This window comes from Colius striatus, chromosome Z, assembly GCF_028858725.1.
Source record: "Colius striatus isolate bColStr4 chromosome Z, bColStr4.1.hap1, whole genome shotgun sequence".
Classification (NCBI taxonomy): Eukaryota; Metazoa; Chordata; class Aves; order Coliiformes; family Coliidae; genus Colius; species Colius striatus.
Window position 1 is genome coordinate 35,778,817 of NC_084790.1, and position 70,742 is coordinate 35,849,558.

Genomic DNA, 70,742 nt, shown 5'->3' on the forward strand with positions numbered 1-70,742 from the left:
GCCTGCTGTTATCAGACTCTCCTCCTCGGCTGCCTCTCAGGCTGATTGTGAAGGTCTCCCACTTGCTTGCAGATGTCTTCACAACATGCAAGTTGGTACTGGTGCTTTTAAACACTTGTAACCCTTTGCTTGCAATTCGCTCAGCATTCTCAAATCACGCTGGTATAAAACAGAAAGCGAGGATAGGGATCTGGGGTTTGAAAATGAGAAATCTCTGAAACCTAGTGTCACACTCACTCCCGCTGCCCAGCCGGTGCCCGGATTCGAACCCCTATTCCCCACCGCCTCCGGCGGCCCGCTGCGACTGCGCATGCTCAGCGGCACGCCCCAGGCGCGGTGGGATGAGACACACGTGCCACCGGCGTGCGACCAAAGCGCGGGCCGATGCGCGTGCGCGGAGCACGGCTTAGCTACCCGGTGGGCGGTGGCGGGTGCAGCTGCTGGTTGTGGTGTCGCTCCTTCATTCCAGCCCACTCTCATCATGGACGAGCAGCGAGTAAGTTCCGGCGGCGGAAGCCTGCGTTCCCGCGGGGGTGACGGGCCCGGCCGGGCTGGGCCAGGCCAGGCCGCGCCGCACTGCGCTAGACGGGGAGGACGGCGGGTCTGTCCGCCCTCAGCGGGCTGTGTCGTGGGGGCCGCTGCTGGGAGCCGGCGCGGAGGCGGGCGAGGCGTTCCCGGGGCGTCGGCGTTCATCGATGCTCGGAGTGGCTTCCCAGTGAGAGGAGTGGCAGCCAGGGAAGTTGCGCCGCTGGCGTGTGAGAGGGCGACGAAGGCCTTTGCCCGCCAGATCCGCGGCGGGAGGGGAGGGGAAGGGAGAGAAGCAGACTCCCGCGGATGGGTGGTGCCGCTGCAACTGCTGCACTTTCCTGAACTCCGGCTGGAGTGTAGAGCTCTTTCATCGTGTGTACTACTTTCATAAGTAATTACGCTGCGTACGAGCCCTTCCGTTTCCCATTGATGTAATTCTGTGTTGAAGGGAACTAATTAATAAAAGCGTTTTGTAGTTGTTATTGGATGTTTTTCACCTGTAGCTGTTGCCCGGTAATTCCCTCTTTTTCCTTCCTTGCCATCTGCCCCCTCGGGAAATCACTGAGGAGCAGAGATGTGCATGGCCAGGGGCTGGGTTTTCTAAAAATCACACTCTCTGCATCTGAGTCAGACTTTTGGCTTCCAGTCTAAAAGAGCTTGTGTTACTGTCAGTGTGAGGACTCTGCTTTCCTTAGCTTGGAAACTGGTTCGTGAGTAGAGTCTAGATAATTAGTGCTGCTAATGGCTTGAAACTTGCAGTGTCGATGTGTGCTGTTCTAGTTAAGTGTTTGTGCAGTGCTACTTCATCTCATCTGTGCTTTGGAAGGTGGGATGTGAAACACCAAAATAGCACACATCTGGTAGATACTATGTGAATTTGTATCTGTTTGTCTTTGCCTGCTTTATGTGCGATTAATCTCTTGGAGAAGAAGTAAATAAGGGCTACAGCTGTTGTGGGTGCTCTAGGTGGATGTTCCTGTGTGGTATCATTGATCATACTTGAATTTCTGTGTAGCTTGGAGGTTCTGAATCTAGAAGTAAAACTGCAGTCGACCTTGTCTTTTGCAATACCGTGTTAACTTGCTGTTGTCACCTGCATTGTCTTAAGTACTCTACTTCACACTCTGGCAACTTCAGCAAGTGAAGAAGATTCAATTAGTGCAGACTAAGTATATCCCCACCTGTTTGAAATTTGATGTGTACATGAAGGTTAGTCTCACACAGGGTTTTGTTCTAGGCCCCAGGCTGCATCAGGAACTCTTGTATTGAGACTTCAGTATGATCTAGAGCAAGCTGAGAATTTGCTTCTTTAAGAGAACAGTTGTGCTTGTTTAACCTTATCAAAAGTTAGTGTGACTTTTGTGAGCTGCCCATCTGCTTCAACAGGTGCTATGTAATGTTGATTACTTGTTATTCAGAGGAGAATATATTGTCTACTTTAATGGCAAGACAGCAGGCCATCACATGTTGAAGGGCTTCCTATCCTTATTCATATCCTTTTACATTCTTTGTCCCTTAGTCACCATAGTGATTCCTGTTTGATGAGCTGACCTTAGTTTTAAATGTAGTAGAAGACCTTGTCTCTTCTACTTGCTGACATGTATTTGGCTATGTAAAATCTTTCTAAGGATTCCTCACATGTAAATATTTTCCTTTAATCATATGTAACTATAAACACCAAAAATATTGTTGAGTATTAGGTTGTTACGCTTTAACCCCAGCCAGAAACTAAGCACTACATAGCTCCTCACTCACACCGTGTGCACTGCCTCCCTTCTTGGGATTGGAGGGGAAAACTGGAGGAAAAAGAGTAAAACTTGTGGTTGTAAATACGAACAGTTTGACTAAAATGAAATAAATGTTAACAGTATTTTTAAAAAGTAATAGTAATGAAAAGGAATGTAATAGAGAGAGAAACAAAGCCTGGGAAGACAAGTGATGCCCCATGCAGTTGGTCAGCACCCATTGACTGATGCCCAAGCAGTGATCTACTTAATCCTGCAGAACTCCCCCCAGCTTATATATACTGTACGTGATGTCCTATAGAATGGAATGTCCCTTTGGCTAGTTCGGGTCAGCTATCCTGGCCATGCTCACTCACAGCCTCTCGTACATCTTGCTGGCTCAGCCAAGACTTTCCCTTAGGATAAGCACTTTGTAGTGACAGCTGAAATATCAGAGTGCTATCAACATTATTCTTGCACTATATCCAAAACACAGCACTGTGCCAGCTACTAGGAAGAAAGTTAACCCTAACCCAGCTGAAACCAAGACAAGAAGACTAGTTTTTTTTTTATTCCATGTGGTGCAACCGAGTAAGCCCTGAAATCCTAGGTGAAAGAGGATTGTGAGTTTTCTTGTTCGTCCAAATTGACAGTTATATTTATAGGATCTAAGGCTTAACTGTGGGCTATCTGGCACGTGGAAACAATTGCTGCTGGTCAGTAGTGAATGCAGAAGCAGCTGCTTGGACAATGGCATTTCATCTGCCATTCTAATGTGTATGAAATAATTTTTAAACATTTTCAATTTTAAGCAGACAATGAAGAGATACTTCTGTAATGAAGTAATCAAGGTTTGTTATGTCCTTTGTTTCTGAAAGGAGCCAATCTGGTCTTGTTTCTCTTCCTCAGAGTCCCAGTTTCAGTCATTGTTATAGCCAGTCCATTGTATCTTTACATAACATCATCCCAATGCCTGTGGCAAAAGCAGTAATGCTTCTACTTTCCTCTGCTGGTGTTTAAACTTTATGAGCATAATACTATGCAAACAGGCAACAGGCCAGAGTACCAGTAAATGCATCATTGCAGATTTGTTGGAAACTGCCAAGGAAGGAGTCAGAAGAAACAGGTACGAGTATGGCATAGGGATAGTGGAGAGGTTCCTTATATGGCATGCAGTATCTAGGTTCACTGTGGATATTGGAAAGGATACAATATTTTTCTTGCTCTTTAGTAAACAAATGTGATCCAAATAGTAGATGATTATTAAGAAGCTGCTTATGGGAGGGACCTCTACAATATCTTTATGGTGGTTTAGCTGTTTGTAAGGTTTTGAATGACCTCAATTTCTCAAATGTTGTCAAGTAACAGTAAGTTGAGCCACTTGAAACTCTTGGGTCCAACTGGTTACTAATGTCTTAATTATAATTTTTTTAAGAACCATATTAATAATTATGAATATACAAATTATTTATAAAAACATTTTAAACTTTGTAAAATAAGTTTACAAATTACTGTTATAGAGTTATTCTGTATCTAGAATTAGCTGTCAGATTAGTTATTTAAAAGTATTGTCTTTTGCCAGTAGAAAACAGGTTTTTTTTTTTTCTTCTGGGTTAACTTTTTTTTTCCTTTTGGCTTTCTGCTCTGGAGAAGATGTATGTGGCAGTGTGGTATCAGTAGGTAGTCTAGTTTAGATGGCTTGGGAGCTGCATCAACACGGGTAGCAAAACATAAAACAGTGGTGTATCATCAAACAAACTCTTGGTTTCTATTTAACAACTGGAGATTGCTAGTTGTGAGTGGTTCTTAGACCTTGGATGCTCTTTCTAACAAAATGTATTTCCTGATCCAGTCAGAATAAAGGTTGAATTCCTGCAAGTGGAACATATGGTGAATTTCCATACACATTGGAATGATGATGGTTGTAAAAAAACCTTGTAGTGTTTTTTTATTTTACTTTTCACCTTTTTTTGTAATTCTAGGAGACTCTGCAAAGGATTGTCTCTACTCTAGCGAACAAAAATGATGAAATTCACAACTTCATTGACTTGCTGAACCATACAATAAAAAATGTTCAGGTATATATATATCTATCTCTAAAGTCTAGTATGCTGTAGCTGACTGAGGGGAATGATTTGAGTCAGTCTCAAACTGTTTGGGTAGTGTGAAAGGGATGGGGTGGTAAAATCAAGTTTAAAATATATCATCTTGCTGGAACCAGATTGAAATAAAATATTTTTTTCTATCTGTCTCTAGTTGAAAGGTATGGGGGGTTTGCTTTTCATGCAAAAATCTATTGTACGATTTGATTTGTGTGGAAGAGGGAATCTGGATTTTGATGCAAGATCTCAATCTCCTTTTAGCTGGAAGTAGTCTGTCTCTTTTAGACTTCTAGTCAGCTGTCATGGTTGAAGCTAAGCCGGCAAGGAAGCACAAGGCAGCCAGCTACTTGTTCACTCAGCCTCCCCATGGCTCCTGTAGGATGGGGAGGGAAGTTGGAGAAGGAAATCAAAACTCATGTGTTAAGATAAGAACAAATATAATAACTAAATTAAAAGAAAATATATTAACAGTAAGAAGAATAAGGTATAGTAATAGTAATTAAGTAAGAAAACCCAAGAAGAAGTCGAGTCAATTGCAATTGCTCAGTCCCTGCTAAACTGTGATCTGTCCCTCCTGGTTAACTAGTTTGTATGCTGGGCATGATGTCCTGTGATGTGGAGTTGCCCTTTGTCTGGTTAGGGTTGGCTGTCCTGCAATTTTCCCTACCAGGTTGTTGTGCACACACCTCCCTCCTAACTCCCCTGCCCTGCTCCAGTCAACTCAGTAGTGGGGTATGGTGAGAAGCGGAAAAGGTCTTGATACTGTGGAAGTGCTGCTCAGTGATAACTGAGACATCCCTGTGTTGTCAACATTCTCTTCAGTGTAAACTGAAAATGTGGCCACTTGTCAGCTACTAGGAAGAAAGGTAACTATCACTGCTGAAACTAGGACATCAACATGTCAGATGGAAAAATAAGGTGATGCTGGTACTTTAGAGAAAATTCTTTGTCTCTTTTCAGTTAATGCTTAATTTAAAAGTTAGACTGAATTTTCAGAGCATCAGCTCTAGGATGAAGTTTAGATTCTTTTAGCCCATCATTAAGCAACAAAACAAGTTTTTTGCTTCATGTTAAAGCTGAGCCATGTTAATGGTAGAAATGGAAATAATCTAGAAAGTCTTTAAACTTCCTGTTCCAGTGACATTTTTAGTGTCAAATGAAACTGTTTTGTACCTAACTGGATAGCTACATCCTTAAAAACATTCAGCAATCCATATATAATTGTGAGAGGGAAGTCAAGGCCTTTTGGTGTGGAACAAAGATGCCAAGTATGTTGGTCATGTGCAAGTTTGACTGTATTGGAGTTTTCATGGAGTTCACTCTTCAGTGTCCTCATTGTAAAGTCTGCTTAGGAGTTGTCCCTCATTTCTAATGTTTTTTTCCCTTTTGTTAACCAGTGACGAGGTCCTTAGTGGTCATGTCAAAGCATGATTAGGCAAACAATGTGACTTTTGTTCAAAAGACTAGTCTGCATTGTTTCTAATACAAATTACAGCATTTTCAATTCTCTTTCTAGGTAAACTCTTCTAATGCAATCAGTGAGCTGGATGAAGAGTTTGAGGGTCTGTATGCTATATTGGGTGAAATGAAAGGGGCTATGGCCAACACTATTCAGCAAGAAGAGGCTCGTAAAATTCAAGCTCTGCAGGTAACTGTGTAACTGCATCTGTAAACTTTTGCAGCTAGTAGAAGCAGGTTTCAAATGCCGTTTTAAGTCTCAACTGAAAGTGAAATGTTGGTAGTGCTGCAAGAAATGCAGTAAATGTACTGTAAACATTTTCTTTGCTGTAAGTGCTTCTCTGGCCCCTTCTCCTAGGGTTCTTCATGGCCTCTAGCATATTTATGTTCTCAATATTCTTATGTAGAAAGGAAGTGGTATTAGCTCTAGACCTTACAGGTGGAGAGTGACTACAAAGGAGCAGGACTTGGATATATTTATTACTTAGAATTTCTACTGCTTAACAGAAATTGTAGTGCACATAATGTAAGCATTTCTTTGCTTCTGAAGTCCTAATGTTAATAGAAACAGGCCATAAAGTGAAATCTAGCTTTTAAATCGGACTGTACTATTGTCTTGGGTTTGTGAGGAGCTGCTTTTGCTTGGTAACAAGGGGAGGGGAGGGGGCTGCAGTGCTGCTCCTGTAAACAGTTCTCAGACTTTCCCTCAGCTCTGGATTTGGACCTACCTCTGTCCTGGCCTGGCCCATCTGGCACCTTTGCCATCACTATCTAAGAATGGGAATGTGTAGTAAGGAGGAGTTGAAAGTGTAGGGCAAGATGGAGGTGGCCACATGGATCCTGCAGTCAGGAAAGAAGGAAAGGATGAGTGATGGTGGACCACAGACATGCCTGCAGCCCATAGCACCACTGTGACAGAGGTGATGAGAGACAGAGACTCTGTGACAGGAGTGAAAGCTGGAGATCCTGGGTCAGAGGGGGTGAGCGGGTTGGACCCCGGCCCAAAGGAAACTTAAATGGAGTTGTAGTGTCCAGTCAGTGTGGCGTGTGCAGGGCTGCCTGTCCTATGAGGGAACCTGGAATGGAGCAGGGTGGACCAGCAAGGAGTCCTCCTGCCCTGAGCAAGTGGTAAGGGACATCAAACCCCCATTCCCTGCTGCTATCCCCCTGCCACTCCCCGATACTGTTTATCAGGGAGAAGGTAAGCATGCAGGGGCTCAGGGCTCTGACCCTGGGAAGGAGAGGAGGGGTAGAGGAAAGGGGATCTAAAAGGGCTGGTTGCACTTTCATCATTGTCCCTACTCTGTATTGCTTTTCTGTTTATTTCTGTCTGTTATGGTTTGCTTGGAGGCAGATTAAGTTTCATTTTCTTCCCCAAGCTGCATAGCTCTGTCAATTTTGTCTGGGACCATTAGTAGCAAGTGAGCTCTTCCTGTCCTTAGAGAGTTCCAAGATCTGTGGTCCTTAAGGCTGATTGTGGTCTTTCATCCCTAGATGGGCCTAAACCACAACAATCACCTGTCTAGATTTCTTGCCTTTGAATTTATTGGATGTGCCATGTGTCATTATGCACTTGTAGAGCACAGTAACAGTTCTGGATAACATCATGTGTCAGAGGTAATAGATCTCATTAGTGTGGTGGTTCAACCCTGGCTGGGTGCCAGGTGCCCACCAAGTCATTCTGTCATTCCCCTTCCTAAACTGAGAGAAATGAAACAAAGGGCTCATGAATTGAGATGAGGACAGGGTAACAACTCAGCAATTGGCATCACTGGCAAAACAGACTCAAGTTGGAGATTTTTGGTTTAATCTATTAACGAAGAATTAAAACAGAGTACGGAAATTTTATCGGTGGGACACACAGCGGAGGCAGGGCTTGTTTATTCATGCCTGTGCGGCTGATTGAGGTAATCTAGAAGTTCCTGGAGCACAGGGAGTGGAGGAAAAGCGAGGAGAGCCGCCAGAACCTGGCAGCTCTCTTGAGGGAAACGGTTTTTTTGGGAAGCGGAGCTGCAGCAACCATGGGGGATTTAATTATCCCCCAGGGAACACAGTGAACAGGGCCAGCAAACAGGGAGTGATGTGGAACCCAGGTGGGGTGAGGCAGTTTGCGTGGCAGTTTGCACAGGCAGGGCGAGCAGAGAGGACAGACAGGAAACAACCCCATGGCCCACATAGAGAAACAAAAGTCAGAGAAGTGCCCCAGCTTCAACCTAGCAAAATGGTGAGCACTCACCTGAGGACTAAAGCCAAGGCTGAGGTGGATGAAACCCAGGTGAAGGTCAATGCATCCACCCAGACAGAGACGGTTAGTATAGATGCTTCAGTCCAAGTGGAGTGCAGGGAGTGTTTAGGGTGCTTAGGGACATACGTTTCTCAGGCAACTGTGTCATAGGTGCCCTCAAGTTCAGGAACTGCAGCGCCTGGTGAAAGAGCTGCAGGAAACTGTGAGTAGGCTCTGTAGTATTAGAGGGGCAGAGGTGGAGATAGATGGAGGCTTCTGCAGTCAGGTGCAAGCCTCCAATGAATCCAATAAGTCATGGAGCCTGGTTACAAAAGAAAAAAAAAGACCAAAATTCAAAGCCCTCCTTCTGTCAAGGGACTTTGTTTCCAACAAGGGACTTTGATGAGCAAGTTCCAAAAGGGGAAAACCCATCAAACAACCCATCAGCTGCTCCACCTGCAGCAGGTAATGGACATTGCAGGAAGAGGCGATGGGTGCTTGTTGTGGGTAACTCACTGCTAAGGGGCAGTGAGAGACCATCTGTGGAGCAGGGAGGGAGTCAAGAGAAGTGTGCTGCCTGCCAGGAGCCAAGATCAGGGATGTGGCCAAGAGAGTACCACGGCCTATCAGGGATGCAGGCTACTACCCCCTACTTGTGTTCCACGTAGGTATGAATGATGTCATGAGGCATGACATTCCCCAGGATCCAGATGGATTTTAAATCCTTGGGGGAGCAGGTAAAAGGTGGAGGGGCTCAGGTTATTTTCTCCTCTATCCTGTTCACTAGAGATAAAGGGGGAGTCTGCAATGGAAAAATCAGCCAAGTGAACTCCTGGCTGAGAGGCTGGTGTCAGCAGGAAGGCTTTGGGTACTTTGACAATGGATCCTTCCTTGGAGACTACAGCTTGATAGGACAGGATGGGATTAATCTCTCCCATAAGGGCACTGCAATATTTGGGAGTAGACTAGCAAATTGAATAAAGAGGTCTTTAAACTAAGGGACTTGGGGGGAGGGGGGAGAAGCAAAATACAAGAAAACTATCCCCTCTAGCTAAGAAATAGGGCAGGACAGGGAATGCAATGATAAGTGCCCTTCATCTGCACACTGGACTGAGATGCGGAAAGCTGACCACCCTGAGGAAGAGCCAAACCAGAGTGGAACCTCCTGCACCCATCCAGGGAAACCTGTGTGTTTGAGTAAGCCCCTGCGCTGCCTCTGCACCAATGCACACAGCCTGGGGAATAAGCAGGAGGAACTGGAGATGTGGGTGTGGATGTGGGGCTACAACCTCATTGTGGTCACAGAGACGTGGTGGGACAGCTGCCATGACTGGAGCACAGCCATGGAGGGCTACGTATTGTTCAGGAAAGGCAGACTGACAAGGAGAGGAGGTGGAGTTGCTCTCTGTGTGAGGGAGCAATTAATGTGTACTGAACTGTGCCTGGGTGGGGATGAGGAGAGAGTACAGTGCTTATGGGTAAAAATTAATGGCCAGGGCAAGGCAGGTGATATTGTTGTAGGAGTTTGCTACAGGCCACCTGATCAGGAGGAGGAAGTGGATGAGGCTTTCTACGAACAGCTGAGAGCTGCCTCACCATCACAGTCCCTGGTCCTCATGGGGGACTTCAACCTCCCTGATATTTGCTGGCAAAGCCACTCAGCCAAGCACATGCAGTCCAGGAGGTTCCTACAGATTGTTGACAGCAACTTCCTGTCACAGGTGATTGAGGAACCAACAAGGAGGGGTGTGTTGCTGGATCAAGCACTGACAAATACTGAGAATCTGGTTGGGGATGTAAAGGTGGGAGGCAACCTCAGCTACAGTGACCATGAGCTGGTAGAGTTCAAGATCCTGTGTGGAAGAGAACACAAAGCAGGACTGTGACCCTGGATTTCAGGCGAGCTGACTTTGGCCTCTTCAAAGATCTACTTGGACTGATGAGTGCCAACGACAGCTGGTCAGTCTTCAAGCACCACTTCCTCCAAGCCCAGGATCAGTGTGCCCCAATGCACAATAAAGGAGGAAAAGGAGGTAGGAGGCCTCCATGGATGAGCAAGGATCTGCTGAAAGCAGCCATCCATGAGAGAGATATACTCTTCCTGGGAAGAGTATAGGAACATTGCCAAGGCATGCAGGGGTGCAACTAGGAAGGCTAGAGCCCTTCTAGAGTTAAATTTAGCCAGGAATGTTAAGGACGGCAATAAGGCATTTTTCAAGTACCATCAGCAGCAGAAGGATGGCGAGGGGGGATGTGGATCCACTACTAAACATAGAGGGTACCCTAGTGTCTGAGGATGCAGAGAGTTACCAAGCAAAAGCTGCTCCTTACTAAACCAGAACACTAAGCCTCTCTCTGTCATTTTTGAAAAATCATGGAGGACAGGTGAGGTTCCTGAGGACTGGAGAAAAGCCAGTGTCACTCTAGTCTTCAAAAAGGGCAGGAAGGATGACCCAGGAAACTACAGGCCAGTCAGCCTCACCTAGACTAGATGGTGGACTAGATGACCTCCAAAAGTCAGTATTCAACATAAGGAAGAAACAAAGTTAATCCACTCACCAAAACCATAAGAAACAGAAAGCAACACAGAGTGGCATGATGATGAAGAGCACAGCCAGTCCTTTAAGACCACCTTCTCCCCACCCTCTCCATTCTCAGGCACCTGGTTGTGATGTCTTTACCTCCTCCGTAGAATGGCTCAGGAAGACAGGGAATGGAAGTTTCAGTCAGTCCTTTCTGGACTGCTCCTTGTCTCTCCACAGACCAGGCAGGGTCCTTGCTGGCCCTCCTTGGTCCAGTACAAGGTCTCTCACACGCCAGGCAGCCCTGCACAGGCCACTCCAGTGGGCTTTCACCCCAAGGGCTGCAGCTCCACTCTACTTCCTCTGGGTCAGGGTTTGCAAAACACCCCATCAGGCATGGGGGTCTTCAAAACTCACCCCCTCTGGCACAGAGTTCTCCCAGAGCTGCTGGCAACCATTAGTCCTGCTTTTGCCCTCCATGGATTGCAAAGGCACAGCTACTCTCTTGTTGTGGGTTCCAGGGGAGTCTTCAGTCTGGCACTTCTCCTGCTTCCTTCCTTCTCTGACTGCAGAATCTGTGTGGTCACCTCTATCTTGTCTCCTGTTTCCACCTCCTCCTACACACCACAAATTTCCCTTCTTAAATAGTGGTGGCAGAGGCAATAGATGTGCCTGGCTGGTCAGAAGGCAGATCTAATGTAGGGCCAGGGGAAGTTTTGAGAACTCCCCTGTTACCAAACAAAAAGTGACTTTGCACTTCAGATCCTGTGTCTGTGGAGATGTTCTCTCACTCTCTTCAGCTGTGCAGATGCAAAACTGCAGCAGTTTTGGATCTATGCAGCACCTTCTCCCCCTTCTCCCAACGTGTTAATCTTGTCTCAGCCTTGCGGTGAGTCTGGGTGAAATCTGACTGGTTCTGGCCCTATAATATACAGGGGAAGCTTCTAGCTCCTTTTTTTTTTTTTTTTTAAGCGACTCAGTAGCATCCTGCTGCCAAAACCTGGCTACACAAACCCACTACAGTTATATAAGGCAATAAGTTGTAACAAATGCATAGCCAAATCATGTAGTTCTAGTACTGGTGGTTTATAAACAACTTTTTAAATATAAATGCACCTAATTATTCTTACTCTCTTTTTGCTTCAGGATCAACTTAGCCAGTGTAGTAATGCTCTGGAGAGCTCTGAAGAGCTGTTGGAACTTGCTGCACAGTCTCTGGACATAGAGGACTCTGGAAAATTCTTGAAGGTAGAAAACGTTGAACAGGATTACTGTACTGAACCTGTGAACTTAGCAGGAATACTGAGAGTAAGGATAGAGAGGCATCTTAAAATACAGTTAATGCTCTGTCAAGAAGGCCAAGTCAAGTACTGCAATCTTGAATTTTTCATGCAACCTCTAATAAAATGAGTTTTTTCTTACACTGAGGGGAGAGGGAAAGGAATGCCTTCTCCTGGACAACTATCAGTGTTAATCAAGCTTGTCCTGATGCTAGGTAAGCAAATGTAGAAAGTGAGGAGGGAAATAAGTCTCTCTAAAACTGAACTGAGACTTAGGAAATGTGTGATAGCCAGCACTCAGAGCTGTGGCAAGTGATCCATCCATCTGTGTGATCCATCCAGTGCTGTTGTATGACACTTGAAGAGAGTGTCTGTATTCTAGCTGCAGCCATCTGTGGATGACAAGATATTTGTCAGTGGTATCACTTAAATGCTGGGAAAAGTTGTGTTCTGTTTGTTTGTGTAGTAAGACATGAAGAGAACTGTTACCAGAATAGTACAACAACATTCAGAGGAAAGGTTAAAGCCAGTTCTACTTCTTACTGTTTGTCATAGTATACATCCTATGATGTATAGTCAGGTATGGTTACATGACACTAATAAGCACTTTTTAGTTTCACAGAAAATACCATGGTAGTTAAATTTTACTGACCTGATCATGGAGCTCTTTTAATATGTGATGGAGAGTAACTTAACTGATTAAGAGAAATCTGAAGAGACAGTCATACTCAGGAAATGGATTAATTAGGAATTGGTTTGGTCTGGTTGCTGAGAGACCTTTTTCCTAGGTGATATGTTGCTGCAGTTCTAACCAATACTATTAACATGCTTTATGGGGAAGTTTATTCTGAGGGAAATGTTAAACTTGTTTTGATCTTCAAATCTTGACAAATATGACTGGACTTGTTCTCAGCCTTTTTGCATGTTACCACCATTGATAATTGCATGGAAATACTAACTACTTTCTCTCTTTTCTCCCTGACATGCATCAAGGCTGCCAGACAGATCAAAGATAGGTACAGTATGACGTCTGTTGCTTTTGTGTTTTTGAATTAATCTTATTCTTACATTTATTCTAAAAGGGTCATAGTCAGCTTACAAGAAATTCATTGAATCTTTCCTAAGTGTTATGACACCACAAATTTTGAGAGAACTAAAAACTTATATGCTTTTCGTGTTTTTCTGTGCTGACTGTTGGCCTTTCATACCTTAATAAAAAGATGTTTTTAATAAAGGGAAGTAGCACTGTACAACAGTTACTATTATTGTTACTATTATTTATTTAAGTATATTTAATAGAATCATAGAATGGTATGCGTTGGATGGAACCTTTAGAGATCTAGTCCAACGCCCCCTACAGAAGCAGGTTCACCTAGATCAGGTTGCATAGGAACATGTCCAGGCGGGTCTTGAAGACTTACAAGGAAGGAGTCTCCACAGCCCCTCTGAGCAGCCTGTTCCACTGCTCCCTCACCCTCACAGTGAAATAGTTTTTTCTTATGTTTAAATGGAACTTTTGTGTCCCATCTTCATCCCATTACCCCTTGTCCTGTTGCTAGCTACTATAGAAAAAAGGGATGTCCCAGCATCCTGACACCCACCATTTAGGTATTTGTAAATGTTAATAAGATCTCCCCTCAGTCTCCTCCAGACTAAACAGCCCCAGTTCCCACAGCTCCCCTCACTCTCCTCTTCTCCAGACTAAACAGCCCCAGTTCCCACAGCCTTTCCTTGTATGAAAGATGTTCCAGTCCCCTGATCATCTTGGTGGCCCTGCGCTGGACTCTCTCCAGCACTTCCCTGTCCCTCTTGAGCTGAGGAGCCCAGAACTGGACACAGGACTCCAGATGAGGCCTCACTAGGGTAGAGTAGAGAGGAAGAAGAACCTCCCTTGACCTGCTGGCCACACTCTTCTTGATGCATCCCAGGATGCCATTGGCCTTCTTGGCCATGAGGGCACATTGCTGGCTCATTTTTAGTTTATTATCAATCAGGACTCCCAGGTCTCTCTCTGCAGAGCTGCTCTTCAGAAGTTTGAGTATATAATTAATATGATGTAACATAAATTATTATTTCACTTCTGATTTATTATTAATGCCTGCTGGATCAAATTTAATAACATTTCAAGCTGACTCTGTCCCTTTAAATTATGAGAGAATCTTCTTGTTGCTTGGTTTTTTAAAGCACTTAACAGACTTTGCTAGCTAATTTTCCTTTTGAATGTAAAAGGTCTTACAGCTGCTGAAATGTTGGTGTCATCTGTGACTAATGTCAAGTGTCTGGTAACTTTACTTTTGAACAGTGTCTTCAAGCTGATGTTTAGACAGCAAAATTTTTCTGTTTCCAAGTAAATAGGGCCACTTATCTTCACTTGGAAGACAGATAACTGCACTCTGCTAGTCTGACCTTTGATTCAGAAAACTTACTATGATGTGCACAGTACTTTGATAGACAGGTAACAGGGTGGGTGTTTCCAGTGTATGTTGTTCTTACATGCCAAATAGGTGGGCTTTCAATTTACAGTTTTCCAAGTTTAAATCCTCTGAAGCTTTGTGTAAAATGAATAGTTGCTAGAGAAATTACTCTTTGCTTTTCCAAAGGTAAAGATGTAGTGTTCTTAAGAAACTAGAGGGATAGTAGCAGATGCATGAGCGCCCTCTTACTCTTGGTAACTTGGTCTCTGCAACTGAAACATTTCTTCATCCCCTGGTAAGATCAGAGGTAGATATGAAATCAGAGTATACAGCTTGTTCGCTGCTCCTTACAAATGCCCCGTGAACAACATTTAATGTGTGAGAATGCAGTTGGTGTTAATGAGTGCATCTTGTAGAGCAGAACAGCCTTTGGACATTTTTAAACTACAAGTTTAAGTTTCAGATTTTTAAGTATATAAAACATGACCCTAATTCTGCAGCACTCTGTATTTTTCATATTTTCTGATTTTGTGTAAAGTGATACAAGTTTTGTTTTGCCTTTTATCCAAATTTTTTTCACTAGTAAAAGAAATTTTACTTCTATATCACTTCTAGTATTTTTTTGCCTAGTAATGTGGAACAAGTGGGAGTTTGCACCATATTGCCTTTGAAGGCTCACGTTAGCAGAACTTTGTTTTGAATTCAGTGCTAAATGGCAAACAGTTATCTATTAGAAAAATGTTCTGGTCTTTGATCAGTATTTTTTCTGATAGTTTGGCATTAACAGTGCAGATTATCTAATTGCCCGTTTTGAAAATGGCTACAGGATGTGACGCAAAACACATTTTGCTAATGCTGCTTTCTTGACTTCAGAGTCACAATGGCTCCAGCGTTCCGCATCTCTCTGAAACCAAAGGTCAGTGATAGTATGACACATTTGATGGTGGACTTCACTATGGAAAGACACATGCTCCAGGCTGTAAAGTTTTTGCCAGGTAAAAACTTCATGCAGTGAGTTTAATTTGTTACTATGTGAATTACCTGCTATATTTAAAGCAAACAGGCCAAACCCACACCTCTTGCACTCCCATGAGCAAATTTTTTGGAGTAACTAAACTCGTAAGGTACCTAAACTCTTGTTAAGCCATATATCTTGAGTGTTAAAATAGTTTTATTCTGTTAATTTCTACATAATGTAACATTTCAGTAAATAACATTGATCTCAAAAGTGAGACTGAGTCTTCTAAGCTTTGGTTTTTCTGGTTTCTTTTTTCTAGAGTTGTCAGTTCTTCTGTAATTCCTGGAGTTGTATTAAGTTTCTTTAAGACTGTACCTGCTAGCTTGATGCTTAGTAACACTTCAAAGTCCTAGTCATCTGCAGTAGTGTTCTGTGTGGAACTGTAAGCTAATCATGTAGCTTACAAGAGTGGTGATATGCAAGAGAGGGGTAATCTACTAGGGCAGTGGTAATACCCTAATACAAAATGTGTATTGGTGCATCTGTTTGTTACTGTTTGAAGGTAAGCCTAGGTGCAGTATGTCTTTTATGTCTCTTTATTCATATTGTTTTCCTGTTTAAACTACTTTGTCCCTGACTGATATCAAGAATATATTGACAAGAATACTGCTGGCAAAGATGCAACCCAAATCTGTTAAGGACTTACCAGCATCAGTTTACGTTTCTGCCCGTTTGTCTTGTGTGCTGCAGATGCAGTATGTGGTAGCAGGTGTGGTAAACTTCCAACAGTATTCCAGATGGTCAGCTATTAGTGTCCAGGCAAAAATTCACCTCTTAACTGCCACCTGGAGTTGAAGACTGTAGCTCTGTATTTCATAGATAAGGGACAAGGTAGGTAAGCTGATCACAGTGTACCTATTTAATAGGAACCAGAGTGTGAAGATCTAACATCAAGCATGAGCAAAGTCTTGTGTCTAGATGAAGGTATTATGTAGTATGATGATTCTTATACATGTGTTTTTCTTATCAAATGTGTAGCAATTTAAATTGAGTGCTTGAATTGTAAACAGGACATATAACTGTCTGCATATCCATCTTACTTTCTTCTACAGTAGAGCCAAACTATCAAATTATTTTGACGCCAAATACTGATAACCTTGCCTGCAACAGTTTGAACTACTTGGTGCATTGATAGACCTTCACACATCAGGAAATAACTAAAATCCTAGTGTGGGAAGTATAAAAGAGGCTTGGTGGTGTGGTAATGCAGGCATTTGAACACTGCCTGCCAGAAGTATGCTCAATCACTCCAAACACATAGAAGATTCTTTGGTATCCTATACCAAAAAAAAAAATTGGGATGGGTAGCTAAACTTACAGATGTGTGTTCTGAAATACTTGTACTCACTGTAATTTTTCTTTTGCCTAGGAAGGGATCTTACTGATTCTCAAATTATTACTCAATTACTTTGAAATATGATGGCAAATGCACTTGAGGATTTGTTGTGGTTAAACCCTGGCAGGCAGCTAAGCACACACAGCTGCTTTTGCTCACTGTCTGCTGCCGCTGTGGGATGGGGAAGAGGATCAGAAGGATAAATGAGAGAGAACTTGTGGATCGAGAGAAAGAGATAGGCAAAACAAAAGCTCTGTATATGTGCATAAGTAAACTCATTTACTACTTCCCATGGGTAGGCAGATGTTCAGCCTTCTCCAGGAGAGCAGGGCTCCATCATACATAATGGTTACTCGGGAAGACCAAGTGCTATAATTCTGAGGGTCCCTCCCTTTTTCCCTCAGTTTTAATTACTGAGCATAATGTGATGTGATTTGGAACATCCCTTTGGTCAGTTGGGGTCAGCTGTCCCAGCTGTGTCTCCACCTGGTTTCTTGTGCAACTCCAGCCTGCTTTCTTGTGGAGTGGTATGAGAAGCAGAAAAGGGCTTGGTGTTGCCTCACAGTATCATTTGATAACCTCTGTTACCAAAACTGTTTTCATCACAAATTCAAAGCATGGCATTGTACAAGTCTCTGTGAAGAAATATAGCTCTGTCCCACCCAAAACCAGTACAGACTTGAACACTTCATCTTTTGGTCTCTTCTGTTCTGTTTATTTGTCCTCAAGAATTTAAACCAATACCACAAAACCAATTCCTGTTTGGCTTTAAGTGCAGGGATGTGAGGGATAAAAGGATGTGTTTCAGTACTTGCTAGGTTAAAATATTTGAAAGATCATGAAGGGAAAGCGTAAAAAGGTATGAAGTAATGTGCATAATGCAAACTATGCCTTCTGCTTCTCATGGGCCTGCTGTAGCCAGGAGGTTTTTGCATCTAGATGGTAAAATTACACATCTCTAAATAACCAAGATTAATATCATCCCGATCGTCATCAGCCATATGGAGGGGGATAATAGCTAGCAATCCATTCAAGAAACAATTCTTTCAAGTGCATACGCACAACCTGCAAGTAATTAGGACTTGATCACTGGGACATAACTGTACAGGACAACACAATTAAGAGTTTCAGTGTTATGAAGAGGGGAGATTTTTTTGAGAAGGAAAATGTGCAGATCTGTCAGATCTACAGATGCATCAGTATTGTGATGTTTTTATGTTCTTGCTTGATACATTGACTTGCAGGATGATTTCTTTTTTTTTCAAGCTTTTATGAATGCTGAAACCGTTTTCAGATCTGTCTTTGAAGAACAACATACAATAAAAACATGTATTTCACTTCCTCCAGCAAAAGTAATCCTTGAATGTACTTTGGACACTATAAAGAGTATGTAAATGCCTTCTTTTGAAAAACATTTCTTAGTGACTTAAATTATCTTTGATTTCATGGAAATAGACTTCTGTTGTCTACAGACAAAACTTCAGTCATTTCTTTAGTGACCTTAGGAATTCTTTCCCCTTCTTTTAAGACAGAGGATGAAAAGGAAGCAAAACTAGGTAACTTCTGACTGGGTAGTGGAAACTATTCCACTGATACTTGTCTGTGGTGGTGGAACTAAACTTAAAAGTGATAGTTAGAAGACTGAAGCTTTACATACCTTCCAAAGACTCAGAAACAAAAGTTTGCTTCCTAATGTTCTTCCTATGTAGCATTATTCTAAATGTAGGTTTGTAACTGTAAGTCTACTCAGGCATGATCTCACTGCTTCCAGAAGGGATCAGCCCAACTTACTGACAAAACAAACATCTGGCAAATGTGTTGTAAATGTTCACTCTAGAGCTAATGTGTATTTCTTCTTTTTTTAAAAATGCATGTTAAATTAAAATTAATATGCTAGGTCTTCTGTTGTGCTTTGCTAATGGAATAGATCCTCTGAAAGGAGTGTTAATTGGGTCAAGAGCAACTTCTGAGCTCCATAAATCCAAGGAGAAGAAATTAACATTTAGTCCTATCTCTTCTTTAAGCTGATTGATATATATGTCTTTCTACAGTCCCTAAAGCTCCAGAAATAGATCTATCAGCATGTCTGGTTGCAGATAACTGTGTAACAGTATCGTGGAGAATGCCTGAAGAAGACAGCCGAATTGATCATTTTGTACTGGAGTATAGGAAAACCAACTTTGATGGGCTTCCTCGAGTGAAAGATGAAAAGCGCTGGGAACTGATAGACTATATTAAAACTACTGAATATACATTGTCAGGTAAAGGGTTTTTATACTTCAAAACCCAAGAATATTGATGTAACTTTTATGCTTGGGAGTTTTGCTAAATACCTATTTTTGCTTATGTAATGAAGCTTCCATTTTTTCCAATGTGTGACCTAATCTATGTGAGTTTGCTTTAGCAGGAGGGTGGACTAGGTAATCTCTAGAGATCCCTTCTAACCCCTATCATTCCATGATTCTGTGATTGTTACACAGTAGTCTTGGGTGCTTTGTACAGTAATTCCTCTGCCTTTTATTTTAACTTTGAGGTTTTATAAGAAATTATGTGATAAGTTTGTGCTGATATTTGAATTTGATTTTTTGCAAATTGAGATAAATAAAGACAGCTACATGGCATAAATTATAATCTTGTAAAAATTTTCGAGTTAATGTCAATTCAAGTTTCTAAACATTGGGTTTTTTTAGGTCTGAAATTTGATACAAAATACATGAACCTGAGAGTACGAGCTTGCAACAAAGCTGTGCCAGGGGAATACTCCGATCCTGTGACTCTGGAAACCAAAGGTAAAACTGGAAATACTCCAACCTTAAATGTAGTGAAAACCCTGTGCTTACTGTCTGCCTTCATCTATGAACTTGTGTGTTAAGTTTGCATCTGTGTGAGCATTGCTGAAATGTGTCCTAAGTGAAAAGGAAAACAAGCATTTCTGTAAAGGATTAAGAAGCTTATTGTCAGAAAGCTGGCCTTTTAGCCTTCAGGCACTAAAAATGAGGTAGTGATGTAACTGTCTACATTAGAGTTTGATATTGGTTGCTTTGAATTGAGGATCGCCAGTATTGTGTGCTGTTAACATTATTACAATATATAGCAAGAGAGGATGAACAGTGTAGCTGAGCATCCCTAGCATTTAAACAGCTGATGTAGTTGGCTGGTTAGTGGTACTTAGCACAAGACAAGCAATAGCTTTCTGTAAATAGAAGGTGGTGAGAAGGATTTTCGTTTTACTTTGTAGATGTAGCTTCTAATCACTGTCAAACAAAATAAGCAACTCCAAATTGCTGAAGTTGTTGTGTTCAAAATTGGTTGGTCTGTGGATAGTGGATTCCTAACATTGCTTTGTAAATTAACCAGAATGAAAATTTCTTTGAAGTGATGTGTGTGACAGAGCACAAATCTTAACTATTATGTTGGTGATAATGATCTTGAGGCTTTAATTATAGTTAAGTCTGTAGTGTAAAGGGCAAAATTACTAGTATGAACTGGATAATTGGAATTTTCATTAAAAGAAAGTGATATGCAATTGGAATGAGCTGATAGGGACTCCGATAGCTTTTCCAAATTTATTGTCAGAGATATAATATCCATTTAAGAGCCACTTACATTCTTTATTCCAGTACCAGAAAAAGAACTGACTTTGTGTTGGCAGTTACCATGCTTCAAATATTATTTTTATGATTTGTATGTCATTAGTTCACTTGCTTTAATCAGCAGCTCATAGAAACACAGTGTCCTTGTCCATCTGCTTATCTTTTTAGCTTTGTGTCCTGTTGAGCTCTATACGCTTAATCTAAAGTATATTGTCCTTCAGAATCAGTCCGTAGTATCTGATGGTATTAGGACATTTCCAGAATAGTTTGTCAATAAGCTTCCCCTTTAGGGAACTTGGCATGTTGTTACTTTAGGTTCTATGGCTGAAAGACTTGCCTGCGACAAATACCAGGTCTCTTCTAGTTGTATGCATCCTATACTTTTCTTGTATTTGAGGCTGACTTCACAGTTAAACTCTGCCTGTATATACTAACCATGGTAATTCAGTATTCTGCAGATTTACAATCATTATTAATCATTAACACCTTCTTGCAGATTCAGTGATGGATGTGGAAAAGAAGCATATCTTCTTTAACCATTCATGATTCTCACAGTCTAGTGACTATGCTGTAACTAAAAAAGTACTAGCTGAATTTAATTGTACTGAATTTAATAGTACTGAAGCATTGTGAAGATGAAAAAGCTTACTTTAACGTAACTTGTGCACTGAACATTGATACTTGGGCTTTATTTATAGGGCTCCTTACATTGATTACAGCATCATATTAAAAAGCTAATGTTTCTATTAAGTCAAATAGTGTTCTGCTACAATTTTATTACTGCATCTGTAATTTCCTATGAGTAGCCACTGTTGGGAGAGAGCATTGTACCATTTCACTGTTTTACATTTTGTCTTGACCAGCATTTGTGTTCAGTTTGGACAGTACTTCATCTCATCTGAACTTAAAAGTTGAAGATACCTATATTGAATGGGATCCTACTGGAGGCAAAGTCCAAGAGAAAGTAAAAGGGAAGGAAAATAAAAGCAGGTAAGAACTCTGTTCTGTAAATGTTTGCATCTTCTGGAATATCTTATCTGTCAAATCAGGAAAGGATGAGGGGGGTAGCTGGAATTAAAGCACTTGAGGACAGTGGAGCACCAAAGGAATTTTCATTCACAAATCTTTATCTGGAAGAAATTTTAATTTTTTTTACCCTTCACCTGTCACACAGGTGTGGAGTCTGTTTATGGAAGCTATTGAAAATGTGTCTTAATCATTATCTTCCTGATGAGGAGAGGCTGCAGGAACTTGGGCTGTTTAGAGAAAAGGAGACTGTAGGAGTCTCTCATTAACGTTTCCTTACATCCATCCCTTAGATATTTGTAGGTTGGGGCATCACTTTTTTCTGTTGTATCTAATGACATGACAAGGGCTAATGACATGAAGCTGGAACACAAAGTTCCATTTAAACATAGGAAAAACTATTTTATTGTTCAGGTGAGGAAGCCCTGGCACAGGCTGCCCAGGGAGGGTGTGAAATCTCCTTCTCTGGAGGTCTTCAAAACCTGCCTGGATGCATTCCTGAGTGACCTGGTCTAGGTGGACCTGCTTTAGATGATCTTTAAAGGTCTCTTCCAACTGCTACCATTCTGTGATTAAATAGGATTTAATCTTTTAAAAAATACATTTGTTAAGGCATCATTCAAGGTATTGTAATAACTTGTAGATGGGGTGGGTTGACCATGGCTAGCCACCAGGTGCCCACCAAGCAATAGAGATTGCTTCCCCTCCTCAAGTGGACAGTGGGAGGGAAAATATTATGAAAAGTTTGTGGGTCAAGGTAAAGACAGGGAGAGATCACTCCAGAACTGCTGTCATGGCAAAAAAGATTTGAGTTAGAAAAATTTATATTAATTTAGAGCTAATCAAAAGTCCTTGTTAGGGTAATGAGAAATAAGAAAAATCTCATAACACTTTTCCCCCAGTTCTCCTTTCTTCCCAGGCTTCACTCCAAACTTGTCTATCAAATGAGTTTGTCACACATTCTCTGTTGTTCCGTCTTCCTCACACACTTCTCCTGCTTCAGCATGGAGATCTTTCCATACTGCTCCAACATCAGCTAATGGGTAAACTGCTCCAGCGTGGATCCTTTCAATGGGGTGTAGTCATTCAGGAACAGACAGTACCTATGCTGATCCCACACAGGGCCAAAGGTACTGCCAGCAAACCTGCTCCAGTGTGGATTTTCCATGATGTGCTGCATCGTCCTTCAGGGCATGTTCACCTGCTCCACTGTGAGGTCTTCCACAGGCTGCAGGGTGGCTATGTTCTTAGTAATTTCTTCCAGCTGCTCTTACGCAGCAGTTTATACCCTTTCTTCTATAAGTTATCACAGAGGGGCTACCACCCTCACTGATTGATTGAGCTTTGTCCAGCGGTAAAGCTTGGAGCTGGCTGGCACTGGCTTCATTTGAAATGTGGGCAGCCCATGGCATCTTCTCACAGAAGCTACTTGTGCTACCAAAAGCTTGCCGTGTATCCAGTGTGGTATAGATAAGGTAGACATCAACAGGTGACAGATGGAATTCTGTGTTTAGTAGTGTTGCAGGTCAGTATGTATGAATAGACAACTTTTCTGCTACATAAAATAAGGGAAGAACTGACTGCTTTATCCTTTTGATAAAAGCCAAGATTAAATTGGTACTATAGGTGGTGTTTTAATTTCTCATAACCCTGGTTGGTGAGGAAAAGGTATCAATTAAAACAGATTTCATAAGGTAGCGGATCATGGAACATAACTCTGATAGAGGTGGCAGCCCTAAACCTATTTACCAATTAGGTTCATCTAGGAAAAGGACTTAAGTAACTTCAACAGAGTTCTTGGTTGATTGTTGAATGTTAGACACTTAGATATGTGCTGTTTGGAATCACTAAGTAAATACAGTTTGAAAAACATCACTAGATCAGTCTGCTCTGGCTGAGCTTTAAGAATATATAAAAATTAAGGATGTGTTAACTGTCTGGGCCTCTATTCCAGGCCACCATCAAGGGAGGGGAGGAATATCCTGATATCTGTCTGGAATTCTGTGTGGTGCAATGAGCATCAAGTGCCTCTCAGCTATCAGTGTGCACAGCTGTGAGAACCTGGCTTGATCTTCTCTGTGCCTTCCTATTACATCATTAAAGAGAACAATAGTCTTCCTGAGACTGAGCAAACCTAGTAGTCTTCCTGTTCTCCAGTCCCTTAATTGTGCTGTTGGCCCTCCATTGGACTTGATCTCGTATACTAGTGTGTTGTCCTGAGGAGCCCAGACCTGGACATAGGACTTCAAGCTCATTTTGAGAAGTACCAAATCGACAGGAAGAGTCGCTTGCCTTGGCCTCTTGCTAGCTGTCTTTCTGCTATAGCCCAGGATGTGGTTGGCTACCTCTGCCGCAAAGGCACAGTGCACTGTGTTGTCAGCTGTTATTGTCCACTGATTGCTGGCTCTTGTCCACCAAAACTCCCAGCTACTTTTCTGCTGAATTGCTCTTTCTTCGGTTGTACCCCAGCCTGTTTGTCTTGTGGAGTTCTCTCATCTGGAGAACCTTACTGTAGCTGTGAGCCTGGTGTTCAACTGGTTCTGTACACAGCTTATGACATGCCACCCAGTCTGTAGCTCTTGAGGTGGTAAATGGGTCAAAAGCCTTGCCAAAAGTCATGGTGTGAACAGTGTTCACTACTGTTGCCCTCATCCACAGAGCTGGCTACTTATTCCTCAAAGACAGCTGACTTTCAGTGTGCACTTTTTGCTATAAAGAGCACCACTTGAGATGATTTATGAACCTTCTCTATAGATATATACTGCCAGAAGAATGGTAGAGTAAGTTCATAGTGTCTCAAAATGGGGATAATTTACTGTGGTAGTTGAAGAGTTGTTTAATGACTACTTATTTCTGTTGACAGTGGCCAGAATCCTGTGATGAAGAGCAGTAGAAGGTGATAACATAGCAGTTACTCTGAGGATCTAGCACCTAGTTTTATTGGGAGTCTATGCTACTTTCCTTTGCTTGATGTAGTGAGAAATCTAATAGCCTTTATCAGTAAGAGTACACATATGCTTTTAAAAGTTATTTTGAAATTTTATTTGATTCATAGAGATTATGTATATATTTTCCAGTGACTGGAGGACAGTCTTCCTGGAAGGATGTGTTCTAGTGCGGGTGTGATCTGATTTGCAGTGGTTGGAAGAGCATTATGTATTATAATGTTGACACAGAGATCCCTGTTATTTACAGATAAGGTGATGCTTACTTAACCTTCTTGCACGTGATGGCCACTGAATTGATTTTTTACGAATAAAGTGGCAAGTTCCTTTCAGAGAACTTTAAAATATTTTTATATATATATATATAGATATATTTGAATCTCAAAACCTTTTTACTCATGACCTTGCACTTCAGTTATTACTAGACATTAAAGGAAAATAAATACGTGTTTTTACATTGATAAAGATGATTTTTAGCCTGATGGCATGTGTAAAAACCTTCATGGCAATTCCACTTGCAGAACCAGTTGTTCAAATGAGAACCTTTTTTTTATATATACCTAAAATATTCTCCTGTTTCTTGTGCAATTATGTTTTTAGTTACATTTTTTTTTTCATGGATTTTATAATAAAACTTGTGTTCTGCTCTCTTGCTCTTTTTCATTAATTTAGATGTGGCACCACACCAAGTGCCCAGATACCTGATTTCTTGTAGGTGTATCTCCTTTCTGTTTGTCCATTAATTAGTTATTTCTTTGGCTTGAGATCAGCAGTAAAGAAAAGTTTGTGTAGGCCAAAGAAGCTCTTGAAGCTGTTCAGTGTTGATGGTTCTACTACCTGAAGCACATCAATGTCTGCTAAACTAAGTTTTAAAACTGTCTTGGGGATCCTGCTAATTGGTCAAGAAACACTGGTGGTCTTAAACCTTAGTCTCACTTTATAGTTACCAGTGAGGAACTTCCCTAGTTCTTTGCTTTGGTAGAAGGATATAGTCACATGTTCAACTTTGCATCTCAGGCTGACCTTTTCTAGCAGGAGATTTTGGTGAGCTTTGATCTTTGCAGGAGGCTTTCGTTACCTGTTATGGATATCTGTGATGTTGACTGTGTTAGAGAGGAAATTTGAAGCCAGCTTTATTGTGGAAAAAGTTGCAGTATAGTTGTTTTAAACATGCAATCTGCAGCCTTCAAGGATTGGAAACATACAGTGCCAATAAATGTTAATGATCTGTAACTATCTAACTGGTATCTGTCCTTGACTTTTCTCCCAAAGAGAGTACATATTACTCAGAATATCGTTTTATTTGCTGAAAGGGTTAAGAAAACTGATGGAAACTGCAGTGCTGTAGGCAACAATGCTAACTTGGTCACTGAATAGTGGAAAGAATGCATCAGTTAGTATAGTATCTAGTGAAGACTGTGCTATATTGGAAAATGGGCACCAAACTGACTGCTGTAAAGCACTGGGGGGTGGGGGGGGGACACAAACATCTGTTTTTTCAAACTTAATGCAAAATACTGTCATTGAACTGTTAAAGGCTGTTAGATTTTGAGTGAACAAAGCACATGTAGTGGCCATTTACAGAAGACTTCAAACAAATAACACTGAGGACCTTGCAATAACTTCCACACTTTACAAAAATGCTAGGAAAGCACCCACGTTTACCTTGTGGCAGTTCTCTAAATGGTCACATTGCTTTCTATGTAACTCATTTATTGGATCTAATAGCGAAATTTCAGCAGCTTTTGTTGGAATTGTGAGTAAATGTTCTCTGCTGCACTTGAAGCAGCACGGAATTGGCAAAGAATGATGGCTCTCCCTGAGTTTATGCTTTAATTCTTGGCTTTGCTGTTTTGTTTTGTTTTTTCCCATGCTGTCACTTGTTACCTTTTTCTTTGGTAAGTAAACTACAGCTTCCTTCATGTTAGCAAAATTCAAAAGCCTTTGATATGGTGCACCATCACCATACAAGCTTACTCTCTTCATGTAACTCTTGCAAGCAGTTCAGAAGCTGAGCTGTCGTCTGATCAGTACTGGCAAATTTGTGTGCTAAATGGTGATACTAAAGGAGGTAACACTTTCATCAGTGATTTCTTGTAGACTTCTGTAACTGGAATGAAACAAGCTTAGTCATGAAGATGAACCAGAAATTCTAGCGTACTTACAGATGACAGTTTAATACCACTCAGCTTTTGATTCCATGTGACTTGATTTTAGTGAAGGTATTGGGGAAAAAGAAACATTTTCTAACCCTTTAAGAAATGGTATTTGAAAAATACCACAAAACTGAAACCAATATTGAATGAATCGTAAAGGAAACAAGATAAACTTCACTGTATTAGTGGACATTTAAGTAGCAGTTAGCTCTGCCGAGTTATAGCTGAAGGAAAAGTTGAAAAGAAAACTCTTTTGTGTGTGGTAACTTTTCTAGTGTTGATAGACTACAGGGGATGAGGATTTGAAAATTACTTCACACGTGCATTAAACTTATTTTATACTTTCGAATTTTGTCAGTGAAATTAAACTATAAAGTACACAGCTATTTCTGAGAAGTTAAAATTCCTTGTTACTGATTGCCTTTAAAATAATAACCAGGCATGATTCCCTGGCTACTGAGGCTTACTGTTCGCTGTAATTTGCAAATAGCCTTCATTTTGTGTAATGGTTAAACTGCGAGGAATTACTTTTGAGGGCATAACCGAGGTAAAGTAAAAACTCATTAGGTTAAAATTATTCTTTTATGCAGCTTTGATTGCTCATTAGAATATTCTTTAGAGCTTCCTCAGAATGCTTTTGAAAAGTATGATTAGAAAATCTAAGCCTGCCTTGCTTGGGATTAGACTCATTATAAAATAGACTCTTGAGGACTTGCTGTGTGCTTCTCAGCACAATGTGTTATGCCACAATTTTCTTTTCTGTAGTCTGATAGGGTTAACAGATAAAAAAAAATGGTCATCCTTCACTATACTATTTGTGTTTGAGGTTTCTTTGGGGAGACTTGTGATGCATTAAACTCTGGAAGTCTCACCTATTTTTTTAACATAAATTGTGTTTAAATTTGACATTCTGGGGATTTGTACCACCTTTAGTTGTGTTTTTTTTTAAATAAAATGAAAACAAACATGTTCCTTTTGTTTTTCATTGGGTTATACTTTTTCCTGGAATTTCAGTCGTAGCTTATGCAAGTGTAATAATAATATGTATGCACAGGCTGTAAAAAATGACCTTTGACACAACGGGTGTTCTTTTCCCATTCACTGATATTTAAATTCCAGTGAAAATTATGCATTTTTTCACTTTAATGTGAGATATGTATTTGATTGTTGTAGCTGATACAGAAGACTTAGTAGAGATCTTACATGGAAACCAGAAATGGGAATTCTTTAAGGCTCTGTGTAGTACGGGTGAAACTTGTTTCACACAGGCATTCCTTCAAACCATGAGCCACACATTTGCTTTTATTTCCTCATACTTCTTATATTGGCTGACTGTTACAAGGTCTTGTTTTTTTTTTTTTTGTGGATGTCATCTTGTTCCTTTTGCATGCATGCTGTTAAAGGTGTTAGTTGCTGAACTAATAATGTTTTGATTGCTTATGTGTGTTGATTGCACCTAATTGAGATGGGGAAATTTGTGTTTGAGTGCATATTTCTCCAGTTGTGCCCAAATCTTGAACAGCTGGTTTCTTCTTAGAAGTGGTGCACTGTCTCCAAAGAAGACATCTATTGTTGGAAGATCCCCAATGAGGGGCAGCAGAGATCGTTTTGCTGGTGAATCATACACAGTATTGGGTAAGGTGAACTTTTTAAACTGTCTCATTTTATCTCAGTTTCTCATTCTATTTTGTATTTATATTCTCTTTTCTTGTAAGTGAATTTTTTTTTTACTGTAGTTCACATTTTTATCTCTAAGCTTTCACCTTAAAATAAAACACTGTTACCTATCAGGAAGGAAGTGTTGTAAGGTACACTTAACTATAGCAACAGATTTTTTTTTTTTTGTAGGAGACACTGCTGTTGAAAGTGGACAGCATTACTGGGAGGTGAGAGCCCAGAAGGACTGCAAGTCCTACAGCGTGGGAGTAACATACAGAAACCTGGGGAAATTTGACCAACTGGGAAAGACCAATTCGAGCTGGTGCATCCATATCAACAACTGGCTGCAAACCACATTTTCAGCAAAACATAATAATAAAACAAAGACTCTAGAAATACCTTTTCCAGACAGAATAGGAGTGTACTGCGACTTTGATGGAGGTAAATTGCAGTCTTTTGAGATTTTGGCCAAAACATAGTTACCTATCTGTGTCAAGTTGTAGGACTGAAAGACTGAAATAGTATGTTTCTCCAGCTGATATATACTCTTTTACAAAAAGAAGGCCCAGAGCTGTTTGTGTAATAGTGCTTGTCATGTCAAATGATCTGGGTTCATCTATATGACAGAGCTATTATCTGAGGATTTTTCAGCCACGAGAACTGTGTGTTCTAGAAAACTTTCCCTATGGAAAAAATATGCAACAATAGCTCTTAAAGATGTATTACAACTTGTTTTCTTGTCTCTTTTAGGTCAGCTCACATTTTATAATGCAGACTCAAAGGAGCTGTTACACACTTTCAGAACAAAGTTTACCCAACCATTATTGCCAGGCTTCACGGTCAGTATCTATACAGTTTTGTTCAGCTTCTAGCACTGAATTCCATTTTCTGAGAATGTAACTCTTTTTTAAAGAAGGGAACTAGGAGCTCTTGATTTTGACTAGCTAATAGTTTTCAAAAATGCTCAGCTTTCCTTTCCAGTTGTATGTGACTCTTACACTAGGACTCTCAATGGGACAACGCTGCACCTGGATGTCTCAGTTACCTAAAGAGGAATCATTAAATTTTGTAGGGTAGGTTAATAGCACATTCTAGTAGCTGATGAACCTGCTACAGTAAGTGACCTGAACTGATGCAGATATGAGCCCAAGATGCTTTTTGCTGTCAAAGCAGGTGTCATGAGACAGCAAGACCAGATGCTTCCCTCTAACTTTTCTTGCAGTCATTTTGCTGGTCGGCATAAGGTTTTTTGTGGCTCTAAGCTAATCAATGAGAATTTGCTGCAATTCTAAAGGCTCAAACCTTGAAAAAAAAGGCACAAAAAATGATTAATTATTGAGCATTGTTTTTTCTTTAATGATTTAAGGAATTTAAGTAACTGAATTAGGAGGCCTCAACTGCATTGTAAGGTGCCATCAAGTGCATCATACTTTGGGAGCAAGGTGTAGGTCAGAGAAAACTTAAGAATCTGGAGGAGACTGATTCAAGCTAAGAACGCAGCTGCCTAAGCACTGATCTCTTATCTGCTTGTAATTCTGAGCTTAGGGAACACAGCATGGTAATTTTAAGGCATGATTAGGCAGTTTAATGAAGTTGTTCTTTGGGCTTGGCCAGGGCTTGGCTGGTTACTTGTCCGGGTAGCCTAATATCTAGCCCTTGCATTTGATTTTTCCATTGTACCAGGCTTAGTTCCTCTAACAATTTCTACTTATGTATTGACAATGTACATTTTGGTTCTTAATACTATTTATTTGGAGGTAATTAAGCAAGTTGCCTTACCAATCCTTTTCAACATATGGTGAAACAGAATAGCTTCAGAAGTGTTGGGATACATGTGTTACTCATCCTGGTCAGTGTTGTTAAGGATGACTCATGTCCATTCCTAAGGCATCCAAGGAAACACTTGCCAGACTCCAGCCTATTAGTCTGCATTTTATACAGCCATGGAGTACTTAGTGATTGCACTCTTACAGACACTACTGGGGTTAGCCTGAACAGTTAAAATGACAGCCTACTTAATTACAGCTCTCAAATTTATTTGTCAGCATGAGGTACACGCTTTCGTGTAACTCAGTTCTGGAATAGAGGTCACTGGCACCTGTACCTCTGGAGCTTCTCAAAACTGATGGGGTTTTGTACTATGTTTATATTGACATAATTCTACCATTTTACACTGTAACTAAGCACTGCTTTCAGATACTGAAGTATACTGAGGGTGTTGCTTTTCATTGTTGTTTAAAGCACTTGCTGTCTAGTCCATCAGATTTCAAAGAAGTGTTCCTACTAGGAGCAAGTATTTCAGTATTAGAGCTTGAGAGTCATAAAGCATACTATGTGAAAAGTGTTAGACTTTATAGTCTTCTGTGTAATCAGAATGTTTTAGAGTGCAGAGATTACACAGCAAGAAAAGGTAAATGCAGCTGCAGGTTAAGTTTTGTATTGATTCCACTGGGAGAAGAGAGATGTAGCTATTTCACAGTGTTTAAAATATTGATTTATTATTCTTTCTTCTTCTCCCTTAGATCTGGTGTGGTGGGCTTACAGTGAGTACTGGATTACAGGTGCCAAGTGCTGTGAAAACACTCCAGAAAAGTGAAGTTGGATTGAGTGGTTCAACAAGCAGCCTAAACAATGTTGCCTAGTAATTTCTGTTAAGCCCATTGCTGGATTTTTTTCTTCTGTGTAATTACTACACACAGGACCTTGTGAGAATTGGATTAAATTGGGTTTGCTACCTACTGTTGTTTAAGGCCTAGGTACTGATAGTGCAGAGGTCTGGGGCTAAATTGTTAGGAACCTACTGTAAATCCAGATGGATAACTGAACTGTTGCCTATTTGAAAAAATAAGTGCAGAAATCAAGAGCTGTAACTGTGTACTTTTTCTAATACTGTATTTAAGCATTTTGTTATGGACTTGAATATTAGTTTTGTTACATTATTTTTCTATGAAGAATATAATAAACACATTTTACTAGCTCTCCTAAAATGAATGATTTGACTACGATATTTTTTTTAATTACTGGACTCTTCATTAGAACTTAACATGCATTTCAAAAGAATATTGATTTGCCAGCCCAGCCTGACAAAATATCACAGCCATATGACTTAAAGAATATTACAAGAAGTTACAAGCCTGATCGAAAGACACACCAAGAACAATCTGTGATATTTTTTTTTCCTGATTAAAAAAATCCCCCGGTTTCCTGTGAATAAATTCCCATTTAAATACCATATTTTTGGAGTTTGACCCCTATCTATCACAAATTACAGAAAATGTAAAAATGTGAAAGTATTTAAAAACATTCTTATGTTCTCAGTGAAGATGTATTATGACAGGCAGCCAGTACTTAAGGTAACAGGCTTGCAAGCAAAAATCTAGAGCTTTTAGAAAACTGTAGCATGGTACTGCTCCCTCAGAAGCTCTTAATTTGGGTCATCTCTTGCCTTTCCAGTTTTAGGGCATTATACTAATTGCATTCTGATAATCAACAGTTCATGTTGTTCATCAAGTGTAAATGATGAATTTTTTTCTGCTGACAGCAAAGCTGTAATGCAGCAGAGGCTGGGAACAGGAGTGCGAGAGCTTCAGTTTTAAGCGCATCTCCCCAGAGAAGAAGGGATAGGTGAGCTACTGCTAAAACATCTTTAATCTTTTTATCAAGCCAGCTTTAAGGCTGGCTAAAACTACTCTAACAACTTTGTCAATATCGAAGCGGCACTAAATTGCTGGTGATAGAGTGGTACCTGCTGAGGCCAGGCATACATTTGTGCTACCTGTTTTGACTAGCATACCAGGGATTCCTGGAACTTTCTGGTTAACCAGAGAAGTAAAAAAGATGTAGCTTATATATTTAGTATTCCACTCAACTTACTAGCTTATACTATATGCCACATATATGTGGCTATAAGACTGGCTTTCAGAGAATTGGATTCTAAATGGTGTTTGTGTAGCCTCTAGCTTCCTGGGATTTTGTTTGTTTGTTTCTTTGTTTTGTTTTTTAAGGGCAAGGAAAAAGCAGAAAGTGAGGAAACGGTTTGCCAGCTAACTTGTGATCTGTTCCTGGATCTGTGGTTATAAATGGCTGTTCACCAGTCACGTGAAATGTTGGGCCTGAGTGTTTCATCATCTCAGCTCCTAATTGGAAGCTTAATGACAATAGTCAAATGATTCATAATAGTGGGAGAGCTAAAGAAAAATCATGTTATATTCTTCGTGGAAAATCCTAACATTTCAATGAGAATTGCTTGTGTATTGAATCTATTTAAACCTGCTTTCTTCCTTTTACTCAAATCCAGGAGTCTGGAAATAATTTTCAGATGCACACTTGAATTGTCTGTTTCCTAACTGAACATTTTTTTCCTCGTATCACCTGAAAACTGTTTCAAATTCATGCTTGTAGGGCCTATAATGAAAGGGCTCTTTTCCTACAGGGCCAATGTACTTTCTTCTGTGTATCTTTTATTCTGTGAAAACGTAACCATCTAATCATGCTAAATTTTGTCCATCAAGATGTGTCAAGAGGAACAGAAATGTCTTGAAACAACTCATAATAAACTGGTTATGATGCTCAGTGGAAAAAAAAAAATTATTGCCTGTTCTAGACATTTTTGTTTCTCTTGAGAAATCATGGATTTGACAGAACAGTTGAACTGTTAATTTCATATCTGGAACTTGAGCATCTCTAAATATCTGCATTGTGAGCAAAGTTAACTGTAATCACTTTTTCAGAGAGAAGTGCAAAACAATTCCCAGTTTAGCTGTACCTTCCTCTACCACTTTAGTGTTTTGGATCTTGAAACAAGGATAGTGGAAGGTGACATCATTCTTAAGAGAACGGAGTCTGAATCTCTTTCACACAGTATCTAGAGATGTTGTTACATAAGTTTTCCTGTAATGACTACCTGACTGGGAGTTCTAGAGGCTTACCTGCTGCAAATTCTGTGGTATGTGAGAAAGTGGGACTTGCATACTGAGACCCCAGTGATGTTCAGAGAGAGGAGGGTTGAGCAGATGCTTCTTCTTCTGAGACTCATTCTATTGGATGACTGTGGCAGACATTGAGATAGGCTAGTACCTGTTCATGCTGCTCAGTCATCATCTCGATCTGGGGTGCTCAGCTAAAGTTCCTCTTTAAATTTCCCTTTTTGGAAAGAAAGGGAACGTTTCCATTAAGTTAATGTTTAGTGAAGAAACAACCATGAGTAATCTCTAGCCCTGCATAAGAACATTTACATTATGAAGGTTTTTTAGCAAGATGTTGTATAACCTGCAAGGTAAATTTGATATGCACAATGTAAAAATGTAATTTTTCTTTAACACCGTTAGAAGAAAGCTTGAAGTATTTCATACTGTGACTTGTGACTTGCAATTTTTAGTTTAACCAATGTCCTAAATTAACCTTACATGTGACTTTTTGCCCTTAAAGGTTGGATTTGATATATAATAGTTTGCACAGATGTTAAATTTTTGCTGCTAACAGCTAGTCCAGTTGTTTTTAGTAAATGGGGATATGAAGAATTGCCTTAAGCACTTTAGATTTTTTTTTTAGTCATCTTCTTTCTGAGCTAGTGTCTGTCCAGTACGAATATATTAGTGATACTTTGTTGGAGGTGGTGCACTGTTTGTACCTGCAGCTAGACAGGGGTGCATGCAGTCTGTGAAGTTACTTTTTCCTAGGGCAATCCACTTCAGGGACTAGAGGGACTGTTTTTTTTGGCAGTGGATTAGACCTTATGAAGGTCTGTCAGTTCACCCTGTACTTAACACAAAATATAATATGCTTAGTGGCTTTAAAACTCCCTCAGCCTCTCTGCTCTGGAGTTGATGCTGTTTGGTGGCTAGTCGGGAGTTTTCTTCTGTATGACCAAAATGAGGTTTGGTTTTTTTTTTTTTTTTCAAATGCTGGTTACTGGTATTCTCTCAAAATAACCTCAAAGTAACTTGTGAGGAACTGAAGGTCTCCCTTGTGGTTGTAATATATCAGAAAACAGTAGCTTTCATTGTTTCTATTGAAAACTTGTGTGAACCGCAACAAGGGATGCTGATTTTGGAAAGGATGATTTAAAAGCATCCAGGTGACAAGTGCTTCTCCAGATACCAAATATGGGTGGCAGGTTTGCTTCTGGTACATCCTTTAAGCAGAAAAAGTAGAGGCTAATGGACAGGTCCCATTCCCCACTCCTGGCGTAACTGCCCTTTCACGTTAAGGCTGGGGAATCAGACTGGTTCCCTTAGGGAAATCATCTGACCTAGCCATGTTTTGGTCTGTTTGTGATCACAGGTTATGAATGTGATACATAGTTTGATAGACAACGACAATGATTTCTGTCTGTAATTGCTCCCTTGCCTCACTTGAACTCTGACAGCCTGAACTGTTGGAACCATTGGAAGGGGATGCCTGGATGTGGTTTTCCCTTCTCCTCTGGGCCATAGGCCGAGCAGGGCGGATCCTCTGTTGGCTGGTTGCCCCCGCCGTCCTCGGCATCATCTGGCAAGGCTCGTCTGTGCGGCTGGAGAGTGGCCGCCGGGTTCATGCAGACGTTGCTCTGCATCTCAGGTATTTCCCAATGAGTGCATCGCCCTTGTGGAGAGCACCCTGAGGAAGGAGGCCGCTGGGTGCCGGGCCGCGTCGCAGGGCTGCCTCCGAGCCCGCGGAGTATTCTCATGTCCTTGACTTGTGTGTAATGCGAGCTTTTTGTATTAATACAGAAACTTGACCTCTGAAGTGCCTCAGTGTCCGTCATTGCATCTTCCCGCGAGGCGCGGTTCGGCCGCTGGGGGGCGGGGCGGCGCCGTGCCGTGCCGGCGTTGGTGCAGGCTCGGCCCGCGCGCATGCGCGGAGAGTAGTGGGGCGAGCGGCGCTTTCGACGGGGCGGTGCAGGGCCGCCGGCGTCGGGCAGGGGCTGCGATACCCGGCGCCGCGCCGCGGGCAGGGGAGCGAGAGCGCCGGGGCCGGGGTGGCTGGAGCTGAGCGCCCTTGGCTGCTCCGCAGGGCGCCCGGCCTGGGCCTGCTGTCAGCGTCCGACTTGCTGCCGGTGCGGCCTGCGCGGCGGCCCGGCCCGCCCCACCCTACCCTACCGTGCGGGCGCGGGGAGCAGCTGGGAGGCAGACCGGAGAAGATGAGCGAGGCTGCGCTGCTTCCAGGCGGTGATCGAGAGCGACCTCAAGACTAATGCAGAAAATCAACAAGAACGTGGTCCTGGCTCTCCTGTCTCTGACCAGCCTGGTTTTCCTCCTTTTCCAGTTGTACTATTACAAGTTCTACCTGTCGCAGAAGGTAAGAGCGAGCTGTCCCGCAAGGGCTTATTTTTGTGAAATAACGCAGTAGAATGCAGTATGGCCCAGTAGCATGAGTGCCGCCCCCAGTCTTCCCTCCTGTGGCAAACTCTTCCAATAGCACCGACGGGAAGGGAGTGGGTAGGTAGCTCGGGCAAGTTTCTAACGGCAGGGGTACGGTCACATTCCAGTTGCCAGCCGGGTGTTCTAACGCATTCGTGTCAGCCAGAGGCATCCCGTTGTTTCTGAAGTGGGATTGCCGTTTGCAGGTTGGGAGACACCAAGACTTAATCTTTACAAGCCTTACTACTCTTGTTGTTAAGTGACTCTTACTGAAAGTGAACTCAAACGAAGCACTGTCTTAGAGTTTTTTATGAAGAAACAAGGTAGCATTTACTGGTTTAAGGGTTTTCAGCAGTGGTGTTTTTAAAAGAAAACTAAGCTTTTCTGCAGTTGTCTTAGTGCTTTGTGATTTATTCTCATAATTTTCTAGCTATTATAGATTAAACCCTGTTCTTATACTACCTGTGGGATGTTCAGTTGAGCGTGATTTTCTGTAACAGGAGAAACAGAGACCTGTTTCTATCTGTGAACTACTCTGGGATTTTTTATTGGCTTCATAGTATACAGTTGCAATGCAGATTCAACAAAGGAACTTGGTTTATTTTTTGCAGGAGAACTGCATAAGAGTTGTGTTTCCTGTGGTGGGTTTTTTTTTTTTTTTTTTACCCTTTAGTGAAGACGTTCTTAAATGTGGACATTCTTAGGGCTAGGTGGTACCACAACCTTTGACATCTTTCTCACAGTTTCTGATTGTAAACAAGGCTGTGAATGAGAAATTCTTCATACTTTTGAAAAGCCAAAAGCTGAGCCATCAACTGCTTTGACCTTACAGTATGAATATATTTTTTTTCAAATTTAATTATTTAGGATTACGACTGGTAAAACACGGGGCATAGTGCTGCTGTCTATTCCTCAGTGGTATTTGCCTAACGATGTTTCTGTTTGTTGTCTTCACATTATGCATTTACTGCCATGTTGACTTAGAAACCTGAAGCCTGGTTGTGCATTCCTTGCGTGTCTGGAGGTCCCCAAGGCTTGCATTGTCCTTGTGTATATATTAGGCCAGAGCATTTGTTTAAGATTTCTCATCATGAAACTAGTTGAGTGACTAGAAGCATAACCATGGCCATAATTAAAAAGTGCTAAATAGATAAATGTTCTGTGAAGAAATCCCTAAGCAGAGATTGAACCAAAACTTTCTTTTTTTTCTTTTCTCCCTTGCTCTTCCCTTCTTTGGTTTTGACAGAATGGAGCAGTTTTCTCCAAAGTCAGAGGAAGCCAGCCAGGCCAAGACAGCACTAGATGGGTACGTATAGTGTCATGAGTTCATATGGTCCTTCTGCAAGCTTCACGGAACTCTGGCAGAATTGCAAACTCAGGGTCCAGTTCCCTTTCCCGATCACTGGAGATTTTTTAGTATTAAGGACTAAGAGGTGCTTTCTTCACTGTATTAAATTATTAACTATTTCAAAACATCAGTTTAAAATGCAGTTGAGAAATAGCAGCCTTTGCCTGTGTAGTCCTTAGTGGTGGTGTTAATGTTTTGAGAAGCAAAGCTTGTTCTCTCAGATACAGAAGTTTTGGTACAGGTTTCAATATTCTTTCAGACTGTGTTGAAAAGATTGGCTTGTTTGATGTGCAGCTTGTTAGGTAGTTGGTAGTATGCTCTCAGGACTCAGAATACTGTTTTGTGTGCTCCAGTTGTTTGACCTGACGCTTACTGTTTTGTGTTACTTGCTTATGCTTGGTCATAAAGCTCTTCACAAGTAGGAAAAGAACACATTTCGTCATCCACCAGTTGCTGTATTACAGTGTTCAGGAGCAATGTTAGGAGTGCCATTTAATACTTGAAATGGGATGTTTTTTGTTACACCTTGCTTAAGGTTTGCAGGATTGAGTGCAACCAAATCATCTTCTTGGCCTCAGGGAATCATAAGCTCAGTTATGGTATGTGTAGTTTTGTTTGTTTAGAAGAACTTTTACAGAAGTCTTTTGTCAACAGACCTCCCAGTAGGAAAACAGCACAGATGGTTAAAGAGATCAATGTGCTGGGAGCTGGCTGCCTTTTGCTTTGGAAGCAGTAGGATAATATTGCTTGTTAGTAAAATAGCCATTTAAATACTGTGTTGCTGCGGAGCAAGATACAAGGTGCTCTGGTTAAGAGCTGTTCTTGGGAGTAGTCCAAACCAGTTGCTCTGTGGGCTTCTTGCTCATGCCAGTAATATCCTACTGTTCTTGAAGGTGACACTCCTTGAAAATACCTGATAGGTTTTAGGTGGTGTGGTCACAGTGAGTGTCTGATTTGCTAGTCTGTGGACAGAGTTCTCATTGAGCTCTAACTTGATCTTATGAGATCATTAGTAACAGAACAGAATGCTCCACAGTCTTGCCAGGTACTTGGTGCTCTTCAGAATCCCTACATGGTGAGTCAAAAATACTCTTATTTGAATATGTTTCTCTTAGCTGCATGTCGTCATCACCATTTCTTTTAACCAATTATTAAAGTTTCAGCTAAAAGACTTTTCTTTTGCACAAATTTGTTTCCTGTTCATCAGTCTCATCTGCTAGTTTTAGTTCTAGAAATAATGCTGGCACATCCCTTTTGGCTCGTATAGCTGAAATGCTAAGAAAGTGGCCTTAATTCTGCTTGTACAGCACATGTAGTGTTGCTGCCTAAATTCTGCTGATTTGCATTCTGTCTTCATGTTTTTATGTCTGAGGCCAGAATTGGAGACTGGCCTGCAGAGTCTGGTTGAACAGACTCAGCAGCTGCACAGGAGGAAGGTTAGAGCTTCAGTTAGAAAGCCAGAGTAAGCTTGCAGGGCAAGTGGCTTGGGCAGCAGGCCATTGTAGACACCTTGAGATGTAACAGACATGAACTCTGACAGTGCTGTTCTGACTAGAATGGTGCTTTAAGTCATAAGTTTAACTGTTACAGTTAAATACATCCACCACATTTTTAGTAGCAGGGTGGCTGTGGCTTCTGTCTGCCATGGACATTTAAATGTACTTGATTAAAATTCTCCACTGAGTCAAATTAATAAATTCTGTCATTGGCCATAGGACCTTCTTGTTGCAGCTTTTAACCCTTTATGCAGTACTGGCAGGGTTGAGTACCCTGAGTAGACTAGTATCTGAAAGCTGGATAGAACTCACTTGCTACTTTCTTACTGAATTGTGCTTCTCTACAGCAGGTGTCATGCTTGAGGTGTGGGGGTGGGTCAAAAGCCTTGCTAAAGTCAAAGTGTGAACAGTGTCTATTGCTCTTGCTGTGCCCACAGACTTCTTACAAGGTGTGTGGTGTGATTACGTGCATTTTGCCTTTGGCTGGCCTTCCCAGTCCCATCTTTGTGCTTCGTGTGCTTGGATGTGGCTTTCCAGGGGCTTTTGCTCCAGAAACCTGTTGGAGACTGAGATTAAGATGCCCAGCGTTCCCCAGATCCTCCTTTTTGAAGATGCCATGAACTTGCCTTTTCTGGCACTTGAGGAACAGCTCCTGGTCACCACTGTCTTTCAAGATGTTGCAGAACAATCTTGGAATAACATCAGCCAGCTCTCTCAGCACCCACACCTGTGTCACTTCTTTACCTATAATCTCTGGTTTAATCAAGTGCTTTCCAACTCAATGTAGAGCTGGAAAGAATCTACGAGTTTAGGCAGCCTGAAGTTCAAGACTAGCACACTAGAGTTAAGGTGCTCTTATTTGTGCAAAGTTCTGATTGAAGCTGAAAGGTTCTTGCTCTAGTCTTAGAGACCTGGAAAGCCTGAGAGCAGCCTGTTGTTCTGAAAGAGAAAGTTTCCATTTCCATGATTCACAGAAGTAAAGTGCACACTCAGAAAATGTGTTGAGACACAAGATTTCTTTCTGTCAGTGCATTGGGATTTTTGATGTATTAACCTTTGTATGCTTAAAGATCGTGTTTCTAACTTACAATTTTATCCTCTGTCAAACAGTATGTGGTTAGGAAGTTCCTAGGCTTAATATCCAGTCACAATATACCAGTGTATTTGATCGATCCTTTGATCCTGGGACTGGTTGATAAAGACATTGAACAGATCAGAAATTCTCCTGATGGCCCTAGTCCAGAATGCAAATACTTTTGTGCTCCAAGGGACTTTACTACTTTTGCTCTACTGGATAAAACATGGAAACATGAAGTAAGTGCCTTTTCTTCCGTTACCATTTGTGTATTGTAATGCATTCAGCTGTCCTACGATTTTGTGGCATACTGCTATCATGTTTGTGTTAAGGCCTCTCAACTCATTTTGTGGAAATCTTGCAAAGGTGTTGGTAGAGGAAACTATATTTAAAAGTTAAAAGGTATCCAGACCTTTTTTGCATTAGTGGTGGTGTTATTCAAGAACTTAAGAATGCCAAGTTCATCACAAGAATAGCTTCAGAGAACAATTTGAGGATGCAGAGAAGGGTGCTATGGCAAGGAGTAAACCTCATCCAAGCATGTCTGACAATGTTTATTTGCTGTTTTATTGAACAGTTGAGGGCTAAAGTTTAAGACAAGGAAATACAGTGGTTGGAATTGCTTATGGTTGCTGATATCTGAAATCTTGGAAATTTTGGAGTAGTTTGTGTGTAAGTCTGACCAGAAAATGAAAACAAGGAATAGTGTATGATAACAATAAACATTGAGCATTCAATTTGGGATTCTCTAATCTTTAGCTTCACCCCTGCACCTCCCTGGCCCCATCTCTCCCTCTCTCTCATTTTTAGGTCGGCCTTTTTAGAGCTGCTGAGAAAATGGGGTTCCAATGGTTAAAGATCATAAACAAGGACCCCCGCCTGGATGGGATGGATGACCTGTCAGGGATTGAAATTCCCTTGCACTACATATTTAAAATGTCATCTCATGCAATTCACCTGGTAGTGTTCTATGAGAGAAGCGGTAATTATCTCTGGCATGGCCCCCTGAGGCTCAAGCAGCATATGGACAGAAAGTTTGTGTCTTTCAGGAAACTCCACTTCGGTCACTACCCTGGAGCATATGAAAAGTGAGTTCAAAACAGGGGATGGAGAAAGCCATGATGGCACTTCCAAAAGAATTCCTTTTTCCTGAATATAAAGTTATTCTGTGTCCTATAATCAGGTTGTAAAATTGAGTTCGTTGTACAGTTCAGCAGTCAAAGTGCAGGTAAATTAAGGAATGAAGGTAAATGCAATTGTGTTTACCTGAAAACAAGAGATTCCTACTGTTTGTAAATTAACTACATTTTAGAAGAAGCTGCTGTGTAGCCAAGTTGAATCAGGGAGGAAGATGAGAGAAGTCAAAGAACTCATAGCTGAGGTTGAGTGTACCAGAGGATCTTCTTCTGGAGGCAGTGGTTTATCATTAATGTGTTGAAAAGTTTGGTATCTGTTGGTTGCCATCTGTGTAGGACTGGCGAGAGATTTAGTACTAGCTGATAGATATTTGGTGTTCTTTCTGTAATTGTATGTATCCAAAAGTTGAATACAGATCAGGAATACTAAAAGAAAAGGGGAAAAGATGGAAATCCATTCCATAGCAGTCCAAACAATCAGTGTTAATGATGACTAAAAAGAGATGACATTTGTACCACAGGATCTGTGCCAACCATCACGTCTAACCCACACTCTTAATGTTCTGAGGGAACCCTTTTCTTGTATAGATGTTTGAATTGGTGGCATTATTTGTCCATAGTCTTAGGCTTAAATGTGGTATTACGTTGGTAAAGGTACTATTAAGTGTCTGCCTTCTCTTACAATGCTTTCAATAGCAGTATTTCACGATATACAGATCATGGCAAACATCGTCAGTGTTTTCAAAGCCAAGCATGCACTGCTAGGCTTTGAGAAGAGCCTGCCTCTAGGGTGTGTGTACATTCTGTGGGTCAGAGAAAAACAGCTGAACATTTCACAGGTCAAAATAAGTCTGTTGAACCTTTTCCTTAAAAAGCTGACATCACTCTCTTTTAAAACTTGTAATCTGCACCGATTGTGCACCTAGATGTTTGAAGTCAACTTTTTGTAGTAAGTTTGTAGTAAGCTGTTAAATACCACATTTCATTCATTGTGAAAGCTGAACAGTTTTTAGGTTTAAAATGCAAATAGCTTCAAAGTACAGAGTAAAATGTGGCTCTTTAGTGAATCCTGTACTTAACAACCAAGTAGCTTGAATTTCCAAATGCTCTGCACAAATTCAGTGCAAGTCATGATTCGGTAAAGGAATCGGTGATCTGACTCAACTTATAGGCTTTTTTTTTTTCATTTTAAATAAATTTTTGAAGTACACGGAGAATTTGTTGAAGCTCTTGTTGCTTTCCTTCTGTAATTGGTTTTGGGTATATTTAGACAGAGGAGTCAGTACAAGTAGTATGCATTAAGATTTTAACCTGAACTAGATGAAAAAGTGGCTTCTTATTTATAAAAGAGTTGAATGGAGTAATGCGTCATCTTTCTTTCTCTACAGACCAGAACTACTTCTTGTTTCCATTGATGACTTAAAAGTTCAAATTCCAAAAAATCCATCCAGTTTTCTAGAGGAGATGTCACACTCTAGATTTCTTGAATGTAGATACAGAGAAGCTCGGGCTTTCTTTCAGGTTAGTGGTAGTGTCTCTGAGATGTAATGTATGTTTCAACTGATTGACCCAAACCTACAAACAGTTCTCTGGGTTTTACCTAGATGGGACTGTTTGCATACATCAAGTTAAATACAGCCTCTTGAGACTTAATTCTCAGAGTTTAGTAGGTGGCAATAAAACTAAAACTTCAACTGAAAATACTGGTCTTTTTTACCTGTGAGCACATTTTTTTCCATTTTCTAAATCTTTGAAGTGAAGAGGGGGCCAACATGTCTCTATTTCTCACACATTGTTACTGTTAAATAGATTTCATGTAAATAAGACTAAGATCTTCTGCATCTTTGTGGCTGAAAATTTTCCTTACAGCAATTAAAACTCTGAGCGATGATACTTTCTTTTATATTCTTTTGAACCAAGTGCTGCATGGTTCCTAGTTCAGTTTATTTGAAAGGTGTATTCATTCCAAAATGACTCAATTTATTGTTTTTTGACCATGTAGACTAATGTTTTCATCACTACTTAGAGCATTAGTTTTAGAATATTGCTGTCCCGCATAGCAGATGGTAGAAACCTTTCTGCTGGAGTACAGGGAACATTTTGTTCTGGCTTGAAAAGGACAGAGACAAGAGATAGTCAAGAGTTACCACAGTTAAGACCGTGGAGTTAGAATCAGGTCACTGAATTTGAGCCATCTCTGCTTTCATGGAAGGGGAATAAGACAGCAGAAGTTCCATTCTTTGGACATTGGAGGTCTCGGGGAAGGGAGGATCTTCCCTGTATATTCTGGTAGGCCATAGTTCCCTATATGTGTAGCAGGAGGGAGACAGTACCCAAGAGTACTTGTGTGTTGTCACTTTGTGCATGACAAGGACAGAAGCTGTCAGCATGCTCTGCTTCAGTTCTAAAACCTGCAACCAGAAATGGCCATGGCAGAGAAAATATTCCTCAGAAGGTATGTTGAACTTTGTTGGAGCTTGCTTTAATATTGAAAGAAGCAGCTGGCATCTGTTTTGAAATGTAAGTATTCTTTTCAGCTCAGGAGTGCTTCGTGAAACCATCAGTCATGAAACTGATTGGTATATTGTTCTTGGTAACACCTGAACAAAAGACTGCCATGTTACTTTTGGCTTTGTGCTCACAGAAGATTTTGCCATGGTGGTATCTGAAAATTGGGCATGACCTTTTGTTCTAATGGCAGAAATTGTCACCATCCCTTGTAACACTTGGGGGCGCCAAGGAAAACGATGTGCTGAAGGCAGCTCTGGTCCTGGCCTTGTGTTCCCCTGGGCTGTGGCTGTTGCTGTTGACCTCAGCATGTGCAGAGCTAGGGTTCACCTGTGGTGTTGCCAAGTGCTGGGAGTTGGTGTCTAATACACGTATTCATATTCTGCTTTACTGTGAATTTATGTTCTACTAGTTTGGAAAAACTGGTATTTCAGATTTTTAATTTGTCATTCTCATGAGTATTCTCAGACTGGGCTGTATATGTGAAAATAGATACTGCCCAGGTATGAGTTAAGGAAACTCTTAAAGGTAGCTTTTTCTTAGGACATTGAAAAATGAAGGGACAGGTTTACTCTTTCACAATGGCTTGCTTTCTCTTTCTTTCCAGCTGTATCCTGATGATACCTCTCTTGATGCAGTGGAGTTCAGGAAAAAAGCAAAATCCTTGCTCCACCTGGCTGCCCTGACACTGAATAACTTGGGAGTAAAGTTCTGGTTGAGCAGTGGAACGTGCCTTGGTAAAACATTTGTGTTATGTTTTGTTTTTAAACTCATGTGAAATTTTAAACATTTTGTTCTCTATGGCTGGGGTTAAATGTGCTAGGTTGGGTTGGAAGGTGAGATGTGGCACTGGCAGTTTTTGATCCTGACAAAATGCTTTGTCTTTAGAGACCTGAGCCTCGGAGATTCTGAGCAGGTTTCTCATGGAGCATTTAATGTTGTTAGCAGTTGTCTGTGGTGTGTTGATCATGGCTTGGAAAGTAATAAGCAATTCCCTAGATTATGTGACTTAAAATTTGATGAAATGCTAGTTGCAAAGCACAGCAATGGGCAACATATTTCTGCTGTCCAAGTAGACTCTCACCTCACTTTTCTTGCCATGCAATTTGATTTTTATCACTGACTTAGTTTAAAATACAGTTTACATTTATTCATTTATTTAAACCCACATCCTTTTAATAAAATGTCTTCCTATTCCAGTGAGTACTGCAAGATTTCAGTTCTGCTGAAGGTGGAAGTAATAACATCACTGGTGAAGGTCATTTTGTTATTAAAATAGCTTGTGAAAACTCAGGTGTGGGCACATTTGACTTGTATTTGTTTAGCCCTAAGGAATATAATTTTCTGAATGAACAGTTACTAGAACAGACAAAAGGATGTGCCACTTCTTGTCTTACTGTTTTGCAGTGGTGACTCCTCAGATACTACTTAATAGTCTCAAATTAAAAGCACAGCTGTAGCCCTTTAACTTTCATTGCTGATTAGATTTGGGTCCAGATAAAGAATATTTTTTCTTTAAAGACCTTGAGATTTGAAAACTGAAGAAATTTTATCTTTAGTAAAGTTAGTATTTGGCTTTCTGAGGGAAGGAGTTGACTCTAAGTGCAGTAATATTTGTTTTCTTTGTTGTGGTTAATTTCACACTAGAGAAAGGCAGAAGTCTGGTTTATGGCCTCATTCAAACATACCTGCCTGGTGACCTTATGGCAGTTCATTTTTATGTTGCTTTTGTTCTGTTGATATTTTTCTCATATTCCTGGGTGAATTAAATAGTTTGGGTCTTTTTCCTTTTTTTATTTTTTCCCTCAGGCTGGTATAGGCAGTGCAATGTTATTCCTCACAGCAAAGATGTGGATTTAGGAGTCTTTATAAGGGACTATAAAGCAGATATCATTCCAGCCTTTCAGAAAGCAGGATTACCGCTGAAGCACAAATTTGGCAAGGTAAGTAGTTGAACAATTTGCTTTGTGTCTTTCTGTGGGTTTGCCAGTTTGAGTACAGCTGCAGATTACTTACATGGAAGTGGGCATCTGAAGTCTTCTCAACAGATGCTGACTCTAAATTAGAGTTTTACCTAAACATAGAAACTTTTTGAATTTTTTTGTTCTCTTGGACAGAGTGTGAGAAAACACCCTTCTTAATAGCTTCAGGCCTGTTTGAGGAGTCTAAATTCCACCTCAGAAGTTGTTGTCTTTGAGACTGGATGGGCGTCATCATATGGGCGGACTGGTGATAGCTCTGAGATTTATCTGCAGCCTTGTCTATAAAACCAGCAGAAAGGGAAGAAGGGTTTGAGGTTTGCACTGGGCTAGTTCCTTATTAGCTGATGTGGATCTGTGTTTAGCTTTTTCAGAGTGTGACTTACAGAATGGTGGAGAGAAGAAACAAAGTTGCAGGAATAGGAAGATTCAGACACAGTTGAAGTGACATATCATTGGTGCTAGTGAATGTTTTATCACTGAAGAAGTGTGTTAAGTGAAGACACCTACTAATCCTGTTTTTTCACTGAGATTATTTTGTTTTGGCAGAGGACCAGGAAGTGAAGCTGAAGCTTTTGAGGCTAAAGGGAGGAAAGAGAAGGTAGTCCCACTGAGGTGCAGAAAATTTCCAGTGTTCTCAAGGCATAAGAAAAAAAATAAAGTTGCAGAATTAGTGTATTTTACTCAGGGTGGGAGTCACTCTGCTTACCTGACCAAAATAAATTTGCTTTCTGAAACCTGCTGGCTTAAGTAACCTTGTATTTTTATGAGTATGCACAGTGTGTATTTTTTGTCTTGCAGGTAGAAGACAGCTTGGAGCTCTCTTTCCAGGGTGAAGATGATGTGAAACTTGACATATTTTTCTTCTATGAAGAGGATGACCATATATGGAATGGAGGAACTCAGGCCAAATCTGGCAAGAAATTTAAGTATGAACTGGATTTGTACCTCTAATAGGAAAGAAATTTAACAAGCTAGTGTTTACTGGTGGCATTTTATGTGTTGCGTGCTGTTGGAGGTTTTTGCGCAGACCAGAGAAGTAGAAAGGAAGCCGTACTATGCGTTACTTGAAGGGTGCTGGGCTTATCAAGTGTCATTCTGTCATGAAATGGAAAGCAATGCTGTCGTGTCACATATCAAGCCGATCTTTTCTGGTTTATGACCAGCTCTGAGTTAAATAAGGTGAAAAAGAAGTCTCTGAAACTGTTTGTTGCACAAACTAATTTTGCAGTAAAAAACAAATCCTTAGGCATCTGTCTTGATGATAGAGGGCTGTGGCAAAAGACCTCAATTGTCCTCGCAAAGTAAACCCTGTAGTTTCCAATTTTGTAGTAATGATTTGTAATACTTTGTAATGTTGTGACAGCAACACAGCTAACTACTGCAACCTTGTTGTGTGTGTTCTGAAAGTGGAATTTTAAGTAGAATCCCACATTTTTTGCTTTGTGCCCTTCACTATTAAGTCAGCAAGTAAGTACAACAGCTTCCTCTTCTGCTCAGCAGACTGAACAATATCAGTTTTGATAATTAGCTTCGTTTTTTTCCATTACCCTTCTTAACTCAGAAAGAAGCAGTTGCAATCTAGTTGAAAACCTCGTTGGCTTCTATAGGATTTCATCTTTTCATCATCTTTCCTGTTTTTCCGCAACTGTATTTGCTTATATTTAGGTAATGGGAACTGAGTGAACATTGCCATCCAGGTGGGGATAATGTCTGAGTCCTTGTCTTGGTTCTGTCTTTGTTCTGGAATGATAAACAAAGATTGGGGGAGACATTTTGATGACCCAAATCAAAAGCCCTTTTACAAGTAGACTAAAGGAGGAGCTCTTGGAATATTCCCTCAGAAAATATGCTGCATTGCAGAATGTTTTTCTTAGAAGACAGCAACAATTTCATAGTTATCCAAAACAGACCTTTGTTGTGTGTCTAAACTGCAATAGCTGCTTTCACACCAATGGAGTTGGCATACGCTTCTCAAATTCCCTTGTAGCATAAAAGAAAATGATAAAAGACATTTTCTTCAGAAAGGGAAACAGACAGGCACACTTCATATACATCTTGCTAAATAAAAGTATTAAGAATGAAAGTATTTCTCATTTAGAGTCTCAGATGTTTTTCATTAGTCATTTTTCATCTCTGTTTCCTTGGAGCACTGGTTTCTAAACCTTACTGGTCTGGCTGTATGGTTTGCGCTTTCATGTACACAAATACTTCCTTGATCAGCACTGCAGACAGAAGCAAGCTTGTACATCCTCTTTGTCTTGGAGTTACAGCAATTGAGACCTCCTGTTTGCTTACAAGTTGTATTCTTCAGCAGAGAATAAGTTTTTACAAGAACTGAATCTGCATGCTGTAACCCTTAAAATAAGTCAATGTGATAGGTTCTTAAACGTAGAGGACTTTATGGAAGTAAGCAGCAAAAGAAGCACAAATGCTCTTTCCTAAGAACATGTGGCAAATGTTCACCAGTTACTGTTGACAGTAACACTTGTGTCCAATTTGTAAATAGTATTTTATAGTTAGGAAGTTATGAAATAAGAAAAAATGATGTTATCAGTGTAACATGGCCAGTCACTGCAGTTGCCTGCTTTCTCCATGAACTTAATATGTCAGTCTTCTGATGGTAACCACATTCTTTTCTTATGACACAGGTATCTTTTTCCAAAGTTTACTCTGTGTTGGACTGAATTTGTAGAACTCAAGGTACATGTGCCCTGTGAAGCCCTTCAGTATGTTGAAGCCAACTATGGCCCAGACTGGAAGGTTCCTGTGAAGACATGGGACTGGAAGAGCTCACCATCAAATGTGCAGTACAATGGTGTCTGGCCTGTTGATGAGTGGGACGATGTCATTCAGATCTACTGATCACTTGCTTCCTGGTAGAGCATGCCTGACATCCTTGAAGCTGTATCTTTGTAATTCCCTGTTTCCCAGGGGCATCAAGATCAGTTCTTTGTGTAATTTCTCTTTCATTTCCAAAGGAGACATTTACCTTATTTTATTTAACAGGTGGGTTTTTTTCACCTTTGTTGAGCATTTTCCAGGTGGTTAAAGGAAGAGATGCAAGGCAGCTGAAGAGAGGGAAAGCTGAAAGAGAAGCTGCACAAAGGGAATAGAGAAGAAATGTTGCATAAGCTTAACAGGCAGTTAGCTGTTTAAATGTGAACAGTGGCCAGGTGGCTTAGACTTTACTGGGATCATCAAAACCTTGGCAATGTCTGGCTTAGAAGGAGGATAGGATGGAAAAAATCCCAGAGAGGTTCCTTTGTTTTCAGAGGAGGTCTTGTGAATATTCAACTGTTAAACACCAGAGCTGTGAGTACCTCAAAATGTGCTTAATTTGAGACTGATACACTACTGCGATACACAACAGGTTGTTCTTGTGAGTGGAATATATCTGGTACACAGAATTCCTGTGACTCACCTGCTCTGTATGTCAGAGATGTTGGGTAACGGTGTCATACTAAATGACTGGAAGGAGAAACAGTCCACCTCAGACATCTTCCAGTAACAGTTGGGGTGGGTTTGTGGACTAACCACTGCATGCAATTGTGGCAGAATGTTATCTGCTCTTTTTTTTTTTTTTTTTTTTTAAATCTTTCTCTTCTTAGAACGTAAAGGGGTATAACACAGGGATGTCTTTCCCATGAAAAAAACCCACTCTGGTTTTGATGTGCTGGATAATGTGTTCTCAATGTACATGTTTTGACTAGGTTTTAGAAAATTATAGCTATCCCTGCTTTCTTTTAAGTAGATAGAAATGAAGCTATTGATAGTTTTGTGTCTAATGTGGGCTCACAGAACAGATATCTCAGAGAATTGCAGCCCTTTTCTCTAAGTGTAAGCAGAAATGTGTGCAAATGCCAACTGTTCCATCAAAAAAGCATAATGGCAAGTGAAGTGCTAGTGTGACATTAGCCTTTGGATAGGAAGGAAGTGGAAGCCTGACAGCTCTTTCTCCTGCTTCTGCTTGCCCTTTTGATCCGTGAGGTAAGCTTCTCTGTCAGTATTTTGGAGATGGATAGTAGCTTCCAAGTATAGTTTCCAGTAGTGTCCAAGTTTGTTGCAGTCCTGCTATGCTGGAAAGACAAGGGCACTAAAGCCAGTAGTGAGCTATGACCAGAACATGCAGTACAGAACCGGGAGCACTTGCAGACCAATGTTGAGGTACCAAATGGAGCTCATGTTTACTTGCAGCAAACCTGTGTCTCTTCTTTCCTTGCTAAAGCAGAGAGACTGTTTGCGGGTCACAGCTTTTCCACCTTTCACTGGTTAGAAGAAAGTTGAGTCTGCATTCTGTTGATCTATGGGTTTTGGCTTTGTGGTTTCAAATGTGTACAGTTCTGGAGAGAAGCAGTAGCCACTGCCATGCAGCAGTGCTTTGGCTGCTGTATCATAGGTTCCAGGTACATTCGGGCGCTTCCCTTCCTGCTGTTTTTTGTCCTGATGTGTGCTGTGTGGCTTTTCCTGACAGTCTTCTCAGTTCCAGCGGTCTCCTGCCGCTGAAGCATGGACGTATATTATTCAGCTCCTGGCAACTGCTCCTCATGAGGGCTCTTCAGTTGGTGTGGTAACTCTGTTAGCTTTGACTAACTAAGAGATGTAAAGTCTTGCTAATGCTGTTTATTCAGTAAAGTAAATGTTACATCGTAAGGGGTAATTTCTCAGGTAGCATTTTTTGTATTTTTTTCCTTAAAACAGAAAAAAGCCAATGTCTGTATGGTTTTTGTGTTTGGAACATTGTGAAATTTTTTTGGTTAATAACGTACAGTAAGCCTGATGTGATGGATATTTAAGAGTGAAAGAGGAGATACTATCAGAAGATTATAATCCTGTCAATTTTTTTACTTTGTAGATGGAAAGGCTAATGGAAAAAAAACGCATGACCTTGAAAGGGAGAATGTCTTAGTTGATTATACCGGTTGAGTTATTCTTCAGGTTAAGACATTTTCTCTTCTGAAGATAAAACTGTATATTTAACACTGATTAAAAGAAGGAGAGTCTAACTCATAACTTGATATATAGTCTTATCCTTTTGTCGTCATGGGCTGCATTTAGCACACTTCACTGCAGTTACTGTGACTAGTGCACGGTGAAAAAAAATGAAACTGTTTCTTATGCTGCTTATTGACTGTCTACCTTGAGCTCTTATATTCTAATAAAGATACTTGGACACAGAAAAAATACTTGGAATAAGGCAGGTACCCATATGCACAAAAATGATTCTGCCGTTGTACAAACACATTGCACTTAAGCAGTACCTTGACTGCAGATGTCCTACAGTTTGTATCCCAAGGATGCAAATGTTGTAGAACTGATGTTCTTTGGAGGCACACCATATGACTGAAGCCTCATCATTCCCCCTGGCAACACACAGAATTAGGCATTTGTTAGGTTCTCCTGAATAGCATTGTCTGCAATGAGTGCTTAATTCTGTTTTAGCTTCCTAACTTACTAACTTACTTCATTTCAAAAGTGCTTTGGAGCAGAGGGCAATTTCTAAATTCCCTTCAAGGCATTTAAGGTCTTAAGCAACACCATCCAAATCCCTTGACTTTTTTTTTTATGGCAAACAGAGCATGTCACAAATGTGGAACTATTAAAGGTAGCAGAGCCTATTCAAAGAATACCCATAACTGAGATGAGGCTAGGAAGGTGTTCAAAGCTCTGCAGTAACTGCAAAGAAATAGGATTGTCTGAAGAGAAGGAACTGTAAAGGAACCCTTTTCAAAAGCCATAAAAGATGTTTACAAAAAGGAAGGCATTTTTATACTCCCTTTCCATGATTGGCAGGAAGAGAGGCAAATGAGAGCACAGGAAGGTCACCTGTGGAGGTAGTTCCTCTTTTCCATGATTCAGTAGTAGTTTTCAATAACTCTGGCAGCTCTTCAGAAGGATATGTCGGAGCCAAACAGGTGGTGGAACAATCTTGCAGTTCACACACAGAACAGAGTGCTTGGCCCTGCAGGGCAGTGAGTGTCTGAAGGAGATGCTGCTGCTTTCAATCTATCTGGAAGGAATCTTCTGATAGAAGAAAGGCCTGTGTATTTTCCATCCCGCTGTTCTTTTAAAGTCAGAAATGGAAGGTAGACAAAAAACAGTGATGATACAGATAAGTGAGGGTCCTGAAAATAGGATCTTTCTTTGCTGTCCAAATGAAAAAGTAGTTGGTTTTGTTACACTGTCTCTCTTGAATCTGTGAGATGCTAGTTTTGGGTGTTACAAGCAAATGGTTTGCATAGTTTGCTGTGCTAGAATTCTCAACCTTCATCTTAGGTCATGAAGTCTGTCAAGAGAAGAATGGGGTGAGAGCTTTCTCCTTCAAAAATAAAAAGAAGAAGAGACAATGAAGTTTTATTCTTAAAGGAGGAAAACTAATGCTTCTGTGGTTGTGCCTTTTTTCCTGCAGCTTAAAAGAGAAGAGAAACTTTATCCGGCATTTACTACGTGAAATGCTTTTGCTGATCATACTGCATACTCCTAGCGTTTCTCTAAAACTTCTGAATACGTTCTTTTCTCATCAACTAGCTTGACTGTTGGGGGGTGTAAGATACCTTGTCATGGCTTGACATGACAGCCTTTTCTGGTAAGGGGAAAGGGGCTGTAAAGATGACTCCTGTAAGAAGTTGCTCACAACTCTCCCCCGCTCTGAGCCAGACCCACTTCTGGGGCTGAGCCAATTACATGCCTCCACAATCACTTTTTAAGAAGAAGCCAGAAGGGGAGGTTTCTTCCTCCATCTTCCTTCCTTCTGCCCCTCCTTCTTCTGGCTGGTGGTGGTGCAAGGAGCAGGAACAGTGAGAGGAACAACCATGCGGACTCCAAGGTCAGTGATGAAAGAGAGGAGGAGGTGTGCTGGAGCAGAGACTCCCCTGCATTCTGTGGAGAGAACTGGTGAAGCTGAGATTTATTTTCATTTCTTTAAAGACCCCGCATCGGTGGTAGAGACTCATTTTGATAATGAGCCCGTATCAGGGGCAGAGACTCATTTTGCTAAAGCTGGCCCCAGACCAGGGGCAGCGATTCACTTCATTAAAGGCCCCGAGCCAGGGACAGTGACTATGGCTGGAGGAGGCTGTGTCCCATGGGAGGGACCCAACCATTTCACTGAAGATTCTGAACCAGGGGCAGTGATCTTTATGGCTGGAAGAGGCCATGTCCCGAGGAAGGGAGCCAATATCCACAGCTGTAACTGTGGGGAGGAACCCACGACAAAGCAGCTTATTAAACTTATGCCAGAAGAGGTCTTGTCCTGAGAGAGGGACCCTGTAACTGCAGAAACTGCAACCGCAGCGAAGAATCCACGTCAGAGATATTCACCAAGGACTGTGTGCCATGTGAGGGACCCTGTATTGGCAGAAGCTGCAGCTTTTGGGAGCAATCCACACCAGAGAATTGCATTAAGGACTGTGTCCCGGGGGAGGAACCCCATGTTGGAGCAGGGGAAGAATGCCAGGAGTCGTCCTCATCTGAGAAGACAGAAGTGGCAGAGCCCATCTGGGAGAGACTGACCACATCCCCCATTCCCTGCCCCCCTGAGCCGTTGATGGGGAAGGAGGTAGAGATATTGGGAGCAGTGAGCTGGGCCTGGGAAGAAAGGAGGGATGGGGGAGTGAGATCTTAAAGTGCTGGTTGTAATTTTCTCATCATCCTACTCCCTTTTTGCTTTTATTCTGTTCTGTTTCTTGTAGAATAAACTTTCCTACTCTCCTCTCTGAGTGCTGGAGTCTGTTTTGCCTGGAACTGTGATTGGCAGCGAGCCCTCCCTGCCCTTGTCTTAATCCACAACAACCTTGCTTATCTTTTTCCTTCCACTTCACTGGGGCCTCCACCATCCTAACAAGGGTGGGGATGAATGGGGGCACCAAGCAAGAGACCGTCGTCGTGCTTCTGTGCTAGCTGGGCCAAACCACGACATACCTGTACTTCAGAACACCAGGGCACAGAGCATTGGTATCACTCAAGGCAATAGGATATCTGAGATATGCATAGAATGCATAGAATCATAGAATCATTACAGTTGGAAAAGACCTTTAAGACCATCAAGTCCAACCACTGACCTTACACTGCCAGGCCCATCACTTAACTAAACCATATCCCTCAGCACTTCATCTACGTGTCTTGACTATCTCTAGGGATGGTGACTCCACCACCTCCCTGGGCAGCCTGTGCCAATGCTTAATAACCCTCTTGGGGAAAAAGTTCTTCCTAATGTGCAATCCTGACCTCCTCTGGTGCAACTTGAGCCCATTTCCTCGTCTCCTGTCATTTGTTCCTAGAGAGAAGAGATTGATCTCCTCCTCACTACAGCTCCTCTTCAGGTAGTGGTAGAGAGTGATCATACCTCTGTTCATTCTCCTCTAGGCTAAATATCCCCAGCTTCCTCAGCTGCTGCTCATCAGACTCGTTCTCCAGACCCTTTACCAGCTTTGTTGCCCATCTCTGGACAAGCTCCTCAGAGACAAGGCCTTGTTGAACCTCATGCGATTCGCCTCAACCCATCACTCCAGCCTGCCCAGGGCCCTCAAGCAGATCTATGTACCTGCCCAGCTTGGTGTCATCTGGAATTTACAGGGGGTGCACTCAATCCCCTCATCCAGATAATTGATAAAGTTGTTAAAGCAGGCCCCACCACCGAGCCCTGGGGAACACCACTGGTGACCAGCCACCAAATGGATTTAACTCAATTCACTACGACCTTCCTAAATAAGGTAACTGTTAAATCCAGTTTGTAAGCAGAAAAGTGGAGACAAAGACTAAGTGGTTTTCTGAAAGTGACAGAAAGATACAGGAGTAAGCAGCAAAAGAAGCACAAATGCTCTTTCCTAAGAACATGTGGCAAATGTTCACCAGTTACTGTTGACAGTAACACTCGTGTCCAATTTGTAAATATATTTTATAGTTAGGAAGTTATGAAGCAAGAAAAAATGATATTGTCAGTGTAACATGGCCAGTCACTGCAGTTGTCTGCTTTCTCCATGAACTTAATATGTCAGTCTTCTGCTGGTAATCATGTTCTTTTCGTATGACACAGGTATTAGGAAATGCACAGAAATCCCAGGTTGTGCCTATATGTGAAAAGACATTGCTCAAAACAAGCTCACCCATTCTGACTGTAGTTATACTGGCATGCAGGCATGTATTCCTGAGCAAATACACTTTAGCAGGGAAGGCAGTGAAGCAAGCACAGACCTGCAACCTGAACTCCCAGTCTGGTCCACATAGGACGATCTACACTAGTACAGATTGCTAGTACTAGTACTCCTGTAACCCCCCAGGTAAAGAGACCCGATGGGTTTTGGAGCACTCTTTAGAAGAATAGGAGGCATTCTTGGTACATGCCTTCTCCTCCCTCCCCAGGGACTGACTTCTGCTGTGGTGTAAGGTAGCCTCTCCCCCTCCACAGCCAAAGGACATGGTGTCCTCCTCTGCATTTGGAAAGAAAAGAGGCATTTCTGTGACTTGTAGTCCTAGCACAGATAGGGAAAAGGATGTCAGTAGAGCTTTTGGCTGGGAGTCAGGGGTGATTCTGCAGTATTCTTGGATGCTGGCATTTTGCTCTATGAGCCTAACAGAGATATGTAACATACCTGGCAACACAGGCACAGCACCTGTGAAAAAGGCTGGAGCCCACCTCCAGCAGAGACCTTGGCATGTGCTGCCGGTAGCCATCTGTGGTGACTTACCTGTGCTGCTGAAGCCCTTAGCACCCTGCAGCCACGTGCTGTAGCAACTTCTCTGGGTTAAGGATGCCCTTGCAATGCATTCATTGCTTGTTCAGAACAGGTACCTGGTTTTTTTCCTGCTGAGATCAAACTGTTGCTAAAGGACAATGCAATGAGACCATCCATAGCATCTTCATTACTGGTCTTTTGTGACCACTGCATTACAAGCAGCTAATGAACTCAGCCAATCAATCTGCTGCCCTCAGACCTGTCTTTCCATGTTGTACAGTAGAGCTGTCCTGACCTAAGAGTAATGGTCTATGATATCTCCTGTGAGCAAGCCAAGGGACATCCCAGAAAATTGCATTACCTCTTCTTGTTTTGATCACCTCATCTTCCAAGAGCTCCCCCAGCCTCTCTGAGTGCTAACCAGCCCTCACTAATATCTGATTTGGCAGACTGATATGAAGCTGGTTGAAACTCGAAACTGGATGCTTTTGATTTTATCCAGAGTGGTGTCCATACTGCCACATCTCACATTTCACTTCTTGAAATAAGGGGTTCACCAGAACCAGCACTGAAGAGCTACAAGGCTTTGGCACTGGGGCCACGCAAGCCCAGATTTCACTTATATATGGGCCTGAAATGGAGGAACCTGTGTTTGAAATGGGGTTAATGCAACTTTTGTGCATGGTCACTGATGTTCATGCAGAGGATTGGAGACCTTAAACAAAAGGCATGAGTGAGACAGAGCTGTCCTTACTGGCAGTACTAGTTGGTGTGCTACTCCACGATGTTAGCCAGCACTGAAGTAGAAATGCTATCTTAGTAGCATTTCTACCAGAGTGCTAGAGTACCAGAATACTTTCTGGTTAAGTTCTTCTTCCAACAAAACTCAACAAAAGCAGGTGCAACAACGGCAGTTGAAAGCAATAGATTTCATACCTTGAGTGACTTTGTAATTGCACTGGTTGTCAAAACGTAAAAGACCTTGTGTTGTTAACAATTTGTACTTGTGTGGCTGCCTTTCCCTTGGGACTCATGATCCAGGGTGGGGGGCAAAGGGACTTAATCTGAATTTGCTGTATAATACCTGAATAATGCATAGGGTCAGTGCAGAAATGGGCATCTAGCTCCTGGAAAGGCAAAGTCCTGGGTCTGGTATGTTCCCCGCTAGTGCTGAAGCTGGGAAGAAATGGGGGAAAAAGGGAGTGCAGGGGATGTTCTAATAGTTTTCCATCATTCAGCAGGGCTAGTATACAACAAAATGCCTAAGGCCAATTCCTAGAGGGAAGGGAGAAGACTGCCAGGGGTTTGGGAGTACCTAGTGTTTTGCCTGTTAGGGCCCTTTCTTTGTGTGTGTGTGAGGAAAGGGGAAAACACAAAATAGAGGTAAACAGGTACAAACTCCTTCTTTCTGATCTGATCCTTAGCTGATAACAAAGAGCGGAAGGCTGCTGATGCCCAGCTGCTCTGGTTTACACCAGAAAGTGGCAAATCCCAGCCACTCACTGGGTGGGCATTGCTGCCCCACCACATATCCCCGATGAAGATCACGGCTCTGGCAGTGACCAGTAACAACTGGAAGGTTTTTAGACTAGTCTTCCGTGTCCTCCCCAGGTCTCCCTGACTACTTCTCATCCTCTCTCTGTACTCCATCCTAGAGAGCTGGGACACAAGCAGAGAGCTTTATTTGTAGGTAAAAAACCCCAAACCTGTCAGTGGGGGCTGGCAAAGGGGTGTGAGTGGAACTGAGTTGTGTTGATAATCCTTCTGACTGTATTTTATTTTACTGAGGTTCTTAACAAATGACCTTTACGAAATGCAAACCTGGCTTATCAGGCTAATGCAAATTGTCTGAAATCCTTATCTCCATGGGCCAGTTAGCTGGAGTGATCCTCTTTTCACAATGAATAGAGAATGAAGAGCTGCACACAAGCCTACCCCTCCCTCCTTCCAATCATTGCTATTTACTGGAAGTGAACTGAATGGCTCAGATTTCCAAACTCATAAATAACACAAGGGCTTCAGAGCTGAGCTGTCCTGCATTTTGAAACAGTTTTTCAGCTGTGCAGGGAGCCTGAGTAGGTCCAGGCAGGCATGGGGGCAGGGCTGGAAAAAGGAAAAGGAGGGAAGACCTGTGTTTGTTGCACCTTTCTGTTCATAGGGCAATTTCCTCACGTGCACAGATGCATCCTTTCCTCTAATTGTTGTCCTCAGAGCCCAACTCTGATATTTGGATATGTTTACTTGTCATGCTTTTTGCTCCAAAGCTTTGGCTGCTGCATGCTGGAGAGAAGCTACTGCTACTTGTGGGTCGAAGATTTACAGGGAGAAATCTGCTTGCTGCCCAAGAGAAAGGGTTGGGATTTTTTCTTCATTCTGTTCATGCTATACATTTTCTTTACTTCCTGTAGGTCAGGTTTGTGTACCTGGGGGAACATGTCAGCTAAATAGCTCTGGTGCCTCTTTTTGTCCTGGGACAGAAGCATGGGAAAAAGTAAGAGCAGCTGTGAGGAAGTTTTATTGTTCTGGCTGCTGAGCTCTGGGGAATACATATAAAAGTCCATCTCTGGAAACACATGATGGAGCAAACAAATGCTGCTGTTGTCTCTATCTGTAATCTGTGATAACATTCTCTTTCCTGGGACACCACGAGATGTAGATGATATGTACCAGCCCTTTAATTCCAAAATACAGAACACGCCTGTACTAAAGTGATAAGATCTAGTGAAGAAGGACCCTGACTTTTACCTACCAACATGTGCAAGCTCTCTTACCTCTATTTTGTCTCTTTCCCTTTCAAATGTTTTTCTGCTCAAGAGGCAAGAGTCTAAATTCACCATTTGGTGCAAGGGGACCTCATTAAGCTACAGCTGTACAGATAAATAAGGCTCTGTAGGAAACAGGTTCTCCACAGCATGCAGCACAGAGAAATGCTAGTGGAATGGCTGTCAGTTCCTCACCCCTCTTGGCGTCTGGGCAGATGCCATTATGAAAGATTAGTTTAGCAACAGAGATGAACTTCCTTGATGCTTGAGACCTTTTTTACCCTAGGATGGAGTTATCCCTTTGTATTGACACTAGTTAACTACTAGATCCAGGAACATTAACTACATCAAGTCATAGAAGTGTCTTGGTGATGCCTGTATGCTGGAGTGTGGACATGGTGCAAGCCAAAGCACATCAGCCAGCGGCTGCAAGTTACTGTTTCCAGGTAGCACTAGGGTTTAGATCCTGGTCTCTGTGCAACGTACAACAAAAGAACAGCTCTTTGTGTCACCACACCTTGAAAAAAGAAAGCACTCGGTGGAGAGGACAGTATGTGCACACAAAGTCTTGTCTGCTTCTCAGGTTTTGTTCTTGTGCTTGTCACCTGAAAGTCAGAAGTGGTTTCCACTCCTTGCTTCAGAAGAGCAGGAGAAATTGGAGAAACAAAGGTGCAGAGTGACTTGATGATTCTCTTCAATTGCCCTGTTCAATTTGTCCAGTATGTAGCCTTAATCATTCACACAGCTCTGTTGGTGGAAGTAAGAAAGACACATCACACTGAAAATCTGTTTTACAGAATCACAGAATGGTAGGGGTTGGAAGAGACCTCTAGATCATCTAGTCCAACCCCCTGCTAAAGCAGGTTGAGCTCCATCAGGTGCAGGCAGGTTTTGAAAACCTCCAGAGAAGGAGACTCCACACCCTCCCTGGGCAGCCTATGCCAAGGCTCCCTCCCCACTTATGGGAAAGAAGTTTCTCAAGTGTGCCAGCTACCCCTTGTCCTGTCACTGGGCACTACAGGAAAAAGACTGGCCCCATTCTCTCAACACCCACCCTTTAGGTGTTTATAACTTTATCAAGTTCCCCTGACAGCCTTCTCCAGGCTAAACAGCCCCAGGTCTTGCAGCCTTTCCTCATAAGAGATGCTCCAGTCCTCTAATCTGTGAATGGCAGCTGTCATGCAGGTCTTCAGAGACTCTCAGACAAATGCAGCAGGCATGAGTGAATATGTAAAGCAACACCAGCATCTCCAAGCCTAGCTGTGAGAATGTGTATACTCCTGGCAACAAAGACTCACAATTAGTCTTGGATGATTATATTGCAGCATTTCTCCTGAAGGATTAAATTTAAATTTTCTTTCTTTCTTTCTTTCTTTCTTTCTTTCTTTCTTTCTTTCTTTCTTTCTTTCTTTCTTTCTTTCTTTCCTTCCTTCCTTCCTTCCTTCCTTCCTTCCTTCCTTCCTTCCTTCCTTCCTTCCTTCCTTCCTGGAAAGTCCAGTTTTTGTTTCCTTGAAAGGCTCCAAAACCTCTTATGATTGCCTGGCTTTACAGATGTCTCTCTGAACAATGGAAAAATGTACACATTGCTCCTCTTTCCCTGGCTCTGATGTGAATGTGTGTGGGATGGTCCTGCTCGTGCTACCTGCTGCTTCTCCTAATCTGGAGATCTGCATTCCCAGTTCTTTCCATTCTATAGCTAACATGTTTCTCAGCTTGCAGTTTTTACCCTTTCATCATGGGTGGACATTTGGGGTGCAGATCTGGGTCTGTTGAAATCAGCAGCTGAACTCTTCTTGCCAGGACTTGAAATTCATCCATCTCCCTCAACTTCTACGAGAGCTCTACTCAGCCCCAGTTAATGCTGTTATGTGCTGGTGAACTGCTACAGGAGAGTTATCTACTCTCTGGCATGGGAGGTCTTGAACTGCCCTTGTTGATGGATCCCCAATCGCAAATGAACTTATCTCACAGAGATACAGAGAAGCAGGCACTTCTTTATTATACAGCGTTGGGAAGTACAGAGGATATCTCCTCCAATTGTGCTCCAGTGTTAGATACAATTTTCAAGGTTTTTATACATTTCAAACGAAGAACAGCATTTGCCAACAAAAGCTTGCATGAAATGTCCATCTTTTAATTTGCCCTTTATCTTGATTGGTTCTTAACTATTACAAAATTTCTCAATATCATAGTGATTGGTTAAACACTAATAGAAAGACACCAGTCCACTCGCCCCATCCACCTGCACTGGCAACAGACAAGTTTTCCTAACAAACACCTGTGCCAGGTAAATAAGTGTATATTGTGATTATATGAAGTATAAATCAATAGTTAGAGAGAAACTAAAGTAACAGTGGTTATTGTATTAACCACCTGTTTCACAGTTTGCCACACATCACTGCTAAAGGAATCAGACCATGAAGGGCCACCTGGCAAACACTATGAAGAAAATTAAGGGAGACCACTTTTTCACAACTCTTTAGTTTTTTTGCAATTTAAAGGAGTACTTACTTAATCGTTAGGTGATTAAAATATTTGCAAGTGCTTAGCTAGTTAATTAAATTATTAGCAAATGCCTAACAAGCGCTTAGCTAGTTAGCGTGGTGGTAGGTTATTGACTAAAATAATCTTGTCTCTGCAACACTCTTGTAAGAGCTGTTGTGCAGGCTTATTGCTTCTCCTCTGATCCTTCAACTGGGTTGCTCTGGTAGATACTGCTGCACTTCACACACTTGCCACCTCAACCAAGTTCTGGGTTAAGTGGACCATGTGGCAACTTGGGGTGAGGAGCAATAAAAGGTCACACACATTGTGTGTGAGGCTTGGAAAGCTCTAAGCATACTCATTCCTGTGTCACTACTTTGCTCTCAAGGGGAGAGATGTGTGCTACAGCTTGACAAGCCCTCTGGTGATGTTAGAGGAAGTGTTGGGTCCGGTGTGCTCCCAGCTGAGCAGACTGCTGCTGAGCACAGGGGAAACTGTGCTTCTGGCTCTTGAATGTGCAGTAGGTTTTTTCTACCGAGCTCCTTTCTGCAGTGGATCCAGATGGGCCCTGATGACCTACCCACAGAGAGACTGGGAGGAGCCACACTGTGAGCTGGCCCTTTTCAAAGGCGATGGCTGTTCCCTGTAATGCCAACCGGCTCAGCCTTCATTTCAGCTTCCTGAAGACTAATGCAGACAGATCAATTAGGGTTTACACACAAGAAGCTGCAGGTCCTCAACACTCCCCCAGATAATAATAAAAATATGGCCCCGCTTTTCTCCTTCCTTGAAGTCCCCAGGAGAGAATTAGCTGGTGCTGCAGGTGCAGCCGTCCTGCAGGGTGCCAAGAGCAATGAATAGTAAGGTTTTTAGCTCAAGCACACTAAGGCTGTTCAGCAGCCATAGGATAATCCTCTGTTAATCAGATTATGTAAATTACTACTTCAGTATCTCTATCCCATCTCTTGTCCCCTTGCTCTCCAAGCTGCAAATAAAAGGCACTCTAAAAAGAAACATTTAAACTGCAAAAAGGCAGTGCTGCTGAAAGGTGCAGGCAGAGGGTGTGGAGCCGAGGAGCAGCAGAGCCGGGCTTTGTCCCTGCGCAGGCAGACGCTCCCTCTGGGCAAAGCAGTGGGAAGCACCAGCAAATCAGAGGCCAGCAGTGGGATCTGCCCCTGTACCAACAGTGTCTCAGTACTGGGATGAGGAGGGCAATGCCAGAGCATTCCTGGAGGCCAGCACTTAGCCCAGAGTGCTACTTTTGGTGCACTGAGAGAGCATTCCTGATCTCCTCAGAGCTAAGTGACTTTCTGCCTTTTCTTTTGCTCTCAGGATGTGTTATGAGTGTGTTGATTCAGAGCCTAAAGCTCTGTGTTGCAGACGATGTTTGGGTTGGTGCTGCTGACAGTCTGAGCTTAGTCACTGAACACAGCAACCAAACTGAGTGGAAGGATAGATGACTAAAAATGGCTATTGAAGCTGTGTCTGCAAAGCCTAGAATTTCAGGCACCATACCACCTAAAATATGCACTTGTGCTGCAGTGCGTGCAATGTAATCACATCCTCTGGCTCCGGGTTTCACATAGGACTATGTCTTCCTGCAACACTTGTCAGGAGCCCAGGCAATCACAACAGCATCTTACTCCAGTTTCACCAGTCCTCCAAACATGGCTTATAGCACACATTTTGTCTCTAAGGATGTCATGCTTTCATCCAGGTAGGTGTGGTGGTGGTTTGGGTTTCTTTTTTTTTAGCAAACTGGAGAAGAAAGATGAGGAAGGCAAGGGAAGTCAGTTACAGCTAAAACAGAGGAGCTCAGAGCTTATTTATTCTTTGTGCAGCCACTGAAAGCCATCTAGAAAACTGAGCTGACCTATATTTGCTGTAATATACTTCCAACTGAAAGCTATTCCTTTTGTTTGTAACAAAGATATGGCTCCCTCTCTCATGGCAGATGCAACACACTGGAGACGAGGTTTTCCACCTCAGATGGGATTTTCCACAGGGCTTTTATTACTCATGGATGATTAAGAGAATCCGTTTCCCAGCCCTTCTCCATACTGTTGATCACACATCCTGATACTTATATCTTGTTCACAGTGAATTAGCAAAGCTGTCTGAAGGGCTACTCACAGGCTACTAACAATATTGCATATACAGAGTTCAGACCCTGCTGGTTTGAGGGGTCGAGGGCATGTGTTGGTTTCATGTGCTTAGGTGACAAAGCTGGGGTGAAAACATGCTAATATGTACATGAAAGACTTTATTGGTGTCAGAGGAGCTGAATGTCCATGAAGGACTTTATTGGTGTCAATGGAGCTGCTTCTCTGTGCAGGGATGCCAGCTGTGCAAGAACAATACTTGTGATCAGGTGAGGAATGGACACCGTGTTCCAAACTATTAGGAGCTTCTGGCCACCTTTACAAAATTACTTTGTAAATGCAGGTGGGCAGCTAGGCAGATTGCAGAGTTCTTACCTTAAAGAGTTTTGCCAAAACTTTTTCTTCCTTCCCGTGGCTGCTGCTGGCTTTTGTAGAGCCAATGGTAAGTAAAGAGATGCATAGCACAGTCATATGATGGAATGCAGGTGAATTGAGAGAGCAATTAAGTGATTTCTACATGCTGTGGATCAGTGCTGTTCTGTAGCAACTGACAAACATGCATCCATTTAGACCACCTGAGCATATGAAATACAGAGGCATGTTTAAAAACAATGGAAACAAAGCATTTCAAAATGAAATTTGGAATTCATTGTACCATCTCTCCATCATGAAGACAGCAATATTATGGGCATGCATTCATAACTGAGAAAACACAGGATGGCAAAACCTTGGAAGAAAGCTGCTTCTCACAGTCAGAATAGCGAGCAGGCCTGGTTTTCCTGTGTGAAATGGACTGGGTAATTGGAACGAACTCCTGAGAGGCCATGTTTCTTGGAGTTTGCCTCTGTGCACACGTGCACTGCTGGTCCTGCAAGAGGAACAGTCTCAAGCACCAAATACGGGACCTCTCCTTCAAGGATTTCAACCTCAGCTGTTCCCAAGCAGCACCCTGCACTAAGAAGAGATGTTAGATTCAGAGAAAATTCCCATGTTCCTCTCAAGAGCTCACTTCAAAGGGCAAGTCACATGGTTTCAAAGACTTGCTTATGAAGAGGAACTTGCCAGACTGTGCAACAGACGGGCAACTTCCAACAGAGCCAATACACGTGGCTGACAGTTGAGTGTTTGCTTGAAGTTGTACTGGAAATCAAATCTCTTGGTCCCTATTTTATGTCATTAGTTAAAAGACTGCCATAGAAGGTACAGTCGTGTCTGTAGAAAAGATCCTTCAGGGCTTATAATCTGGCCAAGGAGGTTTTCTTATTTTCAACTCCCCTTTTGTTTGAATCCCTACTTTGAGTGACACTTATGTGGTGGCCTTATTGCTAGTTGCAACCTGCTTCAGCTTGGCATTGTGTGCCAGTGAAAACGGCAGCTGCTGATTCTCTGAGATTGCTGCCTTGTTTCTCTCTATTTTAGGTGATTTCCAAAGAACTTTTAAAGTCTACATCTCTCTGTGTCAAAGGGAAAATGAGCTGCTTGCCTCTTCTCTCACGCTCCCCGTGGAAGGTTTAGAGAAATGTTATTTTTTCAGTTTCTTTCTTACACAGCTAAACATTTTCTTAAAGGCTATCAGCAACTTTCAGCATTAAAAGGAGAAGATTTTTTTGGTTTCTGGAATTTAGCCAAAAAGTGTGTCCAGAATTTAAAGCACCCCCTGATGTGAGTAATTTGTTAACACTAATAAGAGATTCAAAACTTTACATAAAGCTTCAAATGATGGAAGTTTAATATTTCTGCAGTCTGCATGCAGCTGCTCTTCTGAACCTCAAGCAGCCTCCTCTCTAGCTTGCTATATTCAAAATCTGTTGATCTGAATTTTTCTTTTAAAGGGCAGGAGACAAGATGTGCGTAATTGCTCCTTATTGTTCCCATCTGTAGAGATGCCACTGAACTCTCAGCAATAACATAGCTGTGTGTTTGCAGTCTCTTACTCTTCTTTTTCTGTCCATAACCTTCTGTTTTTCAGTAGATGAAAAGAGGTCACCCCACAAAGAGAGAAAAATAATTTGAAGCCAGGGCCATCCTCTGAAATCTCTGCCTGTATTTAGGCAGGATGCTCTTTGATTTCCTGCTCATCTGTAGCAAGAATTTTGCTGGAGAAAGACGTGGTTTGAGTCTGGCCCAGTGTGAAACAGAAACTTTTTTCTTTTTTTCCCCCCATCTGACCATTACTCTTACCTTGGACAGGCTTTTGTTGGCACTGGAAGCTTCATAGCAGCAGGATAAAGCCTTTTGCTTCTGCATGTGTACCATACAGTCACACACACCAGGAACACCTTCTCTTCCTTTTAGGAAGAGGAATAACGAGAGTTACTTCCCTAGGATGTTTTAGGGGATAGAATTTAATGGCTCCCATGCCGAATTTCAAAAAGGGACTTGAGAAACCCAGTTTTGAGGATGTTCACATTTTGCAACCACCCACATATTCTTGACTTCTTCAAAGTGGCCAACTCTCACATCTTCCTCTCTGCAGAGCCACATGTGTAAGTGCTGTTGCCTAAATGACTGGCAATCTGCTTAATATAGGTCTAACTGCTACTGATGACTGTGGTGCTGAGGCAAACTGATAAGGTGACTGAAGTGTGGCTCTTCAGAAAGCAAGTGCACTAAATGTGAGTTCAGCACTTTCTCTGGTGGAAGAGTGTGCTGGGCGTGATGGCAGAGATGGGGAAAAGCAGTGTTCTCTGAAGCTGGCTGTATTCTCTGTCTCATCTTCAGTTTCTGTTATTACCCACGAGAAGGGCTGAGACCACCTTTTCTTTTCTGTTCCCGCTTCTGCTTTGTCAAACTTGTTGAGGAATGTCTCTCTGGGAGGAAGTGCTCGTACTTGCCTGTCAGAGTGGGTCTGTGTTTCAGCACTGCTGCAATAAACCAGCAATCTCTGCACCCATAGATACAGCAGCTCTGTGCCCTCAGTTGCCCCTCTTATAGAATCACAGGATTGTAAAGGTTGGAAGGGACCTTTAAAGATCAGTTCAACCAGTTCAACCCCCCTACAGAAGCAGGTTCACCTATATCAGGTCACATAGGAAAATGTCCAGGCAGGTCTTGAAGACCTCCAAGGAAGGAGACTCCACAACTTGGCAGCCTGTGCCACTGCTCCCTCACCCTCACAGTGAAATCTTTTTTTCTTATGTTTAAATGGAACTTTCTGTGTTCCAACTTCTTGCCGTTACTCCTTGGCCTGTCACTAGATACAACAGAAAAAAGTGATGTCCCAACCTCCTGACATCCACCATTTAGATATTTCACAGAATCAGAGAATCTTAAGGGTTGGAAGGGATCTCAAATGTTTATCTAATCCAACCTCCCTGCCAGAGCAGGACCTCCTAGAGTAGGTCACACAGGAACTTGTCCAGGTGGGTTTTGAAAGTCCTCAGAGAAGAAGACTCAATAACCCATCTGGGCAGCCTGTTCCAGTGCTCTATCACCCTCACAGTGAAGAAATTCTTGCTTGTATTTCTTTGGAACCTCTTATGTTCCAGCTTATACCCATTGCTCCTTGTCCTATCATTGAACATCACTGAGAACAGCCTGGCTCCATCCTCCTGACACCCACCCTTTACATATTTGTAAACATGAATGAGGTCACCCCTCAGTCTCCTCCAAGCTAAAGAGCCCCAGTTCCCTTGGCCTTTCACCATAAGGGAGATGCTCCACTTCCTTTATCATCTTTGTGGCCTTGCACTGAAATGTCTCCCTGTCCTTCTTGAACTGAGGGGCCCAGAACTGGACACAATATTCCAGATATGGTCTCACGAGGACAGAGTAGAGGGGGAGGAGAACTTCTCTTGACCTACTGCCCACACCCCTTCTAATACATCCCAGGAGACCATTGGCCTTCTTGGCCATGATGCCACATTGCAGGCTCATGGTCGTCCTGCTGTCCACCAGCACCTCCAGGTCCCTTTCCTCTACACTACTCTCTTAACAGTTCATTCCCCAACCTATACTGGTACATGGGGTTATTCTTTCCCAGACGTAAGGCTCTCCACTTGCCTTTGTTTCATTTCATTAGATTTCCCCTTGCCCAAACCTCCAGCCTGTCCAGGTCTCATTGGATGGCAGCACAGCCTTCTGGTGTGTCAGCCAGTCCCCCCAGTTTAGTATCATCAGCAACCTGGCTGATAATGCCCTCTGTTCCCTCATCAAGGTCATTAATGAATATATTGAATAGTGTTGGTCCCAACACCGACTCCTGAAGGACTCCACTAGATACAGGCCTCCAGCTAGACCTTGCCCCCTCAATCACAAAAAATATTCGTAAATATTAATGAGATCCTCCCTCATTCTCCTCTTCTCCAGACTACACAGCCCCAGTTCCTGCAGCCTTTCCTTGTACAAAAGACGTTCCATTCCCCTGATCATCTTGGTGGCCCAAGACTCTCCTAGAAGTTCTCTGTCTCTCTTGAGCTGAGGAGTTCAGAACTGGACACAGGACTCCAGATGAGGCCTCACCAGGGCAGAGGAGAGGGGGAGTAGAACCTCCCTTGACCTACTGGCCACATTCTTCTTGATGCATCCCAAGAGTTCACTGGCCTTCTTGGCCTAGAGGTCACATTGCTACACACATTGCTACACTTGCACATGCAGTGTTCCCCTCCTTGTCTGTGCTGTAGGGCACTGGGACTCTGCTTTCTGAGAAGAGTGTCTGAGGAGGGAAAAGGCAGCCATTACACCAGCAAACATGGTAATATCAACTGCAGTCTAGAGGCAGAATGCAAGTTACAAAATGTATCCTGGTGCAGCTTGACTTTTCATGAACTGACAATAGGTGACTGCTAAATACCAGACCCATTGCAGGTAAAGAATTACACCAGAATCCAGGGATGTTGTCAGGATGGATCACAGCAGAAATGTTGCTAGGAAGAGCATGCCCATGGTGCAATATTGCTTTCACTGCTCTTGTTCTTCCCTCCTTGCCCCTGGCTGAGGTATACTATCCTGGCAGCTATGGGTTGCTCTAGGGAGAAGTTCCTGTGTGACCTACTCTAGATGGCCCTGCTCTGGGAGGACGGCCGGACTAGATGATCTTTTGAGGTCTCTTCCAACCCTTAAGATTCTGTGATTCTGTGAAAAGTAATCCTAGGACTATGGGGAAAAGTAACACCAGGACCGCAGTGATACACTGACAATGCATTCCCCCTTCTGTTATATCACTGTCAAGCACGGAGAGGAAGCTGAATGAGACTGATGTGATTCATTGGTGCCAAGTAATCATAATTCAGTCAGGAGCTTAATAAAAAGACAGTGAAGCAGACCCTCATGTGTCATCCTTTCAAAGCAATCCAACAGACTGGAATAGACAAAGTTGGTGTAAAAGCCAGCATCCCCAGCTCATGTCATCAGCCTTCACAATGGCTTGACACCATTTCTGGCTTGGCACCTGAGACCTCCTGGGCCTGGCAGTGGGTCACTGTGTGTCCCAGCACTGCCATACTGTGTGGCCTCTCAGAGGGGGAAAGAAGCTGGGGCTGCAGGATGTCAGAGGACAGCAGGGAGCAGTAGAGCAAGCGGAATGAAGGACCTGGATGCTGCAGGCTGCACAGCCCCAACTGAGCTGAGCTGCCACAGAGGTGCTCAGGAGGAGCAACTCCTTTGTACTTCAGGAGCGAGATGGTTAGACATTGGTATGCAGCTGAAACACTAAAGGGACATGGTGGTGGCTTTTCTGAAGTACATGGCAGGGAGCTAGAGTGTCTTGTTTTCTCCTACATGTTTCCTCAGCAAGGCAGATTTCTCACCTTGAGCTTGCATCTGGAGAGAGCATGTATCTGACAGCAACAGGAGCAGGATCCACCTCTCTTGATTGGATGCCTGAGAATGAATAACAGCCCAAACAGCCTCTGTCCCTGCAAGGACTGGCATTTTCCTGGCTGAATATTTTATAGTGCTTTGTCTGGACAAGTTTCAAAAGCCTTAGGTACCCAAGTAGGGATACAGAGTTTCAACTCCCTTCCCTTTCTGGATTGGCAAACCCTGTTCTCTACCATTATGTACTGGCTGCAGTGTCTCAGGGTTGGAGGATCTGGAGAGAAGGAGCACTCCACAATTTTCCAATGTAAATTACATGGAATTTAGGTTTCTGTGAGGCCAAAGGCTCCTCTGGAATAGGGACTTTAGTTAACACAACACTTGTGCTAAATGAAGCAGTTGACACAGCTTCCAGCCTGTAGTGCTGCTGCTAATTTACTGTGTGAAAGGGTTGAACCTGCAGTTGAGCTCTGCCTGAGCGACCAGGGGCTTATTCTTCTTGGAAAGCAACGACATCATTCCACTGCCTGGTTGGTAATGTTTCTGGGGACAATCTTGCTCACAGAAACATTCACAGTGCTTTAAAAACCACAGTACTGAGCCCTGTCTAGCACAGCTTGCTGGTTTGGGTGAGATGGTCTGTCTAAGAGCTGAGCTTTCCTGGAGCTTGATGGATGAAAGCAATGGAGTGTGCTTAAAGCTGCCTTATCTTGGATGCAGGTGTTTTCCTGCCCCATGACTTGCAGTGGAGTGATTAACTGGGACTTCTTTCCCATTGCTTGTTCCCTTTTCAGACCTCCTGTTGCTGCTGGGGTGTATGTAGGTATTTTGCTCTTGTTTTCCCTATTAACTCTTGTCTTCACCCAAAGCAAACTCCTAGTACCTAATAGAGATGTGGATGGAGGTGCAAATGAGGCCATATGGATTTCAAAGGCTTTTGTAACAAGTCTATGCCCTTTTAGTTGGCTTGTACCTAGGACAATTTTCTGACCATTTTCATATAATCATAGAATGGTTTGTGTTGAAAGAGTCCTCAAAAGACCATCTAGTTCAACCTCCTTGCAATGAGCAGGTCCATCTTCAACTAGATCACATCTCTGAGAGCTTTGTTCATCCTGATCCTGAATGTTTCAAGAGATGAGCCACCTACCAGCTCTTTGGGCAACCTATGCCAGTGTCACACCTTATGAAGAGAGTTGTTATCCAGAGGTAAGGGTGAGGTTGGATGGACTCACCTCTGTTGTAGACACAGACACAGCCTCCAGTGATGGAGATGATCTTAGTCTGAAATTTTTTGTTTTGTTTTTTTTTTCCCAGTCAGTTGTTAACTTGCTTGTTTTGTCTGAGCATAGAGAAAGCTGGAGGCCACCCCAGCAGCAGAGAAAGAAGTCTCTGTTTCACCACCCCTGTGTCCTGGGCCACAGTGAGCTAGCTGGCTCATCTGTGCTATGAAAGCATGGATTAAACCCACCCTTAGTGCACAGCATGGGCAAGCTGGTAGACGTGTGAGTTCACACCTGTAGCCTCACGTCAGGTGGGCTCAGGCAGAGGGCCAGCACAGGGTTCAGGACAGCAGCAGTAGCTGCCCTCTGGGCTGAAGACTGTGCTGGTTGTGATTCTAAATGAAAGGGAGCTTTAACCAAAACTTGTAGTGCAGGGGTGTGTTTGCCTGCACATGGCCACCTTCACAACCTCAACACCTGTGCTGCCAGAGCAGAGAGTGAATCTCCTGCTCAGTAATACCATAAATGCACCAGCCTGTTCCTCAGGACTGAGTCATGTTAAAGTTGCCTTTTGAATGAGCACCACATCTCTGTCCCTGGAAACATTTTGCATGTTCAGAGCTGAATAAGTAAGAAAAAAAAAATCTTGCCCCCCTGCCCAAAAAAAACCAGAAAAAAAAAAAGAGAACAATTAGATTCTTGCCATGAGTGGCTTCCACCCGTTTCTCACAAAGTGCCCCCAACCTAGACAAAGTCTGTCTCTCCTAGGCACCATCTCAGCTACTGCCCCATAGCAGCCCTCCCGAAAAAGGGCAGAGGGCGTGTGGTGACAAAAGGCAGGATAGAGAGAATCTCCTGGGAGATGCAAAACAAGCTCCCTGGATTGCTAGGACTAGTGGTGACACGCGCCAAACAAAAGATTTGCTACTCTATAAATGAGGCAGCCAGGGCCAGCGAGAGCAAGTTCCGCAGACAGGCACTGTAGGAGCAGTCAGGAGAGAGGAACAAGACGTGTCTAATTTTGCTGCTCGTTTGCTTGCTGACTGGGTCTCAAGAGCCACAGTTGTGTACCTGTGACCAGAAAAGTAAGTGACAATGGCCTCTTCTCTTTACAGTACTGCCCTCCTCTCTTTCAGGCTTATCTTGCAGCTTTCTTAGGGATGCCAAAGCTTCCTCTTGGGGCAAGGAATATCCTTAAAGGAAGGAATTTCCGCAATAGCCTTTTGCCTTCCACTGGATTTTTATTTCTTATTGTGGCACCTCTGGATCTCGTCATTAGCGGGTTAAGGGTAAGGCTGACAAAGAGAATGGTTACAGAAATGGCCACTTACAGGTGGCTGCAGTTAATCAAGGAAAATAACCCTGTTGCCCTACTTTTGTGCCGGGACTTTTCAAATTCTTAGTATCCACAGAGACTCAGTGGATCAGACCTCATGCCAGGAGAAATTATTCACTGTTTTTTGCCACTTCTGAAAGAAATGCTGATACTTACATGTGGAGCAAACTAATGTGATTTTAAAATCGCTGCTTCTACTATTCCTAGGTTTTCTTACATCTAACCATACAATTACACACTAAGCAAACTCATTCTTACCACTGCAAAACGCTGTAAGTTGGAGGTATTGCACTGGTGCAAATTATTACACCGAGCATTGCAGAATCTCTATAACTGAAACTTAGCAGAGTTCTGCAATGGTGCCTGAAATGTGAAACAAATTATTTGCCAAACCACAGATAACCATGCATTCCTTGGGAATAATGGTTCTGTGCTAGACAGTGTGCCAATCCTGTGACAGTCTCAACAAGTAAAGATGTAAAGAAACAGTTTTAAATGCCGACTCTCACATATTCAAAAATAACCTCACTACTTTAT

General features: G+C 42.2%; 2 protein-coding genes across 8 annotated transcripts; both read left to right on the forward strand.

Moving 5' to 3' along the window:
• The first annotated feature begins 416 nt into the window (after window positions 1-416).
• On the forward strand, window positions 417-34,663 carry FSD1L (fibronectin type III and SPRY domain containing 1 like). Of its 3 annotated transcripts, XR_009820906.1 has the most exons (14): window positions 417-496; window positions 4,235-4,330; window positions 5,871-6,002; window positions 11,705-11,806; window positions 12,832-12,854; window positions 15,126-15,247; window positions 18,658-18,867; window positions 19,297-19,395; window positions 21,063-21,189; window positions 27,864-27,961; window positions 28,175-28,426; window positions 28,736-28,824; window positions 30,508-31,609; window positions 31,990-34,663. XR_009820906.1 is itself a non-coding variant. In XM_062018976.1 (13 exons), the coding sequence occupies exons 1-13, from the start codon at window positions 482-484 to the stop codon at window positions 30,625-30,627; spliced, it is 1,485 nt and encodes a 494-aa protein (XP_061874960.1). In that variant the 5' UTR covers window positions 417-481; the 3' UTR covers window positions 30,628-34,663. The 3 variants fall into 3 exon arrangements, 2 of the variants coding, with proteins under 2 accessions (XP_061874960.1, XP_061874961.1); XM_062018976.1 differs by having other exon boundaries at window positions 30,508-34,663; XM_062018977.1 differs by having other exon boundaries at window positions 27,867-27,961; window positions 30,508-34,663.
• Window positions 34,664-34,836: 173 nt separating this feature from the next.
• FKTN (fukutin) lies at window positions 34,837-53,323 on the forward strand. Of its 5 annotated transcripts, none has more exons than XR_009820834.1 (10): window positions 34,837-35,263; window positions 36,572-36,631; window positions 39,280-39,483; window positions 40,055-40,332; window positions 41,769-41,901; window positions 43,496-43,625; window positions 44,698-44,831; window positions 45,669-45,796; window positions 47,519-47,876; window positions 53,232-53,323. XR_009820834.1 is itself a non-coding variant. In XM_062017920.1 (10 exons), the coding sequence occupies exons 1-9, from the start codon at window positions 35,159-35,161 to the stop codon at window positions 47,730-47,732; spliced, it is 1,386 nt and encodes a 461-aa protein (XP_061873904.1). In that variant the 5' UTR covers window positions 34,837-35,158; the 3' UTR covers window positions 47,733-47,774; window positions 49,351-51,270. The 5 variants fall into 5 exon arrangements, 2 of the variants coding, with proteins under 2 accessions (XP_061873904.1, XP_010202378.2); XR_009820832.1 differs by lacking the exon at window positions 53,232-53,323 and adding an exon at window positions 51,277-52,572; XR_009820833.1 differs by lacking the exon at window positions 53,232-53,323 and adding an exon at window positions 49,723-51,270.
• The last annotated feature ends 17,419 nt before the right edge of the window (window positions 53,324-70,742 follow it).

Bases quoted from the DNA above. Each gene is read 5' to 3' on its own strand.
- FSD1L (XM_062018976.1), top strand. The intron at 15,248-18,657 runs GTAAAAACTTCA...GTCTTTCTACAG, and splicing joins GGCTGTAAAGTTTTTGCCAG to TCCCTAAAGCTCCAGAAATA. The intron at 28,825-30,507 runs GTCAGTATCTAT...CTTCTCCCTTAG, and splicing joins CATTATTGCCAGGCTTCACG to ATCTGGTGTGGTGGGCTTAC.
- FKTN (XM_010204076.2), top strand. From the start codon at position 35,159: ATGCAGAAAATCAACAAGAACGTGGTCCTGGCTCTCCTGTCTCTGACC. The intron at 35,264-36,571 runs GTAAGAGCGAGC...TGGTTTTGACAG, and splicing joins AGTTCTACCTGTCGCAGAAG to AATGGAGCAGTTTTCTCCAA. The intron at 45,797-47,518 runs GTATGAACTGGA...CTTATGACACAG, and splicing joins AAATCTGGCAAGAAATTTAA to GTATCTTTTTCCAAAGTTTA.